Source organism: Quercus robur, chromosome 5 (genome assembly GCF_932294415.1).
Source record: "Quercus robur chromosome 5, dhQueRobu3.1, whole genome shotgun sequence".
In the NCBI taxonomy this organism is placed as follows: domain Eukaryota; kingdom Viridiplantae; phylum Streptophyta; class Magnoliopsida; order Fagales; family Fagaceae; genus Quercus; species Quercus robur.
The window spans coordinates 50,203,660-50,273,396 of NC_065538.1; the positions used below are offsets into that span (position 1 = coordinate 50,203,660).

Genomic DNA, 69,737 nt, shown 5'->3' on the forward strand with positions numbered 1-69,737 from the left:
GATGTGGTATGTGCAGGTGTCTCTGAGTCAGGGGCAGATGGAGTAACCGGAGAGATGTGAGCACTCCTTGGTGATTTAGAGGAGTGACTTCTGCTAGCTTGAAGAGTGAACAAGGAAATGAGACGTTGACGAGTCAACATTTTTCCATCTGCAGGAGGAATAATGCCTTCACGAAGAATGAGCTTCATGATGAGATTGCAAAATGGAATAACTCCTCGAGCTGCAGATCGACACGCGGTCTTCCTCAAGGTGTAGTAGATGTGAGCACATATATCAATGGGGGCTCCTGTAATAAGGTCACAAAGAAATAGAGCTCTCCCAAGATTGATGAATGTAGTGTTGGACAGTGGGTAGAGATTGGTGAACATGATCAACTTCAGTGTGGTCAGCTCAGGTGCAAACTTTGCGGTGCTGATGGATGTTCCTGCACTGGATACTTCATGATCGTATCCTAGGATTTGTAAAATTTCTCCAACTTCTGGATTTCGTTCATCGTAAGGAGTTATATTCACATTCTGAGGTCTGGTGATGCCGAGAAGATCTGCGATGGAGTCTGGGGTAACACTAAACTCTGTTCCTCTGACCCAGAAAATGAGTTCAGGTCTAAGATCAGTTGCATTGGAGAAGCATTCTTTGACCAGCTCATCCATTGGATCATCAAAGTTCCCGAACAAGTTTGCCCAATCTCGTTTCTCAAAGATTCAAGGGATGAAAGTGGTCCCTAAGGTGTTGAACTCTACCACCCGTTCCACTATAGTGGTTGACTTGTCAAACACGTTTGAGTAGACGTGTGAGTTAAGCGGAAGTCTGAACCTATCCTCATTGGGATCTTGAGATGCCTGAGATGATAGTCGAGTCCTTTTAGCAACTGGTGTTGCTGGTTCGTCAGCAACAATGTCTTTACCCCTGGAAGATCGACGAGACATCTGCAAGAGAACAGGCCCACAGCAAAGAACCAAACAACAATACCACACAAGATAATTGTCAACAAGATTCAGTGTAAACAAAATTTCAATATATAAACACAAACTGAAGATAGTGCAGACCCAACCAAACTTCCAACAATACAAAGAAGCACAAAATAACAGGTGCAGCAAAATGGTGATAGTGCACCAAGACATAGATAGACAACACAACTGACAAAACTGTCAATGAGACAGGTTATCATGACCATGATATGCAAACAGATACAGCATTCGAACATTTAGAGCAGATAACATAAATCACTCCACCAGAGATATGAACAAGGGGAAAAATTTCAACATGAAGAAACCAATCATCCACACTAGAGCACATGGTTGAGAGACATACATTATGTTATCATAAAAACTCAGTAACCAATACCGAACACCAACATCAATACTTAAGCAAGTGAAATGAGTAAGTCAAATAGACACCAAACCCATTTAAGAAAAGATTTTCAGACTCAATAATAGGCAAATATCAGAACAATGAAAAACACATTGTGACCGCTCAGCATGAAAACAGGAGAGAACAATATCAAACAAGACACGTCATACCCATTACACAAAATATGCAGGAAAAAGGAAAATGAGATTGAGAAAGCAAAACCCATACCTTTTCTTGATGATTTGGATAAGAAATGAAGCACCAATGAGGTTTGAAAATGGATTCACGAAGTGTTTGGAAGGAAGATAGTTTAGAGAGAAGATGAACAGTCACAAAAGTTCGAGGGAAAACTGAAAAGAGGTTTAAAAACTGCTCCTGTTTCTGCCAAACACGCGATTTTCGCGACTTGATTAAGTCACCACGCAGTTGCCAGCTCAAGCTGCCAAAGCACTCAAGAACAAAAATTTGAAAATTTTTCTAAGTGTTTTTCGCGACTGGAAAGTCTACCCGCGAGTGAGTCGCGAGCTGAGCCGCGAAAATCTCTGAGTGAATCTCGCGACTGGACCTTCCACTCGCGAACAAGTCGCCAAAAATGACCAGCGAAGACGCGACTAAGGCACGCGACTTGACATACCCGCGACTGAGCCGCCAAAACAGGGCAAAACAGGATTTTGAAATTTTCAGATTTTTTAAACAAAATACTTTCCAAAAACACCTAAAACACTCAAAAATATTTTTGTGCTTGAATTAACAAAGATTGAGCATGTGAAAACACATTTCATCAAGTACAATCACACAAATGAATATGGCATTTATTGAACATAAACTTGTGTGTTGTGTGTGGATATCAACAATGAGATAGTCCTTCGTCTAATGTGAAGCTTCAATGATCGATTCAACCAAGGCATACACAATTAGCACTAGATCATGTGACTTATCTCAATTATAGAAATATGTATATATGACCTCCCACAAAACTTGATAACATGACTTGGAGCTTTACATTTTACTCCACTTTTAATCATAACATTTGATTTTTTTTTTTTTTTTTGATCTTTTGAGGCAATCACCTCTCATTGTGAGAGTGATATTTGACATTTCACTTTAATGAACAAGCCTTTGGCTTTTTGAATAAACATTCACTTTAATATAAGGTCGCTTACCCTTTTTCCTAGTCGAATACTAGAATGTGCGACAGGCTTTTGCAACTCAATATCTCTTTTCATTTGGAGATTTACATTTGGTGAGCTCTTTTTAGCAAAACAAAAATAAAGAGTGGGAAGATATATAGACACAAGTCTATGCTTGTCTCAAGATCAACATAACCATTCACTAATCATTCATGACAAGTTTGAAGATCTATTTACAACAATCACATAGATTTCAAGATTTTTCCCACAGTGATATAAGTGCATGAAAACAAGCAATGCTCGAAAATACACAAAGCCATTAGCACAAAGGTATAAGACAAAACAAGTTTTGAGACAAAACTCAACAAAGTCAATCAAGCTTTTTGATTTTCTAATTTTTTATGTGATTTTTGGATTTTTGACACAAGAAACAAAAAGATTGATAAAACAAAATTAAAAATATTAACAAGTAGACAAGCAAACAACCAACATCAAAAACATCAAGCAAACCAAACAAACATTGTCACAAAGCATAGGAAGTATTAATGCATGGACATGTTGTAATGCTTATGCATGAGTACCCTTTTTCACCCACACGTCACTTGCGTTTGGGGTGATTTCCTTATAGGATTGGGTACGGGAGTTACTGCTTTTAAACCTTCGTGAGAAGCTTTCCAAGCAGTTGGTGAATGCACCAATTATCTTCATCACGTTCATCATTCCGAGATCTCCATTTTGATCTCTAGATTGATCACCTGCCCAAATTCTCCTATCATTTCTGGGTCCTCCTGACCTTTGAGGAGTTGCACTGTTCTTTGCTCTCAGCTTTTGGCAATTTGGTCGAGTATGCCCTTGAAGTCCGCAATAATGGCACACATAAGTTCCTCTAGGACCTCTTTGTGGTCGTGGACGTGACTTGGCACGAGATTCAGACCTGCCCACAGACTGATTACGGGGATTCAGCATCCGTTGGTTCACCACATTCTTCTTCTCCTCCACCTCGAGCTTCTCACCAGTAAGGTCAGCTACAACTGGATCTTTGGCCTTTACAAACTTCACTTCTTTAGTGACATTTCCAGATGAACTACTTCCTCTGGTATATCCCAATCCGGATTTGTCTGAAAAGCTCTTTTGGGATGATATAACATCATCTAGCTTCTTGGTGGTGACCCTCTCTATTTTAGCATTCGCTTGCACAACCTCATTCTCAAGAAATCTCACTTTTGTGTAAGTTTCGGACAATTCACTATTCAGTGTTTCTATCTCACATTTGGCCTCCCTATATCGAATTAGGAGACTTTTGTAGTCCTCCTCAGCCTTCTTCATTTTTCTCACAGCAGCCTTGGCCACCCTTGTGTACTCACCCGACTTCTCCAAGAGTGAGTTATAATTCTCTTGAAGATTTGCTGTGCTTTCATCTTCTTCAGCATCTGATTCTTCAACAATTCCTAGTGATTCATCATCACTATGTTCTCCAAGGTCTCGTACAAGCAGATTCAACTCATCCGAAGACTCAACATGAGCAATAGTCATAAAAGCCGAATAGTTCCCCTCTCCATCACAGCTCTCTTCAGATTCTGAGTCAGACAAATCCGAGTCACTCAAGGTCGTGGCATACACTTTACCTTTCGATTTCAAATAATTCGGACATTCCTTCTTAAAGTGTCCATGTCCGTTACGAAACAAGTGACACCTTGTGTGGGTTGGGATTCTTTTCCATCTTTCCTTTTGAATTCCCTTTTCTCCCTTCCAGAACTTTGGAATTTTCTTTTATCATCAAATTTGCCATTATTTTTGAATTTCAAGAACTTTTTGAAATTTTTGACAAGGTAAGCAACATCTTTGTCAACCACATCTTCTCCCGATGAGTCTTGATCTTCCACCTTCTCATTAATGGTCTTTAGAGCAAGAGATTTACTCTTCCGTTGATTGGGCAGCGACATCTCATAAGTCTGCAGAGAACCAACCAGCTCCTGTACTTTGATGTCATCAAGGTCCTTGCTCTCTTCAATTGCTGTCACTTTAGCACGAAAACTTTCCGGCAATGATCGAAGGATCTTCCTTACAATCTTTGAGTCTTCCGTTTTCTCCCCCAAGTTGAACTTATTGACCACCACCTCATTTAGCTTCCCATATAAAGAGTCAAAAGACTCATCCTCACTCATTTTGAGCTCCTCAAACCGAGTGGTCAGCATTTGCAACTTGGTGTCTTTCACTTTCTTCGTGCCTTCATAGGTGGTTTCCAAAATCTCCTATGCTTCTTTGGCAACGGTAATATGAGAAATCCTGTGAAATTCATCTGGAGACACACCACAGAAAATAGCATTGAGTGCTTTACTGTTAACATTAGATGCAGCAAGTGCTGCCTTATCCCATGTGGATTTGGCTGCCTCAGGTTTGGTCCAACCAATCTCAACAGCATCCCAAACGGATTCATCAATAGAACATAGAAAAGCTCTCATGCGAACCTTCCAAAAAGCATAATTACTACCATCAAAATATGGAGGTCCATTTAGGGATTGAGACCTATCCATCTCAAAAGGGAGTCAAGGATCACACAATGGTAATGAAACCAATAGCAGTGTATCCGCTCTGATACCAATTGAAAGTTCAAAAACGTGTACAAAACACCTTTGAACGTTTAGACCCCCAAATTACAACTTAACCAATACAAGTAATATGTCAAACAACTAGTGTGCGGAAACTTAACACATGCTATAATACGAAATTGGTTAAAGACTATCTAAGCCATAACAAAATAAAACCACAGTAGATAATAAAAAGGCAAAGATAGAGAGGAAGGAAGATGCAAACACAAAGACAACACGCGATGTGTTATCGAAGAGGAAACCGAAGTCCTCGGCGAAAAACCTCTCCGCCGCCCTCCAAGCGGTAAACAATCCACTAGAAAATACAGTTGGGATACAAGGACAGCAATAGACCCTCCAAGCCTAATCTACCCAGTGCACCTAAGCCCTCCAAGCTTCTTGCTCCAACGAGGTTGCGCCGAACCTTTTTCTTTTCTAGCTTCCCGGATTCCGCTACTAGACCGTAGCATCAACCAATGAAGATTGGTTCCTTCCTAACTGCTTCCCAGAAATCCAAACAACTGTCTCACAGTGATGATGATGGTGAGAACCAGGTTTGGTATAATGCCTCTCAAGGATTTGACAATGGAGAGGAAGAGAGTAGAGGAATTTGAAGAGACTCTAAGGTATAGATTGTGGGTGAAACAATCTTGTTTTTCTTTAGGGTTTCTCTCTCAAAATTCTCTCTGGAAGCTCTCCTTTAATCGTGGGTAAAAGGGGTATTTATACTGGAGTGGGAGAGGAATGTGAAACGTCAGGTTTTACAAAACATGAGTGGCTCGCGGCTTGACTAAGTCGCGAGATCCAGTCGCGAGTTAACCGTATGGCCAGTTGTTCTGTTTTGTCCTGTAGTGCTCCAGCTAGCATGATTGTTCATCTTCCAGCATGCTTGGCACGTGTGCTGCTTCTAGCAGCTTGCAGCCGCGAGTCACCCGCGACTCCCAGCTGCGAGTCTCTGTTTTCTTGCACACTCTTGAGCAATCTTCACTCTATCTCACTCACTACCCTTACAACAAACCCACCTAAATACAGGGTTACTAAATGCTGAATTACAAGCAAATTTGTCACGGAATAAAACCAATTAGATGGTTGAATAAATTCAACCTTACATCTTTATAGCCAAAGAAATGCCAATTCATGTCTTAAATTTTGGGAAGACTTCTTTTTAAACCTTGCCTACAATTGGAGTTGTTGTAATTGCTTGAATAAGTTCAATTCAGTTCTAATTTACATTTCTATTTTTGCTATCAATGCTAATGTACATATATTGTGGGGTCATGTTAGGAATTGTGATATAATTAAATTCTTGGAATGCAAATCTTTGGGGGTTCAGAAATCAGTCCATTGCTGCCACACCGACAACATTGTGGAACAACGCGCACATGATGTATGTGTTCAATAGGAATGGGCCGGGTGTGTTTGCGATAAGGATCGGGGTTGTTCTTCACCTGGGGCTCGGGTTTGACCTGTATAAATGAGAGACATGTCATACTCTTTTTGAAAACGAAAAAGGAAAGTTTATGGAAAAAACAAACACGTGTTGCAAAAAATTAATTCTCTACCCTAAGTTTCACATGTCATTCTTAAACTTCATTCTTTCTCATATGATAGATAAAAAATTATAAGGGCATGTTGAGAAAAATTAATCTGGAGTTGATTATATGTTTATACGTATTTTTAAGCACAAATACAACAATAAAATGAAAAACATAACTATAATAAGTACACACCTCAATTCAATTCTACTTTCATTTTTTCAAAAATAATAAATTTATTAATTATAAGTATCATATTGAGTAACAAAGTATAGAACATAATATATATATATATATATTTTAAATTACAAATTTCTATTCAGCTATCTTATTTACTCTGTCTAGAGAAATTATAAAGGCCATATTAACCAATGTCCCATGGGTTAACCCAACAGAAAAAGAAAAGAAAGTGTAGGCCTATTTAGTAACCCCAAATGGTTGTTGGGGAGAGATTTGGGATCAACACTGGAAAGTTTGTTAAGGCAATGGCCTACATAGTGTTCTTTGAGGCAATGATAATGTAGTCAAATGGAATACTTATTATTTGCCTTTTTATTAGCCTTCTGACTTTTGAAATTTTATTACGAGCTTAAGAGAGCCCATATGATTGAAGATAAAGTTGATATCACCATTTGTCTTGAGTGATCTTGTTGGTTGGTCATCAAAATGGTCATGACTCCTGAATAAAAATAAATAATAATAAATTAGTAAATAAAAGATGTAGTCTAGTTTTGTATTCACAAACATATGTTATTTTTTCAAATATAAATAAGAAACTATATAAATAATTCAATCACTATTTGAATTGATTAGATTTTTAAAAGTCAAATATATAGAACAAATATGTAAGAGACACATAAGTTTCAAAATTTTCAAGTTCTAAGTAATTATTAATATAAAATTATTTGACTATTTTCCCCTATATTTTTTAAATTAAATAATTACTAAGAATCTCTTAAATTTCTATTAGGTTATTAGAATTTAATAATGTCATGGTTGAATCTAATTACTTTGATTTTTGTTTTATAATTATTGCTACTAAAAAAGGTATTAAATATATTTGTCTAAATTTATATTGTAAGGACACGATTCTCAAGCGGCCCAACAACGATGATGGGCTCGCCTACAGAAAATCCCTTACAATAACATTTGTAGAAAGTGGGCTTGAAAGGCTAGAGTTGGGTTACGGGGCGTTAGTACAGGCCGGACTTTAGATGAGTCAAGACAGGAAAAGACTGTAGTCTGGATATTCAGGCCTTACACCTTCGTAACTTGAGGGATTTGGCTCCTCGGATCATGTCCGAGGAGCGCTAAAGTTTTCTCCGGTTACCCGACGGTGGGTTTTTCATGGTGGAGCGCATATGCTATCCGGGCATTCTTATTCCTGGAGTTTTTTCCCGGAAGTGAAAATGGGGTCCCCTCCTTATTAGTTTACCTTTCCTTTTATACTAGCCTACGTTTGTTGTCCCTCGTCCACGTGTAGGGTCGATCTTTCCGGGACAGATATCTGTCCCATCAATCTAATCCCGAAATTGTTGGAGATGATCAATAAAGCCTAAAAATCCGGCTCTGTTGTGTGCAGTGTCATATCAGTGAAGGGTATTAAGGACAATTGCCCCAAGATATTTTCTGATCTCTCAAGTTAGCTTGTAGGCCACTCTCATCCATGAGACTTCGGGCCTGCCGAGGACTAAGCTGTCCTCGGCTGTATCTTCGGGCCACTTTGGGCTTCCTATTTTTGAGCTTGGGCCCTGGCCTCCTTCAGTGTGGGCCTGTAGACTCCCCATAAGCGAGCGGGCCGGGCCCATAAACTATTGGGCCCCACATATATTATAACTAGTTTTCTTTCATATATCATCAAAAAAAATTTAAAATGTTATAGGTATATAATATTTAGAATTATTTTTCTGGAAAAAAACTTTTAAATAAAATAACAATAACATAAACTTAACAACAAAATAATTTTATTTAAGGTAAATACTATTTCCATACTAAATTTTGATTCTTAAACTCCCATGCTTCTCATATGAAAGGAAAAGCTACAAGGAGTAGAGTTGAGTAAAATTAATTTGGAGTTGAACATATGTTATTTTTAGACATAAACGCAACAGTTAAATTACAAATATAACTATAATTACCACAATGCACAATTGCAAGATGGTTTGTGGGAAGGGATGACCTTCATTCAACGCAACCATGATACTTCCATTTGGGGAGTCCACCCGACTGTCAGAACCAACCCACCAGCAATCGATTCAAGAGCTCCGGTAGTCGGAGGCAAGTTCCAAACCTTAAGAACTGACTTCGGAGGGTTCGTCGGCAAGTTCTCTCCTCTAAAACTCGCCTCTCTCGACCCAACCGTAAAACTTACCTTAATCCGATGATTTTAAGCATTTTCCAAAAGGGACAATGCTTAGTGGTGTACTCTTGAATTCATGGCTAAGATCAACCTACACTAGTAGTTTCAAAGAAAGGCACTTACATGATAATCGTGATGAAATTCATTGGATTTATGGTAAGATGTTGATGAAATGATCATATTGAAAAATATATATAAATTAAAGGAAGGGAGTGAAAAAGTTAATATTATTATAATGATACAAATCAAAATTAAAGAGTGTAATTTATATAATTTAACAAAGTAAATATTAAAAGTAAAACCCTCCAAAAAAATTAATAATGGAAGGTTGAAACCCACCCTGGCAAATATATAAATGACTCAAAGTTCATTGTCCCTGGTGAACTCGTCACTCGTCCTACGTGGTAACTCAGTTCATGTGGTACTAATGGAATAAGACATTGACACTTATGACTTGTCTATACTACTATTTAAAGGGCTTCTTCTATTTGAGATTCTCATTTTTTTTGTTCAAAAATGCCCCTATACTCCTATGTTTATGTAGAGACAAAACGAAAAGACAATTTGATAAAAATACAACTTTAACTCCCACTAAAACATTGCTTAAAATATAAAGTCATTCTCTTATTAATTTTCAAATTGCTTTATCCACTTATAAATTAAAATCTCAAAATAAAAATTATATAAAAATAAATAAAGACAAATTTTTTTAGCTATAAAATGGGACCACTAAATCCAAGGCTAGATTGATGTTTGGAATTTAGCGCCTCATTGCTTATTTTGGTGTATTTGGCGTGAAAGGAATGCTAGAAGCTTTGAGGGTTGTGAGCGTTCCTTGTTAGAGATTAAGTCTTCGTTCTTGCACACTCTATTTGAATGGAGTGTGGTCTTTTCTCATTTTTCTTGTTCTTCATTTCCTATTTTTCTTGACCGTTGTACTTTTGTTTCCTGATTTGTGCCCCCATAGTACATCCCCAATGTACTCGGTTTGGCACATTTCCTATTATTAATAATATTCTTACGTTACTTATAAAAAAAAAAAGCATTATTGGCAACCTGGTTTTGAAGACCCTTTTCCAAAAGGGACAATTTCGTGGGCTACTGCATGTTAATATTAGTATTTGTGACCCGCTCGCTCTGGCTCATTGCACTGACCAAGCTAACTGGACTGACTTCGTGTATTTTGTACTAACATTACAAAAAAATAAAAAAGTGAAGTTATAGAGATAGATTACATTGATAAATTGCAACTTAGCTGGAAGATTGTTGAGGCTTTTAGAGCTTTCAACTGTAACTGCAAATTTGCTATGATCTTTTGTTGCATTATGTACTTAAGATTAGAAGAATTTGAAATCTGACCGAATAAGTATACAGGGAATACAAATCAAAATATCTCATCATCATGGTAACAAGAATGACTATCTTTTAAACTAACTCTTGAGAAATAGTTTCTCCAAGGAGACCTTAACAAGTGTCGTTCATATGCTGACATAGTAGATAACTAGGTAGTACTATTACCAGTCCGATGTTACATTCTAAAGATCTATTACTCCCAACTAAGACTAACTAGATACTCAACGGGAGGTTGCAACATGTATGACACCTGCCAAGCTCCCTTGGGATCTCAAACACTCTTGATAATTGCGGAATTACAGTGCATTATGCAGAGTGAATTCAACTTCTAAGCAAACCAGCGAACAATCTTCCATTATACCATACGGGGTTGTGCTAAAAAAAGTGGGAATATCAAATCCCCAAAGTAAAGCAAAATGCAGCTTTAGTCTAGGATACGGAATAGACCTTTACTACTTTAGTTGTGTCACAAACAACAAGGTTTTCTGATTCTGTTGGAGTTGTACAGAGCCAATTGACCTGCCAAGGTGTAAGAGTATAAAATGAGAAGCTACATACAAAAAAAAAAAAAAAAAAAAAAAAAAAAAAAAAAAAAAAAAAATCACCGAAGATGCAAAGTCATGAAGAAACACAATAGGAACCAACTTTTTTGCTGAGACTGATGTTCAAATGTAGATCATTGTTGTCATTGGATTGCCTTGCATCATAATATTTGGACCAATCCCAGACCTTCACAGACTTATCATTCCCACCTGATATTATAAACTTTCCGATCTCTCCGAACAACGAAAATGCCCTGAACAGTTTATTCTAGTTAAAATAAAAGAATATTAGTTTAAATACATTGTGTATAAGCAAATTACTTACACACAAGACACTGCAGCAGTATGGCCACCCAATGAGTAATCCAAACATAGCCTCTTTCTTCCATTTTGATCAGAAGTCTCTATATCAGCAGTTGGACTACTGTCTTTTGATCTTGATTGAGATCCTCTCCGGGGTTTAGTGGAAGTTTTTGACCTCATAGCAGCAAGTTCTGATTCAATATTTATCACATCAACAACTCCATCACCCCTTGCAACAACACATATCTTGTCTACTTTGTCTAACATATCGACTTCTGGAACTGCTAGCATGTGAACAAAAGCAGGATTAAAAGACTGCCCTGTGTTACCATCACTGTTCATGTCAGGCAAACCTGCAGTGAAGACAAGGAGACAATATTGACTTAATCCAAAAAAAGAGAAAAAGAAATACAATATTGAGACACAATGTGGCTTTATGATATATTGAAGCACCCAAAGGATCATAGGACAGGTGTTAAAGTTTATCCATCTTTTGCAAATGACATTATATTTACTACTGACACCAAGATAACACAACATGTGATTTAAAAGAGGTCTGTATAGTTTAAAATATTATCAATTAATTGTGTGTATGCTCAGTGCTCACAGTCCAATGTCAAACCCAGGAGCCTTCTGGGACAAACTCTCCTTCATTCCCACCACAAATTTTCCTTCTTTTGATTTGGGCTCACACTGTTGAAACACACATCAATATCTGGTAGCTATGGCCTGGACAGCTTATAGTTAAAATAATTTTTAAGATGCTACAGACCAAAGGTCCAACAATTTAATGGATCATGAAGTTACAGCTAAAAATCAAATTAATAGATTGCAAGAACATTATATTCTCTGCACCACAAAAAATTGTTTGGTATCTGGAATACTATAAAAGGATAACAAATATAAAGTTGGGCACACTTTGCAACAGGTGCAACAAAACAAGCTAGTAGAAAAGTGATGTTCCAAAGCTAGCATGCTAAATAACAATTTCTGAAGCCCATTGAAGAGTGACACCAGATCTAATTTTGGTTAAACCACAAAGGAGTCATGGGAAGTGTGAAATGAGATAGTGGCAATATACACAGAACAGAACATATGAGATACATACCAAAATCCATAATTTTGTATGGTCGACCTTTAGAGAAGTCCCACATAATAAGCTTTGAATCAAGACCTCCAGTAATAACTGCCAAAGTTCCCAAAGCAGAAATAAGTACTCAAATAATGAAGATTATAGATTCAAATGCAACTCTTTTAGATTTAGGAACAAACTGCACAGGTACAACATTTATGTTACATGTGAATGGTTCAAAAATTATAACAAAAAGCCCTATATATACCCTGGCTAAAGATGTCTACAATAGCAACTAAGTTCATATGAACAGGTTTATTCCAAAAAAATATTCATATGAATAGTAGCAGCACACTGAAATTTGATAATGGGCATCTGAACTCCCATGAAAAGCTAACATATTTTTCTTTAAATCATTACCATTACCACCCAAGTTCACTCCAAATAGTGGCAATTAGCATACTCTCAGACAAGTGACTAGTTACTAGATGCAAGTTTCAAACACAGTGAATAATGAAATTCAATGCAAGGAAATCAATGATACAGTGGTTTCCATGTGTTGAGTTACAGCATGTTTGTACACATCAGAAGAAGGAAAGTAATGGTTAAGGCTGAATCGATCATTTGTTCCTTTTTTAAGGAAACTTAGGCTGTGTTTGGGGCTTTGGGTGCCCCTGAAGTTTGAGTGGCCATCCTTTGTTACAAGGAAATCATAGCTAAAAATAATGAACTACAGCAAAACCGGATGCCATTGATACAGTTGGCAGTCTGTATCACTCACTAGAAAATGAAACATTTGACAGTATTTTAAGCCAATTGCATGGTTGTAGTGGTACATTTTTCTTTCTTGCCTTCCATGACAAAGCTAGGACTTGGACACATAATGTTCCAGTCAAGGCATCATTATGCCTTCCCATGCACCCACACTTTACCTTCTACAACGAAACCATAATTCTACAAAGACACTGCTTTCCTCTGAACTACATCATTGTCCCTTATTTACTAAACTTTAGACTTGATGAATTTACAAACCGATCAACTGTTAAGGGGATCCCTTGAATTTGCTAATGCTTTATGTTGAATAAGCAAAGTAGCAAACTGCTAGTTGCATCCAATGTAGCCATGGCTCTTATATCATCATTGACACCCCAAGTACATGCTTGCACATATGCAAGAGAGATAGAGATCAATGAAATTTAAATACCTTCCCAAGGTCTCCAAGGAAGGAACTGCACACTGCTACAGATCTTTAAAATAGAGTTAAGGTGGAAGAAATACAATAAAAATATACAAAGAAAGAACAGAACAAATTAGGGAAGAAAAGTATTTTGAAAAACTGAGAAAAAAAGAAAAGAAAAGAAAGGAAAAGCAATGAGCAAGAAAATATGTTGACGAACCAACCCTTAAGTTACATAAATGGAACGTAAGACAGGTCAACCAAAAACAGAATCCTTGAAATTTACAAGGATACACTTGTATGGCCCGCTCCTGCTCTTAATGTTTTATAAAGGTGATGCTGATGAATGTCAATGATCTGCCATAGAGATCATAATTAGCAGTTGACTGCAGGAAAGCAGCATTACCAATCTTCTATTGTTGTTTTTAATGCTTCAAAATAACTTGATATGAAAAACCTTATTATTGGAGAGAGAGAGAGAGAGAGAGATGGAACACAATATACTGAAAACAGAAAATATAATCATGCATGCAAAGTTGCAAGAAAAAATTCTCAGATAGCAAGAGAAGATCTCATTTATGACAAGATATAATTACAATAGCAAATAATGTCTTCTTTCATATATCAAACCATATAGTTATCACATTGTGGGTCAAAACTCAAAATTCACATATCAAATGGTGTCATAAAATTTTCTGAATAAATTGAAAGAAACAGTATATACCAAAATTTGCATTCTTGAAAATGACATTAATAACATTAGAACTTTATTGATTTAGATCCAACTATTTAAGCCAGATTCATGGCTTCCATAGGAAACTCATGGGGTTATAAAACAATGCTGTGAGAAGCTCCTTCATTGCTGATGGATTTTAAACATTTACGAGAAACCCCTATGATAATGATATTACTTATTAAAGATGCCAGCATCATGAGCTGCAATTAGAAGCAAAATGTGACTTTATAATGCAGTGGATATATTACCACCACGAAGCATTATGAGTAGGCAAGTGTGTTTACAACTCAATAAATATATCTATTTTGATCAAGACAAACAATACAGTGTAGTGACAAAACCAAGATTGAACCACAAGGTTTATTTTTTTTTACATTGATACCAACAACTGAGAATTCATATAATCCTCATGATGCTAGGATATCCATGATCTCAATGATCCTTTGGTAATTAAATGTTAACTGATCTTTAAGCACTTTTGTAATACTATAGACATGTTGACATCCAAGCTCACTGAAAAAATGCAAAGAGACAATGAGCCACTTACTGACTTGCAAGGTGTTATGGCTGTCTAGGTCGATTATAATCTTGATAGCTGTCAAGTTTCAATGAGGCTTAAAAATATGCACTCTTACAAGCATGAGGATGCATGTGTGTATGCATGCAGACACAATTATAAGAATTTAGACAAGTAATTTGATAATTATTTAAGAGGAAATTAAAAAGTAACTTATTACACACAAAAATTACACTTTAACTGTGAATGAATAAAGAAAAGAAATTGATCCAAAAATTGTGAAACATAATAACATACCTGAAAATTTTACTAAAATATTCAGTCCCACTATTTTTTAAGTTTAACTTGCAATTTTAATGTGGGTGATCAGGGCAACATGACTCCTACTATTAGTTGGGGCAAGGCAAGACTTGTTTGGGGGCGATCAAATATATTTTTATAGGTTTTTTCTAGAAGGACAACGTTTTTTTTTTTTTTTTTTTTTTTTTTTTTTTTGTGTGTGTGTGTGTGGTGGGGGGGGCAGAGGGTAACTGTCTCCCCTGGACCACCCTACGCCCGCCCATGATCCAGTGAGTCAAAACATCATAAGTACCTTAACATCACCACCATCGTCTGCAGCAGCAAGAAAAGACGATTTAGAGTTGCATGAAATCTGCAAAAACAGAAACAATATTATTCTAAGAGATCTTAGTATTAATTGATTAATATATAATTAATATGTTTAAGCATTAAATACACCCAGAAGTAATTCTGGAGCATAATACTTAAATATAGAGCCAGAATAAATAAAAATAGAAAAAGACATAATATTGTAGCTGCACATACTGAAAGTGATATTCATATTAAATTATATGAATAGAAGAAAAATATGACGAAGAGTTGCAAGACATAATTGGGACAGTATTTTGATCCAGGAATTCATATCACAAAATTTTTTAATTAAAAAAATGGTTACAATTTACAATGAATATGTATAAAGCATTACATGATTTGAAAACATTAATTAAAAAAAAAAGGTACTACTATTCCATAAGAGTAGTAGAACTTCATTGCACTGTTTTAACATTAAAACAGAAGTAAAATACAGATACAAGGGTCAAAACGCAACATAAGGACAAAAATCTAATTCAAATCTTAAAAAGCATCAATAAAAATTCCTACCTGATTTATCTCCTCTTTATTGTAACTATAACTCTGTAGTGGCTTCCAGGAGGTGGCCTCCAAAAGACAAAAAAGAAAAAACAGCTTGTTGGTAACAATGACAAAATCAACTGTAAACTCAGTAACTAAGAGTACATAATCATAAAAAAATTTGACAAACTAGGCTATATATAAAGTTCTAAATTTTACACTAAACCTCATACTGATGCACAAGCATAATATTAGTTAAAACCCAAAAAAAAAAAAAAAAATGTTAAATATGAGAAAGGATTACCATATGCACATCAAAACACTGGACTTCCATTCCTGAAGAGGCATAAATTATATCTTCATTCCCTGAGTCAAGCAACAATCACAAATGTGAACTTCGATCATAAACCTGACTGTAAACTCAATTAGATACCAAACATATCACCAATATACACAGTATTAAAGAAATCAATTATAAATTGAACTCAAGAAATTAATACCCAATAAATCAAAAACTTAAAATATATATATATATATATATATATATATATATATATTACCTGACTTGAAACATAAAGAAGAAATGGGTTCCTTCCCAATTTCCATTACAAGCTGTACATCTTTGCATCGCATATCAAACCAGCAAATACAACCATCCTGTTTCATTATTACAAATGAAAACATAACTTAATCAAAAGTTATATTTTTTTTCCTTTTTTTTGGAGAGAGAGAGAGAGAGAGAGTGTGTGTGTGTGTTTTACCTCGGCAGAAGTGGCGACGAAGCCAGGGCGGTTACGTGAGGCGATGCAACAGGTGGCAGTGGCCTTGTGACCCCTAAGCTTTCTGGGGTTTGTCTCCGTCGTCGTCATCTCAATTCTGTCTCTGTTACTCTCTGGGTTTCTCTCTTCATAAAGTTACACTGCCTCTGCCTGATGCTGGTGGGTTCGGTTCGGGTTACCCATTTGCAAATGACCCAGAATTTTTTTTTTGGGTGGGTATAAACGACTGTAGCAACTAGCAAATGATGTTAGCTGTCAACAAATGACATGTACTCAAGCCACCTATTGGTGTTAGTGTGTCACCCGAAATTTATTGGGTAGTTTAAGAGCATTGGCATGGAATTTTATTTCCAAATAACAGTAAATATTAAAAAATTTAGTTAGTTGTCACGTTTCAAAATAATATTAGAAACTAGCATCTCGAGTGTCTAAAACTCGAATTCCAAGATAAAAATCAAGTTTTTAAGTTTCGATTTGTAAGTGGTGGGAGTTGATGCGGAAGAAAATCCACATGTTTTTCACGTGGAACTCGAGTTTTAAAGACTCAAGTTTCACTTCTTCTTCCTCACAATACCCAGCGTTCTTCTTCTTCCTTGCGTTCATACCCAGCATTCTTCTTCACGTTCATACCCAGCTATTGCGTTCTTCTTCGCGTTCATACCCAGCGTTCTTCTTCGCGTCCAATTGTTGGGTTTCTTCCTTGCGTTTTTTTTTTTTTTTTTTTTTTTTTTTTTTTTTTTTTTTTTTTTTTTTTTTTTTTTTTTCGATGGCAGATCTGAACGCTGGGTTTCTTCCTTGCATTTTTTTTCCCTTCTTCTTCTTCGTTCTTTGACGGCAGATCTGAACGCTAGGTTTCTTCCTTGCGATTTTCAAGTACAAAATCGAGTTGGTTTTGCTTTTTGGAAGTCGAGTCTCTAATACTCGAGATCTATGTGGCATTCTATTGCCAACACACTAAGTAAGAATCAAGTCTTTAACTCTCGAGTTTTAGATTGAAATCGAGTCTATAAAACTCGAGATGCTACTTTGCAACATTCTTTTATACTCATCTTAACTTACGATATACTTGCTCCTCACTATACTAGTCTGCACATTCCCTCCATTAGCATGAATAGGCACGTATGGGTAGACATGGCAAAATGGGCTGGTCGGGTTAATTGGGTTACGAGTTAAATGGGTCGTTTTAAACGGGTTAAAAATGATTTCGGATCAATTGGGTTGTAGGTCGAGTTAACTCGTATTTTTCACATAAATTTTTTTTTTATAAAGAAAACAACATGTATTTGCCATTTGGAAAGTCATGTAACAAATTACTTGATGTAAAAGGCATTACTTTGAATTCACCACTTATATAAAAAATGAACTACACTTATTATTACTTATTCAATAATTTTAAAATTATACAAATCCTAATATTGCTATCTAAAACAAAATAATACAAAGATAAGTAAAATAAATACACACGTTTTATTTCTACACAATATCAACATCCCAAAATATAAAACAAAATTACAAATGACTTATTGGATAATTCATTTGACAAAGAATAAAAAAATATAAGAAATTTACGATCTTGAAAATTAATTTTATAATCTATTGTCAATTATGGTTGACACTCTATTTCAATTTGAGATATACATTAAAGTTTGATTGTTTACTTATTTATACATAATCTCTTTTATGAATAGCATATCATTGTTAAGCAACATATACTCTAGGAAATATCATAATTTACTTTAAAAAACCGTTTATTTTGGATATAAATTGTTAAAAAATAGGTCTAAGCATTCATAATTTATGTTAATTTGATACTTTGGCTTCACTATTTTCAAACTACTGAATGTTTGTCACACATGTCTACAATTTTAAATTTATGTTTTTAACTGTACTGTAACCAGATTATCTTGGCATGTATTTTGCTATTTGATATCTAAAAATCTTTACTCATTATAGAATGCTCAATCATTCATTTTTCAATTAATTTGCATGCAGTTATGTAAATATCTCAATTGTTCCTTAAAGCTCACAACAAACAATTAAACCAATATTGTCTTAATTTCATTATTTTCTTTTACCCAAAAAACAAAAAATTTAAAAATGGTTCGGGTCGAGTTAGATTGACTCGCAAAAAACACGGGTCAGGTCACGGGTCAACCTGTTTTTGTTTTGGGTCAAAAAAATTAGGTTCAGGTCAGGTATTTTTCGGGTCAGGTCAAGTCAGAAAATTCTGACAATTTTTGCCATATCTACGTATGTGACCCACAATGGGGCTCATCCCTTGTATGAGAGGAGGGAGAAATGTTTCTAGTCTACACAATAATTGCTCTAATATCATTCAGGACTTTTATTTCTAAGCTCAGATATAGTTAAGACAGCTGAAATTTTAAGATTAAGAGGTCCAAATTGATAAAGATTATTAAGAAATTGGGAACCTACTTTTTTTTTTCATCCTAATCTACCACCTGATTACACTTTCTTTTTCTTTTGCTGAATAAGTGTATTTTTTTTTAATCAAACCACATAGGGGGAAAACAAAAAGGGGAGAGCTTGGGTCCATCTCGGTCCAATACCTGATAAATCAGGGGGAGGAGATGAGAGATGGGAACTAGCCTAGTCCAGTCATAAAAATAGGCCAATTCAGCTAATAAATGAGCATGAACATTATCACCTCTATACATAAAAGAAAAGGAAAAATTACAAAGGTACTACATAGACTCAAAATATCCTTTGTAATTGCTTTAATGCTCTAGTGGGTTGTCACTTCAAAATTGGATAGAGGCTCGAGAACATTCAAAGTATAACCTTCAATTATTATGTTGTTGTATCCTTCAAAAGTTGTTATTCTAACAACCTATAGAGTAGCCTTAGCTTCTCCACCAAAGTTTAATGAAACACATATAATCCTTATCCCTAAAGTTAAGAGCCCCAAGAAAAATTCCTAAATATCGACCTATCAGCCTTTCTAATGTCATATCTAGAATTGCCTCGAAAGTCCTAGCTAATAGACTGAAAGTAGTCTTGCCAACCATCATTGGTGAAAACCAGAGTGCATTCATGTCTAATAGGCTTATAACTGATAATATCCTTGTAACCTTTGAAGTCATGAACCATATTAGTCAGAAAAGGGGTGGTCTGAGGGGGGAGATGGCTTTAAAGCTTGATATGAGTAAAACTTATGATAGAGTTGAGTGGACTGGCCTAGAACAATTAATAATAAAAATGGGTTTCACTCTAAGTGGATTAATATTATTATGCAATGCCTATCATTAGTTACTTACTCTATTCGTATTAATGGGGTCCCTTAAGGGCATATAACTTCGACTAGGGGATTATGCCAGGGGGATCCTCTCTCTCCCTACTTGTTTCTGTTGTGTGCAGAGGGGCTATCAGCATTGATAAAAAAATGCCATAGTGGAGAACCGGATACATGGTATTGCAATCTACTAAAGGGGACCACACTTATCTCATCTATTCTTTGCAGATGACAGCCTATTGTTCTGCCAAGCTATCATAGAGGAATGTGAAGAATTATTGAGACTCCTCCAAATTTATGAAATGTCAACGGGTCAGCAACTCAATTGAGATAAGACCTTACTATTCTGCAGTAGGAATACATAGGCAAATATTCAAGAGAGAATCAAGCAACTCTTTGGTGCAGAAATTATAAAGCAACACGAGAAGTATCTAGGTCTACCATCCCTAGTAGGGAGATATAAAAGAAATACTTTTCAACAGCTAAAAGAGAGACTGACCAACAAACTATCTGGGTGGAAGGAGAAGCTCTTATCCAACGCAAGTAAGGAGACACTTATCAAAACCATAGCATAGGCCATTCCAGATCATACTATGAGTTACTTCTTACTACCTAATAGCTTGTGTGACGAGATGACAAGTATGGTGCAGAATTTCTAATGGGGATAGAAAGGGTCTAAAAGGAAGATGGCATGGATGAAATGGGACAAACTGAGTGAGCCAAAAATGATGGGGGGACTGGGATTTAGAGACCTAAGGGCTTTTAACCTTGCTCTATTGGCCAAACAAGGATGAAGGCTACAACAAGGGAAAAACTCTCTATTTTATAGAGTATATAAGAATAAATATTTTCCCAAGGAAGACTTCATCCATGCTAAAAAAGGCCACCATTAATCCTTTGCTTGGAGAAGTATTTGGGCATTGCTATCACTAATCAGAAATGGGATTAGATAGCAGGTAGGAAATGGCCATAATATTCAAATTTGGAGGGACAAGTGGACTACTAGCCTAACCACATACCAGATTGTTTTACCACCAAAGATCCTCCCAAATGATGCAAAGGTATGTGCAATCATTGATGTAGATAATGGAGAATGGAAAGCTCATTTCGTTCAGAATATTTTCCTAGAACATGAAGTAGACTCCATTTTGAGCATCCCCTTAAGCACAACACTATTAGAGGATAAATTGGTATGGACAACAGTTGCTAATGGGAAGTTTAGTGTGAAGAGTGCATATCACTTGGCTAGAAAAGGAAACAAAGATGGAGGAGAAAGCTCAAACTCGTCAAGGATGAGAAGATTTTGGAAGACAATTTGGAAGGCACGGGTCCCAAATAGGTCAGAAATTTTGGTTGGAGAGCATGTCAAAATATTATTCCAACAAAAATGAACCTATATTATAAACAAGTACTTGAAGACCCAATTTGTGAAGAATGTGCTGCTAGAACCTAGTCTGTCATACATGTTCTATGTGAATGCAAAAAGGCAAGGGAGGTGTGGAGCTTTAGTAAGTTGTGCCATATGGTTGAGGGGCAAAGAGAGTTTACAAATATTCTCTAGAACATTGTCATGAATCCCATTACTAATTCTGGCTTGCTTGAGGTCATACTAACAATTGCTTGGTATATATGGAAAAATAAGAATGAGGTGAGGCATGAGGAAACAAACACATGCAGAGATATACATGAAAGCCATTACTCTTCTAGAGGAGTATAAGATAGCCCAGCACATCCCAACAGCTCGAGAGGAAGGGCCTTCAGTAAGAGCTAGGTGGGATCCACCCCTACGTGGGTGGTATTAGGTGAACACAAATGAGGCAACTTTTGGGAAATAAGGGTGGTCTGATATAGACATAATAGTAAGGGATGATCATGGACTAGTGGTGGCAGCAATGAGTAAAAGGCTACAATACCCTTTAGGTCCACTAGAGATCGAAGCAAAGGTTGTCAAAGCTGTTGTGATCTTTGCTAAGGATATTGGCATTTAGGAGGCAATGTTTGAAAGTGACTCGATGGTGGTCTACTCAGCTCTACAAGGACTGACAGAACCACCTTCAAGTATTGAGAATGTGGCTATAGGGAAACTAAGGCAACTTCACTTCTTTCGCCAAGTATGGCTGAAAGCAGTTTGGCTATACCAGTAATAGCCATTGAAGTATCTTCAGATGTAAACCAAATCTCTTGATTTATAAAATCAACATTTTCTTATCCAAAAAGAAAGGACTTCTAGGATTCGACTAGTCTACCCATGCTGATAGTAGTCTTGTTCGTCTTGCTATTCCAAGCTTTCTTAACACAGTGAAGCATTGACCAAAATGACAATTGAATCCTAAACAACTATGTGTTTGTTTGAATTTAATTGAAGAATTGTATGCACTATATTTAAGGAATTGCATCAAAAAATTTTACCCAAAAAATATAACCAATAAAAGTTTTTTACATAAGAGAGATGAAAATATTTATTGAAAATTTCAAATAAAAATGAAGATCAAAAAATATTTAAATATAAAAAAACCAAAAATTTATCGCTTTAAGTCTCAAAATGTATCAAGTTAGACTTGATTATACAAAAAAAAGCATTATTGTATTCTTTTTGCATGCATATTGTGGGAAGGAGGGATCTAAACCAAAAAATAAAGCTCATAGGTCCAGTGTGAGGAAAGGCAAAGGCTCATTCAAGCACTAATCAAAGCCTGACATGTAGGCTGAGTTCGAGGAAGTTAGACTTGAAGACAATGCTAGTTTAGGCTAAATATACGAACAGAGGTCCGAGGATGGGATACAGCTGGACTCACTGTCCGAGGAGCCCGAAGAGCTATAGCACCTTGGGATGTCCCAATTGTCCACTAGCACCCAAAAGCAGAACACTATGGAAGCCATCAGAGATGTGCAAATAGAGAAGAGAGGAAATATTTGTAGAAGGTAACCATCACCTCCACATTTAATGCTCTACACCAACTAAGTTGACCGCATTTTTGAAGAAAAGACACCTGAATTGTGACTTCACAGCTCTCAACACTCTCTACCACCTCCAGAAGGGTCCTGATGGGACAAGCATCCAAGTTATTCTCCTAAGACGTACAGGTGGAGGGCTAAGATGCCATAGAAAAGACTATATAAGAAAATGGTCCCCTCTAGAAAAGGGGATGGGCATTTTTTCGAACTTAAGAGAAAAAGAACTAAGTATCACACTGTAGAGAGATTGACTTTGACTGTTTGTGAACAATCCATCCTCGAACGAGCCCGAGGAAGTGTTTATATTGAATTTGTGCTTCATCTATTCGTATTAAAAGCTTTAGACCTTTTCATTTCGAGTTTGGATCTTATTTAGCATCACAATTGACTCAGAAAGCCCATTCTCTTACAAATTTATTGTATTGGGCTTAAAGTACTGGGTACTACTATTTCTAGGTGGGCTTGGGCCATCTTTTGGGTCCATACACACACACACACACACGTATATATATACACACACATACACATATACACAAACGCTTGTTTGAAATATATATTTATAGTCAGCTTAAAACCAAGGGAGTCAATACCGTACCGGAGGTTGTACCGGTTTGGCCACCGGTACGATATATTTCGGATACTGGTCAATACCGGTGTGCCATTTCGGGTTTGCCATTAGTACAAAAATATTATAATATTAGAAAAGATTGTGGGTGGTAATGAGATATGAGATACAGGTGGTAATGGTAAACCCAAAAAATAAAAATTTAAAAAGGTTCCTATTCTGCCGTTGGAACTCACAAAAACTGAGGAAAAAAAAAAGAGTCAACCTGTCATCACGGCTTCCAAAGTTTATCAAGTTTTTCTATGTTCACATGTTATTGCTTGTATACTTCCCACTTCACATTTTCAGATCTCAAAACACACACTCTCTCTCTGTATTCAAGTTAAAGTTTTTAGTTTCAGCTTCTCTTTCTCTATCTATTACTCTAAGCTTTAAGCCCCATTTCACAACGTCAACGAATTGATGGTGCCAACATCCACCTCCAGTAAGCAATATCGTCCCAGTGTTAAGCCGAAAAAATCAATGGCGTAAAGGGCAAAGAGCTGGAGAAAGCCCATCCGGCATGAAGAGGAGAAAACCAGTAGATCATATGGCATTTTTGGGTCAAGTTCAGTACCTGCTGGTATCCATTAACCGGCCGGAATCCGATATTTACCCCGGTATGGCCGAAATGATCCCGGTATGACCGGTATTTAATCCGGAACGAAATCACTATGTTTCTGTACCGGCCGACCTATCGAAATGGAAAATACCGGCTGGTACGGTACGAAATCGTCTTCCTTGGCTTAAACTATGAAGTAGTTTAAGTGTAATAATGATTATAATAAATTTAATGCTAGTTTTAAAAAATTAATTGAGCCAAGTATGGATAACAAAAAATATAACTTATATTTACATTATAATTTCTAATTTAATCAAATATTTTTTTAATAATTAAATTGTATTTCTAATTTTAATTAATTTGTTTTTGGAATTAGTTTTGCATTAAATAATTTATCTTAATCTTGCTCCCTGAATCAAAATCTAGGTTCTGCAACTGCCTTAACATGTGTAAATTCATCTTTTATATAACAATTTTGTATCAACTATTTTGGTTGCCAATTAACATGCGGCAATATGAAAAGCTTTACCATTACCAAAATCCTGTCTATTCTTATTACACTAGCACTGTCTTGCTATGATACCATGACACAAAAAAGCCATCATAAAAAACCATTTTATTTGATAATACTATTTCTCTGACATTACAAAAGGGAAATCAGGACAAACTTTATTCAAACCATATAATGGTTCACCGTCCCTATTACATATATTTTTTAGAGTTCTAGTTTGACATGAATTCTTTTTCAAGATATTCAACTACACCCTTGTCTAGTTGGAAGGCCTTGATGAGAACATCAGGATTGATGGGAGGTTTAGATCCAAAGACCGCATTTGCTATAGTGATCAACCCAGGATTTTGGCTGTTAAGACTAGCAAAGGCAACAGCATTGGTCTTCCCTATGTTGAATTGGAAGTGAATGAGTCCAATTGGGAATACAAAGACGTCTCCCTTGTCTAGAACTTTGGTAAAAAGTTTGTTTGGGTTGGATGTGACAAATCCAACTAAGAGAGTGCCCTCCATGACTACCAAAAGTTCAGTGCCACGAGGGTGAATGTGAGGAGGATTTAAGCCGTATGCTTCAAAGTCAATGCGAGCCAAAGATATGCCTAGAGTATTGAGACCTGCTAATATATCGACATTTACAAGAGTGACATTTGATCCGACTTTGTTTGCTTTGTTTGCAGTGTCTGCAGGTTTACTAACTCCAGAGAAGAAAAAATCATTCGCTACGACCATTGTAGGATCCTTGCAAAATTTTCCGTTCACAAACACTACACAAAGAAAAGTTTGTTATTGTAACAATGGATAGTAACACTAACATGTCATTTAGGAGAAAAAAATAAATAATTAAAATCTAATGTAGATGTTGTAATGGTCGAGCATAATCTATATATATATATATATATCTTAATCTATATATATATATATATATATATATATATATATATATTAATAGGTAAAGTTTAGGGAAAATTTAATTAAATTCTACAATTAAAGTTTAATTTTGCGTCATGTGTCCTAAATTATTTATTTTTAGAAAGAATTTTATTTCTTAACTTTGGAGTCAAATGTGGGACTACATCATAAATATCCATCCAAGTGAGTTATTGCGTACAAAAACTAAAGAGTCTAGAATTAATGAACATACAAAAATTTTAATTTTTTTTAATAAAAAAATGGATAATTTACGTACATTTACTATCTAATAATATTCTTACAAGACTTTTTAAAGAGTTAAATATATATATATATATATATATATATATATGAAAGAATGACTATCAATAACATTTAAATTATATATGTAAGAATTATACTATACATCTTAATGTATATCTTTTAAATATATTAGTAATACATATGCATGAAGTTGCAAGTTAGTTTCATTAATGGGTAGAACCTATAATGATTTCAAAAGAACTTTATGATAATATTAATAATGAGAGTGTGTACATTACATACCAGCAGATTTGACATCGTTAATTGCGACACAGAAGTCTTGCAGAGGACTAGGGTCATAGGCAGAAGCAAAGGAGGATGCCAAGGCCAAAAGGGCCACAGTTGCAAGAAAAGAAACACCTTGCATTATATTTGAGGAGGTTATCTCTATCTTATGGTATTCCATCCTTGCTTCAGTGAGGGATGAGAAACATAGCAAATGGAAATGTCTATTTATAGTGATGAATCAGTGAAGCGGTCTATGTTTTTTCACAAACTTGGTAAATGTTCAACCCTTTGTCACATTTATTAATGTAATAGGTGAGCCAATTTTCTTTAAATACCACTTGTCGTACATATATGTATTTTAAAACCAATCAAATATGACCCTCTTGAATGGCATTGTGCAGTTTTAATATTGCTTTGGCCCAATCATGTACTATAAAAAAATAAACAGATAGAGCGTTGATTATTACATACCGGTAAGTGTCGGTAAGTGTGTATGTCACTTCAATTAAAATAGTGTTTTTAGAACATAATTTCAGTTAAATGGTAAAATCTTAATTTCACAATTTTGAAATTATAGCTAAAATGAAAACATGTATTTTTAAGGTTGTGTACAAATGTGTGCAATAAACATTAAAGTAAAATATAAGGTTGCTTTGGCCAACTCAAAAATTAACTTTATCTTGATAGTTTGAAAGTTGTTGTGTGATTGCGTGTGATAATTGAATGATGAGCAGAATCATAAAAGATAAAGCACACATAAATGTTTATATGGTTTGCCTTTACCGCCTGGGTTCACAATGAGAAAGCCCTTGATGGCCACAATATAGGTTTGGAAAATACATAACTAACCCTAGGCGAACCATAAACTAACCTAAGATCAATATTCTACAAATACATAGAATAACAATTGATTTGGGTCACTTGGGCCATAATATGTCTCAACATTTAAAATTAACAGCAGCCATAATTAAGCCTTGTAGGCTTGTAGCTTAATTGATTGACATTTGCTTTGTTTCTCATAAAATAAAAAATTGTTAGCACTTTGTGATGTTTTCTATATAAACATAAACATCCAAAGTTCAAATCTCTCATTCCAACTATAAATTTATAAATAATAATAATAATAATAATAATAATAATAATAATAATAATAAATAGATATGAAATGACTAAGCTTCTCCATATGTTGACACCGTCCTCATTAGTGAAATGTTCCACCACCGTGACCTCATATGTTGACTCTGTCCTCATTAGTGAAATGCTTCAACTTGCGATATGCAACGTACGTAACATTACTTGCGTAATTTCTCAAATGGTTTAATGTAACATATCTTATCGACATGATCTTAACTGATGGGCACTAAAGACTTCTTAATGGTTATATAGTTAGATTTAATGGTTTTTTTAAGGACCAAGTGACCAACAACTACCTGGTATCTGGTATATTCTTGCTGTTTCTTCCACTTGTGTTCTCTTTACGTTGACCCTATATATGTTATGATTTACTTGGTTTAGATTTGAGGATTCTTTACTGTTTACAGATAAAACCTCATTTCTCATATCTGGACACTTTTAAATTTAAATCCTCGTTTCTGTGGCTTAAAATTAAAAGATTTTTATTTTTTATTTTAGTCAAAACGCATGATCTTACCAAACAAGATATAGACGAGTTTGATATTCACATTAAAGAACTTCTTGATAATAAAAAAATTAATAGAAGAAACAAACAGTCCCCACACTAATCTTGCTTTTATGGTAAGAAACCATAGTGAAATTAAAAGAGGAAAAACTCGTGTGGTAATCAACTATAAGAGGCTTAATGAACAATTTGAGTTTGATGGACATTTAATTCCATGAAAAGATGTCTTTGTCAACCAAACCAAAGGATTAAAGATTTTTAGCATCTTTGATTGTGAGTCAGGATTTTGGCAAATACAGTTAACTGAGAAGTCTAGACCATTAACAACATTTAACACACTTACATTATCATCGGAATGTAATACCCTTTTGGACTTAATATGGCTCCCCAAGGTTTTCAAAGATTGATGGATAAATTCTTTAAAGACCTAAGAGATTTTTGTGTAGTCTATATAGATGATATTCTTGTGCTCTAAAACAATAGAAGATATAAAAAGCATCTTGTTTGTGAAAGATTTCAAAACTAAAATAAGATAGTTTCCTTAGAAAAATTGAAGATAAAAAAAAAATACAAATTTTATTTTAATAACTATGGAAGAAATTATATATAAAATCTCTCTAAAAAAGAAACATCTCTTTTTGAAGAACCTAAAAAGGAAAAAGAATTTGTCTGCATGAAAAAAGACTCAGAAATGATAAACAAATCAAAAGAGATATAAATGATTTATCAAAAGTTTATTTTCCAAAAAAAAAAAAAAAGATTTAAACTAATACTCAAATGCTTCAGAAAAAGTGGACGATGTAATAGAAAAGTATTTGTAAAAATATGAGGATCACTACAATATGACCCACAGAGGATTTCAAATCTTATTCCTAAAAGGCTTCAAAAAGAATAATTAATTTGTAAATATAATTCTGAAAATTTTAAATCAAACGAATGGAATTATATTATTATAATTTTTATTTAAAAAAAGAAAGAAAAACTCTTAGGAGTTAAACTACTAATAAAGAACAAGGCATATTTATGAGCTAATTAATGACAAGATCTTTCTTAAAAGAAAGAATTTCAAATTTGAGTTTAGATGGCATCTTTGAATTTTTTTTTTTTTTTTTGAAACCAATGCGAGTATTCATTCCTTCATTCATTCAGAGACATGGAATCCAAATACAAAGCTTGCAGGGCTGGAGGAGGCGACTTTTCCACCCATACCATATCCTCATCAACCTGACTAGCATAGCGGGCCAAGCAATGTGCAACAGAGTTGGCGCTCCGCTTAACACACTCTACAAACATGCTACTAAAACCTGAAGCTAACATCCAAATGTCATCATAAATGTGTCCTAGTTTAGACCTATTAGGACGTGGGGATACCATGGTTCTCATTACCGTAATATTATCACCCTCAACAACCAGGTCCTGGAACCCCAAGTCAAGAGCAAACTCAAGGGCCTTTCTACATGCTAGCACTTCAGCTTCTTCGCTGCTCGCCACGGACGGACCACAAGCAGACAATCCAGCCATCACCACTCCCAAGCTGTTCCGAATAATAACCCCAGCACCTGACGAGTTCGAGTTCGCAAATATTGCGGCATCGAAGGTAAGCTTGAAAGCCAACCCCATGGGTGGTCTCCACTTCTGGACAGAATCAGTACACACAGAGGCAGAAAGCTGAGTTTGTGAATCTTTCAACTCGTCCAAAACGTCTCTCGCTCGCTGAATAATTGTTGCTGGGTTTTGTATTTTTCCTCCATGCATAACCCGGTTCCGTTAATTCCAAATTGTCCAACAAAGCACCCAGAATAGCTCCTGCTCCTCCTCATTCAATTTTTGCGTCAAACCTTCAACCATCTACATAAACTCAGGTTGTCCGGTAATGCTTTTCTGCAACTTCCTTATACTCCCCGCCCAAATATCTTGCGCCACCCCGCACTGCCAGAGAACATGAGCCACTGATTCGATTTCCAAACCGCATATCTGACAGCGTCCATCCTCCACTACCTTACATCTAACCAAATTCTCTCGGGTAGGCAGAGCATTTTGACACGCTCTCCATCCAAAGACCTTGATTTTGTTTGGTAAGTGCAATTTCCACAGATGCCGCCAGACCAGCCCACCAGAATCTGCCCTTGAACTCTCCCCCTTGTTACTCCCCTGCCTTGAAAGTTCTCTAGCAACATGGTAGCCCGATCTCACAGAATACTCCCCATTCTTCGTGTGTAACCATATGAGCAGGTCAGAGGCATGTCTTCGACTTAGTGGTAAGCGAAGGATTGCCTCAGCGTCCTCCCTATGGAATTTGGCCTCAATTAATTCCCGATCCCACTTCTTGAACCTCCAATCTATAATCTCCGACACCCTCCACTCCCATTCCTCCTCCAATGGTGGATGGATCACCATATTAGTTGAATGATCGAATATCCACTTGTCCTTAGTGACCCGTATTGTAGAGCCATCCCCCACCTGCCAACAACACCCTTTTTTAAGTATGGGTTGAGCCGCCATTAAACTTTTCCACACAAAAGAGCTATTTGGGACGTCCGAGGCTTCTAGAAAATTGCAACGTGGAAAGTATCGTGCCTTAAAACATCTATACAAAAGGGAGTCTTGTTCATGTAGCATCCTCCACCCTTGCTTTGCTAGCATTGCCAAGTTGAAATTCCTCAAATCTCTAAACCCCAAACCCCCTTCCTTCTTAGGTTGAGACAACACATTCCAACTCTTCCAATGGATTTTTTTCTCATTCCCTATTTGGCCCCACCAAAACTTTGCACACATTGCATTTAGTTCATTACAAAGCTTGGCTGGTAATTGGAACACTCCCATTGTATAAGTTGGGATTGATTGGGCAACCGCCTTGATCAATACTTCCTTACTTGCTCTAGATAATAATTTCCCTTTCCACCCTTGAATCTTCTTCCAAACTCTATCCTTCAAAAAGGAGAAAGTTCTATATTTTGCACGCCCCACCAATGTAGGCAACCCCAAATAAGGTTCAAAACGGTCAACCTCCTTCACCCCCAATTCATTTTTGATTGCTTCTCTTTCTATCCCTTGTGTGTTGCTGCTAAAATAGACTGAGGACTTCTCAAAGTTGATGCATTGCCCGGATGATGCTGCATATAACTGTAAGGTATCTGTAATACACCTCACTTCCTCCATTGTTGCCCAGCAAAAAAGCAAAGAGTCATCAGCAAACAAGAGATGAGAAATTGTTGGTGCACTCCTTCCAATAGATACCCCATGAAGTTTGCCTTCAGCCTCCTTTTTGGTCAACAAAGCAGTAAACCCCTTGGCACATAGGAGGAACAAGTAGGGAGATAAGGGATCTCCTTGACGAATACCTCGTGTTGGTTTAATATTACCGAACGCCTTGCCATTGATACGGACAGAAAAGGAAGGGGTGGAAACACACGTCATAATCCGTTCAATCCATACATTCGGGAACCCCAACTTGGCCATCATTTTTTTGAGGAAATCCCACTCCACCTTGTCATAAGCCTTACTGATATCCAGCGTCAATGCTAGCATGCCTTTCTTCCCTGTTTTCCTGCAATGCATAGAGTGGAGTGTCTCATAGGCCATAAGCACATTGTCCGTGATGAGTCGTCCCGAAACAAAGGCACTTTGGGTATGAGAGATTAGTTGAGGGAGTATCTGTTTTAACATGTTAGCCATGACTTTAGAAATAATTTTATAAATGACATTACATAGGCTAATAGGTCTATAATTTGACATTTTTTCAGGCGACTTAACTTTTGGAATGAGTACAATATGAGTATAATTTATATCAGAATTCATATTTCCAGATTCCAAAAAATCTAAGACAGCAGCAACAACATCATCACTAACAATATGCCAAAATTTTTGGTAAAAAAGAGCATTCATACCATCGGGTCCAAGAGCCTTTGTTGGTCCCATTTGGAATAGCACTGCTTTGATTTCATTAGCACTATATTCCTTAGATAATACCTCCTGCATATCTGCCGTCATCTTGTGTTGCACTATATCAAGGCATTCATCCAATCTGTCACATGCACCAGATTTGAACATATTCTCAAAGTACTCAGTCGCCATACCAACAATGTCCTCTATCTCTTCCACCCAATTATTATGTTGGTCTTTAACACCCTGAATCATATTCCTCCTTCGCCGTTGTGAAGATTTGGAATGGAAATATTTGGTGTTTTTATCTCCATGTTTCAACCACGAAATCCGTGACCTTTGAGCCCAATAAATCTCCTGCATAAGCAGCAGATCGTCAAGTTTTTTACTGGCTTCCAACATGCTTGCACTATTCCCATCTGTTGCATCCTCCATGCTAAGATCCTCAATCTTCTTTTGTAGTTTTTTAATTTCCTCCGTCTCGGGTTGGGTTTTGGTGGACCCCCAAGCAAACAATTCCTCCCCACACTTATTTATTTTATCCTTAGCTCTGTTCAATCCTGTGTTAGCCCCTCCTGCAGTCCGCCATGCTTCCAAAACTGTTTTTTCATAATCCTCCCAAAGAAGCCACGACTCTTTGATTGAGAAAGCACTAAGTGATTATAATTGACTTCCCAAATTCGGAATCTGAAATTAAGTTGTTATCTGGGAAGGAGATAAGTTGATGAGATAATAAATTCATATTGTCTTTTCTAAATGGGTTGAGCGATTGATACTAAAAGATTTATTCTATAGATTAAATTTGAATTTAGATTCGGAATGAAATTTGGGAGGAAAAAAAGATGATGAGAGCTTAAATGAGACATATTTGGTCAATAATCATGTAATTTTAGAATATAAGACTTGTATCAAATGGTGTCACCAAAATGACTTGTAGTTCAAGCCACCTATTGGTGCCACCAAAGACTTTTATTTCAAAGTTGTAGCTAGGGCAAAGCTATAATTTTAAGATTGAGACTGACCAAATTAATAGTAATAAGTTAAAAAAAAAAAAAAAAACCAAAATACACTACTATTCCCTAGTGTTTGGAAAAAACTTAAGTGTAGTACAATATGTTCCCAAATTAAATTCAAACACAAGATTATGTTGACTAATGAAACATAAAAGTTATTTTCTTTTCTAAAGACAATTAAAATTCAATGAAACTAGTTTTGTATTTCAACTGGCATCTCATAATGTTTTTAAAGGAGAGATTCAAAGTTCAGATTCCCCCACCTCAACTATCATGTTGTAATAATAATAATAATAATAACTAGTTGCTAACTAGTGCGATGCACGGAAAAACTACCAATTTTTTTCAAATGATGTGACATTAGCTATTGGAATTTAGCATCAATTCTCCTGTAGCATGTTCTTATTTTTCAATTTCATTTATTTCATGTCTTCCACTAAATATTCAATGCATTCATCATATTTAAAAAACGTTGAAGTTTAGATATTGTTTTTCAGTTCCTCTTGATTTTAAAGACACAACTATTGAATCTCAACAACATACCAATGCAAATATTAATTACTTAAAATTCAAAATAAATTATTTAAACATAATAAGTTGCAATTCAAATTGAGTCTCATGAGTTTTTTAAATGTAAAGAGAACACTACAATATTTAGAAATTAGATGTATATAGACAAACAGTTAACGCTATACTAAAAAAAAATCCTCAAATAACTAAATATAAGAGTTTAATTCCTCTATGTTTCAATTTAAAACCAAATTGTGCATAAAAGCAAAAAATTCCCTTCGTTCCAATACGTCTTTAGTATCAAAATCACAAATTCTTTAAAACCAAATTGTGTATAAAAGCAAAAAAAATTTCCTTTGTTCCAATACGTCTTTAGTATCAAAATCACAAATTCATTAAAACCAAATTGTGCATAGAAAATCTTAGAGATTGAAAGACAACTTTAAAATGTTTTTTGTATCTTCTTCCTTTGTTGCTTTGTAGTAGTCCCTAAATATGCCCTTTTGTTTTCCTTGAGTACAGATGTTGGTGTGAGTTGCACATTAGTTTGAACATCAAGTTTTTGAAATTTTGTACAATCACCATCTTCTTCAATTGATAAACCTGGCAATAGAATAGGTTGAGGAATGTATTACAACATATACATCTTAAATATCATATTTGTAATTTTTCTAAATTAAAGAATACTTACTTCTGTCAATCTATCAAGTTGAATTGCTTTGTTAGTTTCTTCAAGAGACTTAAAAAGTTTCTTGACAGTGTAGAATTCCCATCCATAGTTGAGATTATTGTCATTTAGTTGTATTTGGAAAACAAATTGTTTTCCTTTCAAATTTTCTATTTGCACAGGAAGGATGACTTCATCGGGCAACTAACAAAAGTAACATTTTTCTAATTATACACTCAAGTAAAGTTTAGTAAATATTAAATACTAATTTTATCTTCGACATTCTCACCTCTAAAGATTTATTCAAAAGGTCTTTGGCTGATATGTTGAGTAATTTTTCTGCTTCTAAATCAAATAAAATGAATGTGGCCATTCCTAAGCTATCTTGAACCTTTAATTGAATTCTATACCTGATAAAAGAAATGATATATATAATGTTGTGTATTTTAATATAAAAAGTAAATGTTAATATCGTACCCCTTCTATTTCTTGTTTCAGATAAAATTAATCTTCGTCTCAATCTTGCATAGAAAGCAATCTCCATGCTTGGGGAATAAACTAAAAGCAAAGCATTCACAAAAATTTAATTGATAAATATAACTATATAGCGAAAACATATATTACAAATTAACAGTTAGATGTTATAGAAAGGGGAAAAATTGAAGGGCTTTCAATAGTGATTTACTTGTGTGTGTGTAATTTGCCGGGGAAAAAGAACACTTGCAAATTGAACACACAAACTCTATACTATAGAGGAAGGGCACTTGAGAAAAGATGTCATTTATTACCTGAAACTTTGACTTTATTATTTGTTTATTTTTTGGGGTTAGGTAAGATTTTCAAGCCAAAACTTGTTGAGTTTTGGATGTTAAAAGATGTCAGGATTAGTGTTACCAACAAAATTGTACCAAATTCCTTAGAATTTCCAACGACACAGACATTATGTGAACTACTACAAGGAAAAGATTCTAGAAGAATCCTTGTTTTTTCTTTCTTGGCTAAACCCATATAGAACTTTGTGCAAAACAACTTACTGGCCTAATCATAAGTTTGGAAGGAGAACCATAAAATTATTATGCTGTGAAACTACTGAACTAAATAAATTTTCTAATACTTGAACCTATAGAACAGCAAAATGAGATAACCTTACAACAAAATTGGCAAAGCAGAAACCATAATTAGTAATCACAACTTATGCATCAGCATTCATGCGCAACACTCATCACTTATTGGCATATAGAATTAACTGAAGCAGGTGAAAACGACACAAAGATTTTCATAAGGATGAAACTCTTTCCAATCTTTTAGAAAGGTCAGAGGGAAAGGGTGAACAAATCAATCTACCCCCAACCAACTTAATCTCTCATGGAAATTTTACCAAACAGCCCAATATAAAATGATTATTTTAGTATAAAATAAACTTAAAATAATTTGAATATGATAGTTTGTGTAGGAAGTGATGTGAACCCCGTCAAGAATAACGAGACCCAACAACGAAAGGGAACCCAAGATCGTTCTATGGACAAATTCAAATGGGAGACCTCGACCTGTTGTTTATGACAAACAAGAACCTCGGTATAAGGAAGATGCCACAAACGGTGGTGGAAACTCCATTTGATAAGTCGAGATGAACGCCATAGGAATTCCTGATAAGTTCGAGTAGTTCTTCAAAGAACCAAAGAGAATAAACCTCACAAGTTTTATCAATAATGTCTGAAAAACGTTTATAGACTTAGATGACTATTTAAGGGCTTCTTAAAACTTGACAGACAAGAAAATATATTCTAAAATAACTCCTAATTGATACCTAACCATATTAGGAATAAAGTTTGACCTAAAAAACATTAAATGCACCTAAAAACAAGGAAATAAAACACCTAAACCTAGAATAATGTTTTTTACATAGACCCAAAATATTTCATGCCAATTCTTAGCCTTGATCTCCATTATTCCCCTCCTCTTGAAAAGGATTTGTCCTCAAATCATCACCTACATCAAAAGGACTCAAATCAGTAACATTAAAAGTGGCACTTACATCGTACTTACCAGGTAAATCTAGCTTGTAAGTATTGTCATTGATACGCTTGAGGACTTGGAAGGGACCATCTCCTCTTGGGAGCAATTTGGAATATCTTTGCGTCGGGAATCTTTCTTTTCTCATATGCAGCCAAACCCAATCTTCGGGTTCAAAAACCAGTTTGCGATGTCCCTTGTTGGCTTGTGTGGCATATTGCTCCATTCTTCACTCAATGTTGAGTCTTGCTTTCTCATGAATCTGCTTCACAAAGTCAGCTTTCTGTTTGCCATCTAAATTAACGTGCTCTGTCAAAGGTAAAGGAGATAAATCTAATGGAGTTAAAGGATTAAACCCATACACAATTTCAAATGGCGAAAATTTGGTAGCAGAATGAACAGCTCTATTATATGCAAACTCAACATGTGGTAAACATTCTTCCCATGTTTTGATGTTCTTTCTAATGATTGCCCTCAATAGAGTAGACAAAGTCCTATTTACTATTTCAGTTTGACCATCAGTTTGTAGATGACAAGTAGTGGAAAACAATAGCTTAGTACCTAGCTTACACCACAAAGTCTTCCAAAAATAGCTCAAGAACTTAGCATCTCTATCCGAAACAATTGTCCTAGGCATGCCATGTAATCTCACAATCTCTCTAAAGAACAAATCAGTAACATGTGAAGCGTCATCCGTTTTGTGACATGGAATAAAATGTGCCATTTTAGAAAATCTATCCACGACCGCAAAAATTGAATCTCTTCCACGTTTAGTCCTAGGCAATCCTAACACAAAATCCATTGAAATATCAATCCAAGGCTCACTAGGAATTGATAAAGGAGTATACAAACCGTTGGGCTGCACTTTGGATTTAGCTTGCCTACATGTGACACATCTACCACAAATCCGTTCGACATCTTGTTTCATGTGAGGCCAACAGAAGTGCTCCTGCAAAATAGCTAAAGTCTTTGCAACTCCAAAATGTCCAATTAATCCCCCACCATGTGATTCCTGCACTAATAACTCCCTCATAGAACAATTAGGCACGCATAGCTTATTTTCTCGAAATAGGAATCCATCAAGATTAAAGAACTTACCAGAGGTAATTTTCTCACAAGCTCGATATCCCTCACAAAATTCATGGTTTTCAGCATATAATTCTTTAATGTGTTGAAAACCAAGCAATTTTGCATCAAGTGTGGAGAGTAAGGCATACCTGCGAGAAAGTGCATTGGCGACTATATTCTCCTTACCTTGCTTGTACCGAATGACGTATGGAAACGTCTTTATGAACTCCACCCATCGCGCATGCCTTTTGTTTAGCTTGTGTTGGCCCTTCAAGTGTTTCAAGGACTCATGATCGGTGTGAATCACGAACTCCTTAGGCCATAGGTAGTACTGCCACGTCTCTAAAGCCTGAACCAATGCATACAACTCCTTGTCATAAGTTGGGTAGTTTAAGGTTGCCCCGTTGAGTTTCTCACTGAAGTAAGCAATTGGTCGTCCTTCTTGCATAAGAACGGCTCCTATACCAATACCTAAAGCATCACATTCAATTTCAAACGTTTTAGAAAAGTTGGGCAAAAACAACAAAGGTGCGTTAGTCAGCTTCTCTTTGATTAATTGAAATGCCTTCTCTTGTTCTTCTCCCCACCAAAATCCAACGTTCTTCTTGATCACTTCGGTAAGCGGTGCGGCTAAGCTATTGAAGTCCTTCACGAACCGCCGGTAGAAACTAGCAAGTCCATGAAAACTACGAACATTACCTACACTTGTGGGGCTCGGCCAATCTTGGATTGCACGTACCTTTTCTTCATCAACTTGTATACCTTGTGCACTAACAACAAATCCCAAAAATACAAACTTATTGGTGAAAAAAGTGCACTTTTTTAAATTAGCAAACAACCTTTCTTTCCTTAGCACATCTAAAACAGATTTCAAATGTACTACATGATTGTCTATGTTTTTGCTATAAATGAGTATATCATCAAAATAGACAACAACAAATCTGCCTATAAATGCATGCAAAACATGGTTCATAAGTCTCATAAAGGTGCTCGGAGCATTAGTCAAACCAAAAGGCATAACTAACCATTCATACAAACCATATTTTGTTTTAAAGGCGGTTTTCCATTCATCTCCTTCTTTTATCCAAATTTGATGACAACCACTTTTTAAATCAATCTCAGAAAATATGCAAGAACCATGCAGCTCATCTAGCATATCATCTAAGTGTGGGATAGGATGACGATACTTTACCGTTATGTTGTTGATGGCTCGGCAATCAACGCACATTCTCCACGTCCCATCCTTCTTAGGTACAAGTAAGACCGGAACTGCACATGGGCTCATGCTCTCCCTCACGTGCCCTTTCTCCAACAATTCACTTACCTGCCGTTGAAGCTCCTTTGTCTCCTCGGGATTGCTCCTATAAGTTGGTCGGTTTGGAATGGTTGCACCGGGAACAAAATCAATTTGATGTTCAATCCCTCGGCTTGGAGGTAACCCATATGGTGTTTCCTCGAGGAAGACATCCTCGTACTCCTGCAAAAGAGAAACAATAGAACTAGGCAAAGCAAGGTCAAGTTCGTTAGTGTTTAAAAGTACCTCTTTGTACAAAAGTACAATCATCGGCTTATTTGAAAACATTGCTCGCTTGATCTCGCTCACTTTTGCATAGAAATTCTTTTGTTTTCTCTCTAATTTTCTCTCAAGGGCCGAACTTTGATTTTCTTTTTCTCCCTCATTTTTCTCAGCCTCTCTCTGATTTTCACTCTTTTTCTTTTGCTCACTCTCTTTCTTTTGATCACTCTCTTTTTGTAATCTTACTTGATCCTCGTATACTTGCTGCGGTGTCAATGGTACAAGAGTGATTGATCGTTGATTAAGTACAAAAGAGTACTTGTTCGTAAAGCCATCATGCTTCACTTGCCTATCAAACTGCCATGGACGCCCTAGCAATAAGTGTCACGCTTGCATCGATACTACATCACACATCACTTCATCTTCGTATTTACTGATTCGAAATGCAACTAACACTTGCTTTTTCACCCTGATCTCACCACTATCATTTAGCCATTGCAACTTGTACGGTCTAGGGTGCTTTACCATGGGCAATCCCAATTTCTCCAGCATAATTGTGCTTGCAACATTAGTACAACTACCACCATCAATAATCACACTACATACCTTGTCTTTAACGTAGCACCTAGTGTGAAAGATGTTCTCCCGCTGTATTTCATCAACTCCTTTTGCTTGCAAGCTCAATGCTCTCCTCGCCACCAATGTCAATGTACCAGGGGCTAAATACTCCTCCTCGGAAACATCCTCTAATGGCGGCATGTCGTCGGCGTCGGAATCTTCATCATCGGTCACAATTTCACCATTGGCTTGCAACACCATGACTTGCTTGTTTGGACATTGACTTGCTATGTGGCCCATACCTTGACATCTAAAACATTTAATATCACGATTCCTAGAGGTAGAGGCTTCAGTTTTACCTTGAGGAACGTGGCTGGTGGTCGCGGACTTGGGCTCGGGTTTGGGCGTTTGTGACTTATCCAGTGGCTTAGCATGACTCGATTTCCAAGAGGTAGAACTAGAGTTATGGCTTGCACGTGTCCCATTCCCTTTCTTGATTTTTTGTTCCACTTTGATAGCCATATGCACCATATCTTCCAATTCCACATAATGCTGCATCTCTACCTTATCATGGATCTCCCAGTTTAAGCCAAGCAAAAATCTAGCCATTGTAGCCTCCCGATCCTCCTCTACATTAGCGCGGATCATAGCAATCTCCATCTCCTTGTAGTAATCCTCTATGCTTCGACTTCCTTGTCTAAGACCTTGAAGCTTTTTGTACAACTCTCAGTAGTAGTAACTTGGAACGAACCGCTTTCTCATCACTACTTTCATCTCCTCCCATGTGTCTATTGGGCGTTCTCTATTCCGCATTCTGTTTATCACAAGCTGATCCCACCAAGTAATAGCATATTCAGAAAATTCAATCACGGCTAATTTTACCTTCTTTGTCTCGGAGTAATTGTGGCAATCAAACACGAACTCCATCTTCTTCTCCCACTCAAGATATGCCTTAGGATCAGACCTACCTTGAAAGGACGGAATCTTCATCTTAATACCACCCAAGTTGTTATCTTCGCGATTCCTAGCTTCTCTAAATCTTCCTCTAGGTCTTCTATTGCTAACAATGGAATCCCGATCTTCTTCTTCATCAAAACCAGACCCATAACGCCCTTCATCCTCCTCCCTCGGTGGAACTCTTTCCCTTCTATGCAAATTACGACCATTTTGTGGTTGCTCCTCATGTCTATTCTCCATCTGATCTATCCGTTCGTGAACCTGTGTCATCTCCATCTTCATCACACACCTCATCTTACTCATCATGGCCTCCAAAAACACTTTCGGATCAGCCAATTTTGAATCATCTTCGGCAATGCTCTTACCACTATCGCGAGACATGATTGCTACAAAACAAAGGTTAGAAGAAAGAAAAGAAAAAAAAAAAAAAAGGAACCTCACGAATCACTCTCTTACATGTTTACACTCAAGAATGTGGATCACTCTCCACTCGTGTTTCACTCAAAATAATATGGCTTTTACCCTCTGATGTTCTCACCACTCTTGCCTTTTTCCACTCGATAATTCTCTTTCAGTTCTTTTGAAACTAAACAAACAACTCAAAATTTCCAGCAACAATTCACCAAGAACTAATCAAGGAATCTCAGATTTGAACGTAAGGAATATGGAAATTTTCAGATTAGAATTAGAAGGAATATGGCAGTTTTGGAATTTTGGAAGCACAGAATAGTGAATTTTTATTTTTATTTTTTTTTATTATCAGCAACTAGCTTTTGAGAATAATGAAATATGATTTCAAAATAACTAAGAGATGAGAGACCAGACCAATAGTTTAGACATCAACAAGACAAACAAAGATTGAACAGATAGGGTAAAGGAAATTCGGCTAAGAAGAGATAAATATGTTAAAGGATAGGCAAACCTGAACTAGAAACCTTGCTCTGATACCAAATGATGTGAACCCCGTCAAGAATAATGAGACCCAACAACGAAAGAGAACCCAAGATCGTTTTATGGATAGATTCAAATGGGAGACCTCGACCTGTTGTTTATGACAAACAAGAATCTCGGTATAAGAAAGACGCCACAAACAGTGGTGGAAACTCCGTTTGATAAGTCGAGATAAACGCCACGGGAATTCCCGATAAGTTCAAGTAGTTCTTCAAAGAACCAAAGAGAATAAACCTCACAAGTTTTATCAATAATGTCTAAAAAACGTTTACAGACTTAGATGACTATTTAAGGGCTCCTTAAAACTTGACAGACAATAAAATATATTCTAAAATAACTCCTAATTGATACCTAACTATATTAGGAATAAAGTTTGACCTAAAAAGCATTAAATGCACCTAAAAACAAGGAAATAAATCACCTAAACCTAGAATAACGTTTTTTACATAGACCCAAAATATTTCATGCCAATTCTTAGCCTTGATCTCCATCAGGAAGTCCATATCATTATATTTCTTTTAAATTGTTAGTTGGCTTTTTCAGCTGATTACAGAAAATTGGACCATAAATATGATATTGTTAACATAAATGTGATGCGACAGTTATACAAATAGTTTAGATCAAGTCAACAGTTGCCTCATTGATTGCAACACCAACCATTCAAAGTTGTCAATTCCATTCTAGTGATTGTTTTAATTTTTCCTACATGTCTATATTAAGTGTGGTATGAGAATTTTTTGCAAAGCTCCAATAGGTCAGTTTGCCCAATTCCAAATCCTAGCCAACCGCTTTTTTATAGTCATCATCAAGAAAACAAAGAACTTTTCGTTTTTCATATCATAATTGATAATACCAAGGTTTTATTGAAATCACACAAAAAAAATGTCAGAAAGTTTCATAAGACACCACAAAAACCTCAAAATTGCCAAATTTCACAACTTGGTAAATAGATTGTAAGCGCAAGATCCAGAAAGCAAACATAATCAACATAATACCATTTAGAACAAATCAATTAATCATTGACACAACCAATTTAACCAATCCTAATCCACCCAATTGTAGAAATCATAAATAAAAATATCAAAAAACTTAGAAATAAAAAACAGGGCATCTAAGGGTGGCGTTGTAGAAAGACTTGGAGATGTGGAGCACTAACTTCTAGAACCAAAAAAAAAAAAATCATTTGTCAATTGGAACTCAACTGTCTGATGTCAACTGTACCCATAATCAATCTCAATTCAAGACGTCAATATACAAATTTTACATATAAACCACACATAATCAAAGCCATACTTCTAACAACAAAATATACCCAAGAAGAAAATGTTACAGAAAATTAATTTATATCTATGAAAAGAAACATATATATCCAAGTATAAAAGTAGATTTAAAACAGCAACCAAATATTTGCTGTAACTATTAAAAACCTGCTCCATATCTGTAAAGAAAAGAAAGAAAAAAAGAAGAAGAAAGACATAATTCAGTATGAACAATGTAATGAATAACTAACCTCAATGTACTCCACACCAATTTCGTTAAGATTATCAACGTACTCCACACCAATTTTGTTAAGATTATCAGGAAGCAAGCTGATAACTCCACCTCGCTCAGTTTCCACTAAACAAATTCAAACCCATAGCTCAGTTTCCACACAAAAACAATTCAAATTGACCAATAGCTCAGTTTCCACACAAAAACATATATTCAAATTGATTATCTAAGTGTGTGCACAAAAACTACAATTCCACTAAACAAATTCAAACCCATAGCTCAGTTTCCACATAAAAACAATTCGAATTGACCAATAGCTCAGTTTCCATACAAAAACATATAACTAAAATTAAAAAAAAAAAAAAGTTAAGAAATCCTCACTAAAAATAGGCTGGGGTTATCCCAGAGGCAAACAAATACCATACCTTTAACTCTGATTCGAATGGAGGAAAAGAATGATGAGAAAGGCAATAACAATAAACCTAGAAATTGAACAGCCGTGAAAAAAAAAAAAAGCATCGTTGAAGGTTTATATATATATATATATATATATATATATATATTTTATAGGTTTATAAGATAATACCTTTGGGCCGGTCTCGACGGGCTGGGTCGGTTGTATTGCCGACCGACATAGTTGCTGGGCCATGGGCTGGATAAGACCCACGGCAAATGGGTCTCCATTTCTTTTCTGAGGAAGAGTGGATCGATGGTGTTAGGCAAATCGGTGGTCTAAGGAAGGAGATATCGGATGCGATGGTGGGTATGGTGGATGCGATGCTGTCGTCGGTGGTCTAATGAAGGAGATCGATGGTCTTAGGCAAATCGGTGGTCTAATGAAGGAGATATCGAATGTGATGGGAAAGGGAATGGGAAAGGACGTTGCGATGCCGTCGTCGGTGGTCTGATGAAGAGATCGATGGTCTGAAGAAGGTAGATGATCAATGATCGATGGTGGGGATGCGATGGGAAAGGCAGAGGATTGGGAAAGCCAGAGCATTGTGAAGGGGAATGGGAAAGGACGTTGCGATGCCGTCGTCGGTGGTCTGATGAAGAGATCGGTGGTCTGATGAAGAGATCGATGGTCTGAAGAAAGAAGATGATCGATGGTCGATGGTGGGAAAGGCAGAGAATTTGGGAAAAGGAGAGCATCGTGAAAACCATCGTGAAAGGGAATGGGAAATGACTTTTTTTTTTTTTTTTGGTTTTATTATTATTATTTTTTTTTTAATATTGTGCTTTTTTTTTTAATGCGAATACTGTGCTTTTTGGTTTTTTTATTTTTTTAATTCTGTGTTGACGTTGAAAATTGTGGAAGCTTTAAAAGCTTCGGTTATATATATATATATATATAGATATATAGATAATAATAATAATAATGCAGTTATGTATTTGAATATAATTTAAAAATTTGATGTATTGTAGTTTGCACTTAAGAAATTACACCAAAATTTATTGGAAAAAAAAGGATTAACCGATTACAAAATGTTATGTAAAATATATGAAAAATATTTATTGAAAAATTTAACTAAACATAAAAGTTAAAAATAAAAATCTTCAAAAGTTTCGAATTTGATAATAAGCGCTGTATCTCCATCTTGTCCTCTTTTGGGAAGGGGAACCCACGTAGGACAAGTTGGAACAAGGAGTAAGGTAGGATGAAGGCTTCTTGTCATCCCTAATTAGGTAATTTTGGCTCTAATAAGAGAGAAAAGTGTTTTAGGGGATAATAATAAAATATTTGTAAAAACATATTAAGAAAAAAAAATCCCTAAAAAAGAAAAAACACTATAATATTATACTTGTGACAAATTAAACACAAAAGATATTGTTTTGTTCACCATATAGCCCACCATTTTATTTCCTCACGAGAGAAAGATGCAACTTTTTATATATATATATATATATATATATATATATATATATATATTCATAGTTGACTTAAATTATGAAATAGTTCAAGCATACGAATGATTATGTTAACACGAAAATTAGGCTCAAAAAAATAAATTGAACCAAGTGCGTATAAAAAAAACTATAACTTATATTTACAGTATATTTTATATGTTAATCAAGTATTTAGTTTAATAAATTAAGTAATTTTTCTTATCCTAAATAATTTTTAGAATTAATTTTGTCTTCAATAATTTAACTTAATCTTGCCCCGGAACCAAAATCTTGATTTCACCATTGCATGTAATTTTGATATTACTCAAAGTGTACCTCCTACATCAATAATCATCAATTGATACAAAAACTTCAATGGAACTTGAATTTAACAGCATAAGAATAGGAATAAATATAAATTGAAAAGTAATGTTACAAATATAAATTATTTTATAAATATTTTACAAACTATCGATATGACATGCTCCACATCGGCTTTTCAAAAACTAAAATGCCATTTGCCTCCTTGCCTCACCACGGATGACAGCGCTGCATCTCTGCCTCATGTCAGAACGACACAAACTGCATCTCGCCTCAAACTTCTCTCATTGCCACTCCAGTCTCTAACCCCAATCAGATTCGTTGCAGAAGCCTCCAGAACCATGGCTGAGAATGGTGTTGCAATCCCATCGCTGCCGGTGCCGCCATGAGCATGGTTTCTCCAAGCCATCTGCCTCCCTTCCGGTAATGACAAACAACATATACTCCGTCTCAGTATTGAATTTATTTAATTGATTCATATGCAACTTTGATGTAGAGTAATGCAATATTTATGGCCTTGAGGCAATCCAATGGATTATATAAACATGTGGATGGAATGGGGAGATTTTCTGTGTTTAGGCAGTCCAAAAAATTTTTATGTATTTTGAGCTTGTGAATAATGTCGAGATTTTCTGTGTTTACAAATGTAAATTAAATGTTGGCTCAAATTTGTTTAATTCATATTTTGAGTCTTGCAAGTGGGAGATTCATATTGTTTATAAGCATGCTGATGCATTATTAAGAAACAACTATTTTGATAGTCAAGTTAGTTATCATAGACATACAAGAAGTGCTTGATTAGTTTCATGATTGTAAAACTAGTCATGTGTATAGAAAATCAGGGCCATAGCTCTTAAATGGAGACATGTGTGGAATGCATGAGGACTTACTCATAAAATCAAAAATAGTGAAATGAAACATAGTGAGTGATAGTAAGTGTGTCTTATGCAATGAGGTAAGAGGAAAGCTTGGATCTTTTACCCTTGCAGTGCTCATGCTATTTTGTTTGGAATCTTTGGATTACATTTGAGCCTTAGAACCTAGTTATTTTCTTCTTGTTCTTTGAACCAGTGGTTGGCTCAATGGATGGAGGATACAAATTTTTATAGATTGATGTTTAAGGGTGAAAAAAAGAGTCTGCTTAAGAAGTGATAATGCTTTGTTTTGCAGGTATGCACAAGTCTCTATTGCACAACTGGCAGATCAGAGTAACTACAGGAAAGTACCAAGGCAAGTTTGTCAAGTTGTGGAGCGTTGTGGATGTTGCTGACAATTGAGGGACACTAGCAGAGATGGTGTGGATGGGGTGGTTTTGGCTATAAAACCAAATCATGTGATGGCAGGTTGTTGTAGTTCTTCCATATGCAACCAAACGGCATGCAGCTAGATGCCTGACTGTGCAAAAGGCATTAACTGTGGCTATACAGCTTGATTTTTGCATACTTTTTTCAACAAATCTAGAGCGGAGGGCCTCTTTTAATGTTCCTTGGCGAAGACCACAAGTGCATGGATGTTGGAGAACGCAAGTGGCTCTAGCAGTAACTCTTGTATTCATTTTTTTTGTTATGCATAGAAAAGATGTGTCTTTTGAGTCACATTATATGGGACTTTGCTCAAATGGGTTAAAAGGGTAATGATAAGAAGAGAAATGAAGTTTAGAATAGCTTCTCTTGTTTGTTAATGTAATGATGAAAATTACATAATGAGTTCTAATTTAAAAAGGATCTAAGGAAAAACCATCTAGTCTTTTCAAGCATGCAGTAGTGAATTTTTGCTATGTTACATAACATGAGCTTTTGGTGCTTCCACATTAAGTACTTAATTTATGTATTTAGTTATGAAACAAAAACAGCTAAAATAAGATTCAAATTTCAATATTATAATATTCCTCCATATTTTTTAGCTACAAAACTGATATGAGCAACCCCACTGCAATCCAAATGAAAATTCAATATAGTGATTAGTGAGCCTATTCTAACCATTTAGCTAACCAATATATAAAGTTATTCTCCTTTTCAGTTCACAGACATACAAAACCAAACAACGCAAACAGTAAGATTCAATTCAATTCAATTCTTTGACTTTCCTTCTCTTTCCCACAACTTTCTCAGTAACCAAAACGATAATAATCAAGCCAATAATATTATATTCACATTTCTATCCTTTTCATTCTACATACATCACAAAACCAAAAAACTCAAATCAATAAAGAGCAAAGATATCCATAGTTGTAGACTTCAAATAATGTTGAATAATATATATATATATATATATATATATATATATATAGAGAGAGAGAGAGAGAGAGAGAGAGAGAGAGAGAGAGAGAGAGAGAGAGAGAGTAAAGCTGATTTGGGTTTCTTTTTTGTTTTTTTAATTAGAATTTGTTAATATCTAATGTGGCATTTTAGTTTTTAAAAAGCTGATGTGGAACATGCCACATCAGCAGTTTGTAAAATGTTTGTAGAATAGTTTGTGTCTGTAGCATTACTCTAAATTTAATAATGGTGATTACATAGGAATAAGAATGAGTATTATAAGAAATACATTAAGTTGGAATGTAATAATAATTATTATTCATTAGTTTGATAACCATTTAGGAATAGAACCTTGAATATGTATCTAGAATTTGGTAGAGTATAAAAAGAAGGCAGAATGACTCATTTTCAAGTTAAATTTCCTAAAATACTCTTATTTTATAAAATTATATTTATACCTTTTGTGGATCTAGTTTAGCCCTTTTTTTTTCTTTAAAAAAAAATACTTAACATTTTTAAAAAAAAACAAGTGGGAGAAGGATTTAGCTTATTATGTATAAATTTAATAATTTAATAATTAATATATGTGTGCTTTGTTTAAATATTAATAACTCCATACAAGTTATATAAGAGAATAAAATGATACATCTTTTAATAACTCCATAAAAGTTTTTTAAAATTTTCTTCAACATTGCCTTTAGGAATGTTTTTTTTTTTTTTTTTTTGGACATAGAATAGGTGCTATTGAGCCCTCAGTTTGACTCGCTATTTGTGAAAATTAAAAATTCTGTATATTCTAAATACAATATTGTTCAGTTATATATAATAGTACAGACACTAGTGGTTTCAAACGTCTTGGATCCAAGGTGTAATCAGGATTTAGTCCTGCACAAATTGCATTGTCTTGCAAATGACACAATGATACATAAAAGCCATCATAAGAAATCATTTTATTTGATAATAATTATTCAAATGACATTACAATAAGGAAAACCAAACAAACATTATTCAAACTTTATAGTGGTTCACCATCACTATTTCATAGATTTTTCAAAATTCTATTTTGGCGTGAATGCTTTTTGAAGATATTCAACTACATTCTTGTCTAGTTGGAAGGCCTTGATGAGAACATCAGGATTGATGGGAGGAACAGATCCAAAGACTGCATTTGCTATGGTGATCACTCCAGGATTTTGGCTGCTAAGACCAGCAAAGGCAAGACCAATAGTCTCCCCTATGTTGAATTGGAAGTGAATGAGACCAATTGGGAATACAAAGACATCTCCCTTGTTTAGAACTTTGGTGAAGAGTTTGTTTGGGTTGGATGTGACAAATCCAACTAAGAATGTACCCTCAATGACTACAAAAAGCTCAGTGCCACGAGGGTGAGTATGAGGAGGATTCAGGCCATAAGGTGTAAAGTCAAGGCGAGCCAAAGATATGCCTAGAGTGTTGAGACCTGCTAATTTATCGACATTCACAAGAGTAACATTTGATCCGACTTTGTTTCCAGTGTTACCGGGAATATTGAGTCCGGAGAAGGAAAAATCATTCGCTGTGACTTGTGCTGGGTCCTTGCAAAATTTTCCATTCACAAATACTACACAAAAGAAAAGCTTGTTATTGTCAAAAATAAGTCATTTTTGTAACAATGTACAGTAACATGTCATGTAGGAAAAAAAATTATTGTCGGGCACATTTCATTAATGTGTAGAACTTATAATGATTTCAAAAAAAATGGGATGATACTACTACTACTAACTGCTAATAATAATGAGAGTGTTTTATACATACCACCAGATTTGATGTCGTTAATTGCGACACAGAAGTCTTGCAAAGGACTAGGGTCATAGGCAGAAACAAAGGAGGATGCCAAGGCCAAAATGGCCACAGTCATAAGGAAAGAAACACCTTTCATATTTGAGGAGGTTATCTCTATATATCTTATATGGTATACTATTCTTGGTTGAGTGAGGGATGAGAAACATAGCAATATGGAAATGTCTATTTATAGAGAGGAGTGAGAGAAGCGGTCTTTGTTTTTGCAAAAACTTGCTAATTGTTCAACTCTGTCACATTTTTTTATTTAATTAGGTGAACCAAATGTCTTTAACCACTACTTGTCGTTACATATTTTAAAACCAAAATAAAATGCTACCTCTTCCGTGGCATTGTGCAGCAGTAATTTTAATGCTGCTTTGGCCAAAATTTATACTATAAAAAATAATGGTTGTTATGCCAACCTAAAATATAATTTTATAAACCTTATCTTGATAGCATATTTAAAATTGAAACGATTGAAGCTCCCATGTCTGTTGATTCTGTCCTCAGCAGTGAAATGTTACAACGTTGTAGGCTGCAGCTTGCTATGTGCAACATAACAATACTATTGGCGTAAAGGTTTGGTGGGTACTAAAGGCTTCTTAATTTTAATGGTTAGTTAGACTTAATGGTTTTCTAGAGTCAACAGACCAATAACTACCAGGTATCTGGTATATTCTTGCCGTTGTCACCCCACCCACCCCCCCCCCGGTGTTCTCTTTATGTTGACCCTATCTTATGGTGTATTTGATTTAGTAATGACCCTTTTAAATTTAAAACCTATAGCTTAAAATTAAATGACTCTAGTTTTTTATTAGACTCAAACACATGATCTTACTAAACAAGACATACACGAGTTTGATATTCAAAATAAACAACTTCTTGAAAAAAAAATTAATAGAAGAAACAAATCGTCCTCCACTCTAATCCTAATCCCACTTTACTGGTAAGAAACCATAGTGAAATTAAAAAAAAGTAAAACTTGTATGGTAATCAACTATATGAGGCCTAATGAAAGATTAGAATTTGATGGATGTTTAATTACTTTAAAAGATGTAATTGTTAACCAAACCAAAAGATAAAGATTTTTATCATCTTCGATTGTAACTCAGGATTTTGGAAAATACAACTAATTAAGGAGTCCGGACCATTAACAACATCTAGCACACTTGGTGGACATTCAAATGTAATACTTGTAACCCTTTGTGTTAAGGTTTTTGGCCCCAGTTGTCACAAGATTCACAATATTAACCAATTCTTAGCCAAGTAATTAATTAGATTAATTATACTTTTAGATCTCAATTGAATATCATCACACGAACATGAATCACATAAGACACCAAAATAATGACTCAGGAAATTGATGAAGCAAATCGTTTCACAGTAAAAATTTGGGGGGGGGGGATCTATCTATCAATCCTCAAAGCAACAAATCTACTAAAATAGAATAGAAATTTATACAGAAAATTTAACCCTAAATCTAATGCTACCACATGTAATACTTACTGATGTGATCACACAGTTTCGAGATCCACGAACTATTCTATTTTGATTTGTTGCACACAACCTCTCAGTTCGTGGATCCAAGATCCACACTCAAAGATTTTGCTAATAATTGTAGTCAACTGGTTGCAGCAACTTCACTTGATCATCAGATTTTTTGTATGCACGTAGGTTTTGGTTGAATGAGGACTAAGAATTCAAGATCTGTGTATAGAAACACTATTCTCTTGTGTATGTCGAAACATGCTTTAGGGTTTGTATTTACATTGTATGAGTTACACTAACACCCTAGATCCAATGGTTGAGAAAATAAGTTGTTTGTCACATATGCACAAATCTCGATCGGTCGAGATGTATATAGTTTGACCGGTCAAGATAAATGGATTTCGACTTGTTGAGCTGCAGTCGAAATGCAGTTTTCTAGCAGTCTATTTTCTGCATTCTTGATGAGTCTTCCATTGTTTTGAACCTGGTCTGTCTTGATCAAATATAATTTGATGTAAATTTATCTAGACAAACTAAGTTCTAAACTGTTACATTTGTTCATGGTTATCAATCAAAAAATATGGACTTTACACTTTTGACTTAATATAGCTCCTCAAGTTTTTCAAAGATTGATGGATAAAATCTTTGAAGACCTAAAAGTTTTTTGTGTAGTCTGTATTGATGGTATTCTTGTGCTCTAAAACTATAGATGATATAAAAAAGCATCTTAAAATTATTTGTTATAGATTTCAAAATTATGGAATAATCATTTCCCCAAAGAAAATTGAGGTAAAAAAGGAATATATAGAATGTTTAAGCTTGAGTTTAAATCAATTAGGTTAGAAACTACTAGAACATATTATTACTACAAGTACATTTGGTACAATGAATGTAGATTATAACAGGAATAGTAATCTTTATTTTTAGGAATAAAATGTGTTGAAATGGAATAATTAAACTGGTTTATAAATTTGGTTGTGAGTTGCAACATTAGAATAAAACTTAAGATATATTTTTGAAAATATCTTATTCATACAATTATATTTCCATTAGAGAGAAATTAGTTTTTTTTTTTTTTTTTAAATTTATGATTTATGATTTTCATAATTGTTATGTATATATGGAAAATTTATTTATTTGGAAGTATATTAATTTTAGAAATTGTTACACCTATTAAGAAATAACTATTACAACTCTTTTATAGAGGGATAGTTATTCCTTATTTTAAAAAAATAACTATTTATAAGAAATGACTATTCTTTATGATAAAAACATAACTAAACTATAATAATGACTATTGTATTACAGTATTTATTACAATCTACCAAACATACCATAAAATAAGATAACTTCCTTAGAAAAATTGAAGATAAAAAACAATTACAATGGCTTTTTTTATATACAAATTCTTAATTATGGAAGAAATTATATAAAAATTATCTCTAAAAAAAAAAAAAAAACTTCTTTTTCTAAAAAACTTAAAAATGAAAAGAATTTTTCTAGATGAAAAAAGGATTCAAAAATGATAAACAAATAATAAGAAATATAGATAATTTATTAAAAGTTTATTTTTCTTAAAAAAATGAGATAAACTATAACTTGAAACATATGCTTCAGACAAAAGTGGAGGATGTATAGAAAAGTATTTGTAAGAATATGAGGACCACTCTCATAAGATTCATAGAGGAATTAGATCTAAAACAGATCTTATTCCTAAAAGACTTCAAAAAGAAGAATTAAATTGTGAATATAATACTGAAAATTTTAAACTAGATGAACATAACCATATTATTATTATTATTTAGAAAAAATACTCTTAAGAATTAAACTACCAATAAAGAACAAGGCATCTATGGGTTAATTAATGACAAGATCTTTCCTAAAAGAAATGATTTCAAATTTGAGTTTAGATGGCATTTTTAATTGGGAAAGCATTAAGTGAATCATTGATTATCATTGACTTCCCAATTAAAAGATGATGAGATACCAAAATAAAATAATCCCCCCTTTAATAATTAAACTAGTGTGTAGTCCCGTGCATATGCATGGGAATAATTAAAATCAATCACAATCATAGTTAGTAAAATACGGTACGCGTTTGATATTGTAAATATACGGACGGGTTTAATTCGGCATCTTTTTAAAAAGTACGTTTCAAAAAATCGGCATAAAAATACGGAAACGGAGAAAGAACGCTATGTGTATAATACGAGTATATTACGTTTATTTTTTAAAAAAATCGTAACAAAAATACGGAAACATATATCTATACTTTTTAAAGATAAAAGCAATAATTTTTGTATCGTGACCTTTATCTCTTGCCAAGTGTGATTTAATCCTTAGAAAATTTCAACAAAATTAATTTTTTTTAGAATGATTCTAGGATTACCACAAATTTTACTATTTAGATCTAACAAATTGATGTGTCAACTATTATAAATTTATAAAAGCACCACTTTTAAAAAAACACCCATAAATTTTTAAAAAAATATTTCTTAAAAACAAAAACACACTTCTATTATTTCGTTGTAAAATTACATTAATCGCATTCATTGTCACGTCAACTTGTACACTTTTTATATTAAAACTTGTAATAATTTTAACATTTTTTAAGAACTAACAATGGTTATTTTGTAAGCTTCTATTTTTATTTTTGGATTTACAACTTTAATAAAATAGATATATTAAACATTTTTTTAAAATCAAATAAGAAATATATTAAAAGTTTGATTGGAATACATTTCTAAAAGTGTTTTTTTTTTTACACAACAGAACTTTCAAGCAAAAGCTGCAAAACCATTATATATTGTGTTTGACTTTTGATGCCTAAAGCCAACCGTTTTCATTAGGAAAATTACTTTTTAACAAGCTGTATTTTCAATCAAGCCGTACTAAACAAGCCGATATATACCTGTTCCGTTACAAACGTTTATTATACTTTCAGCCTCAAATTAACGCGTATAGTTCCGTATCATTGCCAATATGACTGGAGACGTGAGTCTTTTTATAGATTACGGACGTACGTGATCAATACGCGTATCTTACGCGTAAAAACTAACCAGGATCACAATTATACATTTTTTATAGAAGAGGTTCAAATATATATATATAGGCAAAGCTTAGAGAAAGTCAAATTAGAGTACAATTTTGCACACTGTGTCTAGATTTCTATGAGGACCACACCATAATTATCCTTCCTGGTATTCAATTAAATCTATATATAAAAAATAATAGGTGAAGCATAGAGAAACTCAAATTAAAATTCCTAATTAGAGTTCTAATTTTATGCCATGTTTCTAGATTTATCTTTCTAATTGTTCAATTCAAACCTGAAATTGAAGTCCAATTTTATTCCATCTTTACCATGTTAACGCTACATTCACCTCCCCTTCTAGAAATCTGCGTTTTACATTTAATTGTTGTGCTTTTTTTTTTTTTTTTTTTGGCTAAATAAAACCTTTTGCTCTTCTTTAAATATCAAGCACGCCTATTTACAGGTTCACCTCCCTTCTGCCAAAGCCAACAATGACATCAACGCCGATCTCTTCACCTCCTTGATCTTAGACATCAAATCCAACTCTGGCAACGACCCTCTTCTCCCATGGCCCCGATATGCCTCTCTCTCTCTCTCTCTCTCTCTTTGTGGGTAGCTCTTTTAATGGTTTTAAAAAGTAAGATTGTTTGGCATTTTGTATATACAGAGGGATCAGAAAGATGAAGGATTCGCTGCCTTCGCAAGTTTTGAACGAGAAGCTGCCATGGTTTTTGCAAAAGTGCGTGTAGACCTTCGATTCTGATCGCCATTACAAAAACGACTTACGGTACTTCCACGTTTGGTTACAGCTGGTATTTTACTAATCCATCGCTTTTTTCTTTTTCTTTTTTTTTCATTTTCTTCTTGATGATTTCGATTCTAGGTCATTGGGTTTCTTAGAAGTTGTTTGGTTCTTGTGGAAATGAAGGGGAAAGATGTGAAAATCAAATTTGAATGCGCTTTAGATTTTTTTCGTTATCTAAATGTTGAGAATTTATTCATTTATTTTAGTGTGTAGATGGGTTTTTGTGGATGGTCTGAGAGCGCTTTTTTTTTTTTTTTTTTTTTTTTTTTTTTTTTACAGTTTCTTATTGTTGATTTTGATCCTAGGTTATTTGTTTTTTGTTCAATTTCATAGCCTTTGTTTGGTTCCTGAGAGAAAATGTAGGAAAAGTTATGAACATCAAATTTGGAGTTTTAGTAAATAGAAGGGTTGTTTTGGGCTAAGTTCACTAGCTTTTTATTGTTATTATGATTCTCTTTTGATTTATGACATATCATCTTCATAGAAGCGAGGGAGTTGATAGGAGTTAATCTTGAATTGAAAAATGCCAATTTCATTGTTTGCATCATAATTCATAAGTAATTATTTATTTATTTATTTATTTTGTGAGTAGATGGAGTTTGCAGATGATCCAAGAGTATTTTCATTATCTTATGGATGATTTTGATAATGGGTCATTCATTTTTTGTTCAATTTCATAGCCCATTCCCTCTTTTTCAATGAATGCTATGAAATTTGAAAGGCATCTCTCAGGATCAATGATGAATGCTTTTCAGCCAATTCAGAAGGTAAGCATGCTCATTTTTTTTTTTTTCAACTACCGTTTCAAATTGTATAAACTACCCACATATTCTTTTTCCTCTGCTGAATGTAATTTTATAGGGTTCTTCTTTTTATTTTTTGGCTACCTGTTACCTTAATTTCCTTTTTTTTCTTTTTTCTTTTTTTTTTTTAAATTTATTGAGTGAAGTTTTCTTCGATTGTTGTATTGGTTAGATTTTGTTTTTGTTTGGCAGATTTATGTTAGGTTTGCACTTTTTTTATTTGCCTTTATGTTTTGTCGATTACTGTTGAGTGTAGATTTATTGATGATTTCTCTCAAAGTGAAATTATGGTTTCACTGGAATTATTTACTGCATTTTTTAATAGAAACAAACAGATAGATAATAAAGATTTTGTTAAATACTGTTTTGCCGCATGGTTTAAGGTTTGGCTACCTTTTTCCCTAATCTCCCATTTATTTTTTCCATTTCTTGAGTTTTGTTTTGTTCGATTGTTGTATTGATTAAATTTTTGTTTTTGTTTGGCAGATTTTTGTTAGGTTTGTGCTTTTTTTGGTCAGCCCCTAAAATTTGAATTGATTTATGCTTTTGGGCAGATCTATGTTTTGTTGAATCATTCTCAAAAGAAAAAGAAAAAGAAAACGTTTATTACTGAGCGTATAGTTATTTATAATTTCTTTAAGTAAAATTATTGGATTTTTTATGTTAATTACCGAGTTTTTGCAGATTGAATTGCATTTTCTTTGATCGCCTTTGTTGTTTTTCTTCTTGATATTTAATTTTATTATTATTTCTCTATTGATATATATATATATATATATATATATATATATATATATATATATATATATATTCATTGTTTTGCACCTTTTGGCTTAATTTATGTGGTATCATTCTATTTTTATAGATTAGTTCTTAAAATTGTTGGAAATTTGGAATTGCCTTAATTTTTTTTTTTACCCTTTTTCCAGCAGCCTTATAGAAGGTTGGAATTCTCCTCAAATCTTTGTTCACTATGCATTGTAATCAATTTGACTTATTTGTGTTTGTGAGGTTTTACTCAATTTCAAGCCAGTTTTGTATATTTAGTTTGTGGTCTCTAGGATAGTGTTTCATGTACTGTAATTGTTGATTTTTATAATTCACATAATTTTTCATATGTGCGTGCACCCACCCTTTGGTGTTAGTTCTTGAGTTTTTATTGAGAATTTTGCTTCGCAACCCAATGAAGAGATAAAAAGAAGGCAGTGGGTTGATTTTCTATAGATGAGTAATGGAATTCTCAGGGATGTGCTTTAGCAATACAACATTTTGAATCAAAAGAAGGGGTCACATATTAGGTTTTATTTGCTCATTTATTATATTTGTCATTTGCTCTGTTAAGTCTGTCTAATTAATTCTTGCAATATTTAAAATACAGAACTACTCAAATGTATTTTTTGATGGAGATCCATGAGGAGGGTACCAACTGTAGGTTTCACAATAGTAACTTTTTGTAATACAGTTTCTAGAATTTCGAAGGCCACTATTTTATGAGCTTATGATTTACAAATACTATAATGAAATGCAAGAATAACCTACTAGGGAAAGCTTACAACAAACCGATACATTATTGACATAAACTTTCTAGAATTATAATCTTAACTTCAATGTTTGTGACTAGTCTAGCACATGAGATACCTAATACATCAATTAAATAATTCTGCACATTAAGCGGGTTAAAGACTATTAGTATAATAGTAGTGTTATTAATAGAATCGAATTTTGTTGCTCCAAATTGATTTTCTTGCCAATTATAGTTTGCACAGTCCACCAATATTACGGAAGAAAGTGGCCTCTGTGATGCCTAGAAGGTAGAAACACAATTATTGTTCTAAATTCCTAATACAGACATTGGTTAAATCAAATATTCAGTAATTACCCAGTTCTATTTGACTTGGTTTCTGTTAATTTTTGTATTGCTCAGGCTTTTAGGCTCAGTTTATTGGCAGGGTTTTTTTTTTTTTAAATGTTGTTGTTAACTTTGCTTATTTTGTTTATTCATTTGTTTTTATTGTGTATGTCTTAGTGTCTTGGATTTGAGTACTTATAGATGATTTACTTTTATTTATTTATTTTATGAATTGATGATTACATAATAATGGGTGGAAAGTTTCATGAATTCCATAACTTGGGTGTGCTTATAATCTAATATATCTCTTTCTGTAATTTTGAAGTAAAGCCTAATAAATTTGAGGAACCTTTGTGTAATTAATCTTGATTCTTGCTGTCGAAATTAGAAACTGTTATCAACTTCCTTTTAATGACTATTTTTTACTTTTTCCTGTAGTCTTTCTTTACACTATTCCTCTATTTTTACTATCCCTTATTGAGTATTTATATACGAAATAGGACATAGAATCATTTTAGTGTTATTAAACTTCAATTTGGTTTTATTAGACATTCAGATTTCTTGCTATTTACTTCAAATAAACCTGCCATGTTTTGTGTTTTCAATGATATTTTTTATTCTCATGTGCTATTGTAGATTTAACACTGCTTTGTTTAGGATATTTGTGTCACATTTGGTTTGCTTTTGTTTAGAGTATTTGGGTTAATTGGTTTTGGGTATTTGCCAATGATGTTCTTAAAATATAGAAAAAGAAACACAATCATTCCTTTCTTTTCCTTTTTCTTAAGAGAAGAATGGTGACAGTCTTAAGTTTGGAAGACACTATATATTTTTTCCACAGTGTTACCAATTGAGATAACCTTAATAGAAGCTTAAATTAGAGATATGCACATGTTTTGATCCTAGCCACTTTGAGATGTACATGCTTCTTGATTTGTAGTTGATATTTCTGCTATAACTGTTAAAATTATGCTTTAATCTTGATTTGGTGTACTTTACTTTCTATTGCATTCATCTCTTAAGTTGTATTGTAACTATTGTAACTTGATATTGTGGTTAACATAGTTCTATGGTGCATAGGATTATATTAAAAAATGATAAATTATACTGTTTCACAATGTTAAAACACCGTTTTGTTTTATAGTTCTTTCAATAAAAAGAAAAATAACTGCTTGAAATACATAACAAAGGCTTGCAATACAGGAAGGAAAAAAAAAAAAAAAACCTGCGATACAGAGATAGAGGAGAAAAAAAAAAAAAAACCTTATGACACAGATATAGACCACCGTCCATTCCCTCGCTAGACTTAGACATTTTTATAGATTATGAAAATTACAAAAAGATTGGTTATAGTTTTGGATCTTCACTGTAAATGAACGGAATTAAAAACAGTTATATGTAACTAATCTTAAAGATGATGTTGGGATCAAATTAGTATACTATTGAACATTGTGCTGATATTTAAGTTTCTGTTCTCAGCAATTTAGTTTTGATGCTGTTTGTTTGTTCTGTAATGAATATGTGTTGTTCATTCTGTTATGCGTGTTTGTTACTAGTGTTCTTAAAAAATTCTATTACGTATAACTAATTGGCAAATACAATTGTTAACAACATTCTATGTAATTCTTATCTATTTAGATCAGTACATCAATCTTTGGCATTTACATCCAATTGAGGGCTTCCCTAGCAGGTGTGTAAGTGATTCTACTAATCACTGCTAAGTATATAAAAGGTCTTATACTCTACTTATAAGTAGATTAAAGTTCTTTTGAGCTATCAATGATGCTTTCTCTTATTAACCAGTAACTCTATCAGTGTCATATACATTCCTTTAGACCATTTTAAACCTGGCAGATTTAAGGTGGTGTTAGTTTCATTAAGGTTTTTAATATGCCATTACTAAAATTTAATTTTGTATAAAATACATGCCTATAATAAACTGACAAATACCTAATTGATCTATTAACAAATATGCCTAGAATATGCCTAAAATATAAATTGTATTGCATACACAACAAATATAACTGACATATTAGTTTGCCAAAAGGAATGATTATCGATTGTGGAAAATTCAAAGTGTGATGAACCTTATCATTGTGATTATCAAAAATTTGTCGTTACGTATCATTGAATATAAAAACCAAAAAAAAAATTCCTTTTTAAGATTTCAAATTTTCATCCCATAAAATTTGAATCATCTGCATTTTCTAATAAAGTTTGCTAAATTATAAATTAGAACCATCATTTCTAACTAAAAATCCCCGCATTTCTACATCTAATCTACCAAACAATACTTGCTAAATAATAAAGCACAATCTTTCTTGTCCAAAGCATATTTTGTCATTGTGATGAGAGTGAACCATACTCATGTGGAAGCACACAATATAATAAAATAAAAGTAAACCATCCACTGATGACACATCACATAGCTCCCACAAATAAATTATACAAATTCAATCAAACTATACTCATCTAAGCTAGAAGATAGACAATACAAACAACATTTCCTATACGCCCAACGCACAATTCACCTATGCACACAAACCACTCTTATGCCAATTATTTATAAGCACTTACAAGTAAAGCCCCAATTGGTAAGCCATATCATATAAGGTTTGCTAGCTTGCTCGACTGAAATTGTGCTTAATTATCATCTCCTCTTCCCCTCCTTTCATCTACTCTATCTTACCCCACCACTCATTCTCATCACCAAATATATATATATATATATATATATATATATATATATATATATATACACACACTTCTAAGTTTTGTTAATGAAATTTTCTGGTTAATAATATGAATTTAGACTTAACTGAGCTTTTTAAACATGAATAAACTCATGATTAATAATATATCCATTCCCGTGTGGTAGCATGGGTTACATACTAGTATATAGTAATAGGTAAAGCTTAGATAAAGTCAAATTAGAATTTTAAATTAGAGTCCAATTTTGCGCCATGTGTCTATATTTATGTGAGGACCATACCATAATTATCCTTCTAGGTGTTTAATTAGAATTTGAAATCTATATATCTATATATATAATTAAAGCAAAAACTTAGAGAAAATCCAATTAGAATCTAAAATTAGAGTCCCATTTTATGCCATGTGTTCCAAAAAAATCTTAATTGTAGTGTTAGATGTGAGGACAACACCTTAATTATCCTTCCAAGTGTCCATTATGAATAAATCACTTATGGATTTGTCTTGGAAGTGCAATAAGGATGGTGAACAAAATAACATAACATTTACTCTCCTACAATCTCAATACGATATTTTGAATCTCAATACAATCTTTATGACTTAATGACCTTGACGTTTAGGCAGTTTGCACTTGGTCGTCTTCTCAACTCCTAAAACCCCCATTAATTCTTGGTTTTGCTTTTATAAACAAACAAAAAGCAATGGTAGATTCAGCCCAAATTTACTATATTGAAGAAAACTCAAATGTCTTGAGAGATGAATGCACTTTGGGAATTAGCTAGCCATCAGAATTTGCCACGGTCGATTTCTTCACACAACTGGTAGTTGTTCTTCAATCAAGATATTTTATTATGCAATATTTTTATTGCATTTGTCCAGTCATCCAATCAAAGTCATGAACATAATTTTTTTTTTCTTTCTTTCTAAGTTTGATTGTTTGTTTAACATCTCATTCATTTGGGCCTATAGGTTGGCATCTATAGGTGGAACATCTTTGAATTGAAAGAGGCCAATTACATCTTCTACTTCTTCTTCGACCGCAGCAAATTCATCAACTATAATAAAAAAATTTCAGAGTTTGATTGTTTTTGCAATTGTGGCATTCATTTAGTTTTGGAGGAGATTTGAACGTAATGGTGTATCACTTCAACGGATTTGGTTTTGATTAAGGTTTTTGACTTTTTAGGTTGTTACCTTTTTAGTTTTGTTTTGGATATTTTGGTTAAATTAATTTTGTGTATCCGTGTATTGTTTTTCTAAAAACAAGTATTCAACTTTATCTAATTATTTTCATTTTCTTTTTTTGTTATCCATGTTTGCAATTTTTAATGATTGTCCTCAAATTGTTTCAATTCTAACTTTATTAGCTGAGTTAGAAAATTATTCTCTAATTATCTATTTGTTCTCTTTCGTTTCAATTTCATTGTGCATATATAAGTATATATATTCATTATACTCTGGTTGGGATGTTGATAAATGAGAAGTTGAAAAAATTAAGAGAATTCATGATGGGTAATCTTATTTTAGCTTAAAACTTTATTTGTATTAGCTTTATCTATTGTATCCATGAAAGTTTTTGTGGTTTGACACTTAGGTACGTGGATGTAATAGAAGTTGGAGTAGATAAAAAGCAACTCATATATGTAATATTTTTTCTCTTTTGGTTTTTGAAAAGTAAGAAAGACAGTGATTATTCACCTCAATTGAGCCATATAATAGTTATATTAGCTAAGTTTACTTTTTGTTCGTTAATGATTTTGTTTTGTAATGCTATTTGTTGTATATATTTGTGTATTTAAGTTTATGGATGTTCAGATTTGGCGATAGCAAGTGGTTTTTATTTCTAGATACATGCTATAAACTATAAATTTTTAAAAGAACTTCAAATCTATTATTTTCTGAAGAAAATCCATATAAATTTCAATTGTGGTCTAATTTTGCACCATGTTTCATTAAAAAAATTTCTTAATTTTGGTGCATAAGTATTTACTACACACTAAAATTGAGAGAACCAATAAAAGAGGCCGGAAAAAAATATCCATGACATTCTATCATAGCTTAAGCAAACAATAATCTTATTTTCATTTGCATCCCTTAATGATCATGTGAAGTAATTTGAATTTTCTAAACAAGCGTATAAAGATCACATGTTGGACAGAATTAGACAAAAAGCTCTTAATTCATATTATTTTCTTCAATAAAGGGGGAAATTCAAACATTACAACTATGTACAAGAGATTGAGAATGAGTGGTAAGAGAACTTGCAAATTTGTGATTTAAAGTTTTAAACTTATAATATCATGTTATCTAATATACTTCTACCATAACATTTTTGCTATTACAGTTGATAGATGCAACAAGTTCTCTTGTGAATCAATATAATTCCACTATAGCATTTTTCTTTTACAATTAGTAGATGCGACACTATAACTTTTTTTCTTTTACAATTAATAAATCCAACAAGTTGTAGAAACATTAATGTAGGGGTAAAGTCCCCAGATCAAACAATGGGCCTTGGGCCCCATATAGAATTCGACCACGTCTGAGGAGAAAGTGTGGGCGCCAAAAGGGCTCCCGACCCAATTCTTATGGGCCCAAAGTTGTTTAAAAGGTGGTCCAAGGAGAAATGTCTCCTCGGACGTGCCAAGTATGACTCAAACATGCACCCTACCAGCAATAAAGAATCACTCCAACGAGTATTAGTAGCAGGGATGAGTCCCACAAGCCCGGGAGAGGGGAGAGAGTATAGGATGTCAAGAGAGAGACTACAGCTGCCACATTAAATGCATGGAAGCTACTTTTCTAGCCGCATTAATGTGGAGAGGACTGGCGAACAGTGTTACCTTGGCCACTACAACTCACAGAAAGATAGGGGAGATGTCCGATGGGACGGGCACTCAAGTGAAGGTCTAGATGACCAACAAGTGTAAGGTTTTGATGACTTCAAGGGGGCTATATAAGAGAAGAGAATCCCCATGAAGAAGGGGATGGGAAAAAAGAGGAACTAGAGCAGAAGAAGGAGAGAAAGACCATAGCCTTTGATCAGGAACAGAGGTCCACCCATACGTCTCCTCGGACCGAATATCCAATGGACATGAAGGAGATTTCCTTATGTTCAATTGTTGTATGGCCCAAAGTTAACTAACACTCACTTTGTTAGGGCCTAATTCTGTAACCTGCTCTCTACAAATTTATTGTCTAGGACTCTTTGGGCCAGAACCACCTACCTGTTGGGCCTAGGCCCCAAAATGTGACCCTACAATTAACATTAATAAAAGATTATAAGTAATTCATATATAAGAGTTTAAGACCACTTTATCATCACTACATACATAAATATAATACAAAACTTTAGCATTACAAGCATGAGGTACTTTTAAATGTAGATTTCAATTTTGTTTTTGTATCAAATCCCAATTGATAAACAAACAATTTCATTACTTCAATTATTTTTTTAAGAGATTATTATCAACCATAGTGTTTCATGCTATTGTGGACACAACGGAGGAGTCACCACCTAGTTTTGCAATGGTCTAGGAACCATGAATATAGCGTCCTTTTGAGGAAGGATCATTGATCTTACTACCAGAGATATGAGTTCAGAGTTTAGGTACATTCTTGGGAAGGTGTTAGGCACCTAAGACCGCCCAACCCTAATGTTGGCCTCCCATCATTGTGTCTTATGTCTTAAACTCAATAAAATCATGTTCAACACTTATGTCCTAAACTCACATATTCACTAGCATACATCTAAGCATACAAAATGGCATCATTATCCCAAAACACATACATATCCATCCATAAAGCATAAGAAACCAAGCCACACATATACAACCCTAGCATTTATCTAACATGTGAAAACCCTATCATGTCATATATAAGGCACAACTTAATCATGGCAGCAAGTGCATCATTTATCAATTAAACACAAAACGCAACACAACAACACATGTACATGTCCATCAAACAAAACATAACAACACATATGCATGTTCATGTGAATATATGACTTACCTTTATTCACCTTGCAGCAACTCAGCACCTATGGCATCATGCATGGGCATGTGAATGCATGTTCGTGGTATCAAACTAAGAAACAAGAGATGAAACCCTAATCTAGCATATCAGAGGTAAATAACAATAAAACATGTGAAATAGAGGCATCATATACATATATACATAAAAAGAAAATTAAACAGGAACATGTGAGATAAGAAAATAAACTAGGGTCTCTGGGCAGGCCTACGTACGTATACCAAAGACTACGTACGCAGGTTAAGCACCTGTGTCTGCAGGAGGAGGCCCACATATGCATGCATGAGGCACGCATGCGCAGCTCTGCTTGAAACCCTAACCTAGAAACAACAAAGCAGAAAAATAGAGCACAAATGAAAACCCTAATTTTAACAACCAAACATGCTCAGGATACAAAGAAAACTATAAAACTAACCTAAACAAACATATATAAGTATAAATAAAGCAAGCAAACAAGATTAAAACTGAAAAGAAAAATGAATGAAAAGAAAGAGTTAGACTCAATACGTCAAATGAGAAGCTTTATAAGCTGATTTTGGTCATTCCCCTCAATCAAATCTATCACAATTGAATAAAAATGTGATTAGCAATGTTAAACTAAAAGGATTGGGGCTAGAAAAGGTTCCAATCAAACAAAATTGACTTGAGGGTGTTTTGTGTGTTTTGAAAATATACCATGTAAGACTTTATATAGTGGAAAAAATGGGGTTTGAAACAGCTCTCAGACGATGTGGGATTTATTCCAAACCTTAGCCATTATTGCAAAAAACTTGCCTTTTTTATGTTTCTGAAACCCTAGTTGCGTACGTAGAAATGTGCTTGCGTACACATGCTTTGGCCCACATATGCAAACTACTTCCCACGTACGTGGGCCAGTGGCCACTTTGGTCATTCTATTTCCAAAAATAGATTTTTGCTTTAAAATGTTATATTTTCTATTTTAACACTCCTCAAGTCAATTTAATATCTAATTGGGCTCTACACTAGCCTTGGGCCTTAAAGTTTGGGCATCATTGGGGAACGAGGGCCCGATTCGTATGGGGTAGAAAATACGGTGCCTACAGATGCCCCTCTTTTGATTCGTGAGTTTCACTAATGGAATCAAAATAATAAAAGACAAAAACATTTTATTTTGACGTATGGCTCGGGCCCAACCCACGCACACGACACACATCACGCAAACGTGGGGCGGGGTGCAACTCTAGAGAGCTGCATAGGATTTGTATGTCCAAAGTCCTACCTTTGTTGCTCCGGAAATGAGCAACGACATGTTCATTATCCCAGAACCTGTTTTGCCACTTGCAAGAAAATGGCGAGTGACTTACTATCCTAGAATCACTTAAAAAGAAAAAGAAAAACAAACAAGGACGCTCTTCAAGCTAACCCAACAAACAATAAAAGGATACAGTCTCTGTGGTGTCCATTCGGGGCTCTTGCCTCAAACTTCTCTGAGTAACTCGTTCCTCTTGTCTTCTTCACTTCTTTCTCTACCTTTTTTGGTGAGGCTTTTGCCTCAGGTTGACCTTGGTCTCTTTCTCTTTCTCTATCTCTATCTTTTTTACCATGCTTGCATGTTCAATTTCTGGTAGATATGTGTACAAGTAATCTTGATTGTTGGATCCACTAGGGTTGGTGAAAACTCACTGAGGAATAGGTATGTATGGGGAGGCATCTTCTACCTCTTTCATGACTTACTTGGGGATGAGAAACTCACTGAGGAGTAGTAGAAATGGATTCACTAAGGAGTAGTGTAACTTTGGTAGGTGTGTGATCCACTGGGGAAGAATCTTTTGCTTCCTTTGTGGTATGCTGAGGACTTTGAGGAAGAATCTTTTGCTTCTTCATTAGGGATACTTTAGGTGTACTTGATCCACTAGGGAAGAATCTTCTGCCTCCACACTTGGGATTGTTTAAATATGCTTGGGTCCATCGGGGAAGAATCTTCTGCCTCCTCCATGGGGATGATGTTCTAGATATGCTTGATCCACTAGGAAAAAATCTTCTGCTTCCTTACTGGGGATAGTGTTCTTGAGTTTATGTGATTTATTGGAAATGGTTTTGGGATGTACATGCTTTATTGGGGGAAGAGTCCTTTGCTTCCTTTATTGCTCACTGGGGTGTCCTTGGTGACTTTGTGCCTAATTGGGGCAATCTTGAGTTTATTTTTTATTTTTTATTTTTTATACTGTTCATGACTAAACTACACATAGTATAGTGGGGAGGCCTAAGCTACACATAGTTTAGTCATCAGGAGTGTTCCCGTCTCTTCATTTTTCCCAACGGTTACCAACTGTTTCTTTTTCTTCTCCATTCTCTTCATCTCCCTCATCTCTTCTCATTATTCATAACTCTTCAACTTCCCCTTTTTTCTTTGCAAAAACTTCCCCCTTCTCTCTTTTCCTCACATCATCTGATTCTCTCCCATTCTCTCATTTTCTCTCTAGACTTTCTTCATCTCCTTCAATGGCACCCAAGGCCAAGAAGACTTCCTATGTCCTTTCCTCCAATGCATTTCTCCTCACCCGCTGGAATGGAGCAGTGAGATTGACGGAGTCTCCGTCATTGACACACCGGCCAAAGAATCACATCCCCATGGCTGAATTTGTAAGCTTTTCAAACTTTTCTCATTTTCAAGTTTCTTTTTTATCTTCTTTTTTGATGTGTTTTTGGGCCATGTAAATGCTTGAGTTTTGTTGTGGGATGGGTTTAGATGAAAACTTGACACATTAGGAGGGGTAGGAACATGTTTAGGATTGATTTTGGATGATATATGCTTGAAAATGTTGAAGGACACTTTCTGTCTATACTTTTGCGTGCGTGGGCTCAAGCTTGCGTATGTAGCTTGGTCTTATTTGTACGCAGCTTTATTCTTGTGTACACAAGTTTGTTCTTGAGGCTCTACATACATGGGTTCTGGCCTGCATGCATTAGGTCTTGTCTATGTACATGGGCCTTGACCTGCATACGTGAGACATTTGACAGAGGCCTTACTCTGCCCATTTTCACTTCTTTTTCCACTGTTTTACTTCTATATGTAATCCTAACACCTCTTTTTGTCATTTTTGAATCTAAACATCACTGGATCCTTTTTTTTTTTAATCTTTATTCTTGCATCGAAAACATCATATTTTATCATTTTCACATGAATCAAGAATCTAATGTTATCTTCTTCTTTTGCAGTCCTCATCCCCTTGTGTTGGTAAAGGAAGCACAAATAAGGTGGTGAAGTGGTACAATCTCCTTGTTTCTGAAACCAGGGCTTACATCCAGGAAGCGAGCTTCGAGCCTACCCTTAGCCTTCTGCCGGAAAAGTCTGCAAGTGCTACTTTGGTGCAATGCCTCATCAAAAGGTGGTGGGATACTACTCATACCTTTCATAATGCTGAGCAGGAGATGATGGTGACTCCCTATGACTTCCACCGCATGACCGGATTTAGCTTCGAAGGGGCCATCATTAATTTAGATGGCGTGTCAGGCTTCCAGCTGGGTCTTGACATGTTAGGGAGAAAGTACCCCACCGAGACCATCTGTTACTTTGACTTGGTGTCGGATTTCATGCTTCTCCCATAAAGGACTACGGACGAGTGTGTTCGGATGGCTAGGGCTTTTCTTCTACATTTTTTGGGAGCTTATCTCTTCACTAATGGTGGGTAAACGGTATCCTTAAGGTGGTTGACCCTCTTTAAAGACTTTGCAGATGCACGAAGGGCCAATTTGGGTGCAGGCATGTCTTGCCTATCTTTACTTTATCCTCAACACTCTTAGCCTGGGCACCTTAAGGCAGCTTGTGGGGCCTTGGAAACTCCTTGAGATTAGTTCTCGTTCCATCTCTTGTATTATCATTTGTAGCTTGTAGTCTTGCAAACTGTATTATCTTGCAAACTATCATCTTGCAAACTGTACCATTTTGCAAACTATACCATCTTGTATCTATCCTGCAGCTTGTGCTTCCTTTTGTAGTGGTGAATTGTTAGGTACGACCTCATAACTCCAGGCACCAATCTAAATTTGAGGGAATTCCCTCGAGTGAGGGCCCACCTTGTTGGGTTAACTTTGGATGACGTAAGTTTAAGAGTTCCAATTTTCCTACTTCTTCATGCGTTTCCCTTAGGATACTCCTCTTCTAACCTTGTATCATTATAGTTCAATTAGACTCCATAGGCCGGTCAGCCCCTTCCTGCTTCTCTAGATTTGGAAGCTACTACCATCATTGCTTCGGAGATTACCTAGCCTTTCGAAGGAGCGGGCTTTAGGGCACTCTACTTGGTGGAGAGGGTGCGGTGTCAACTAGTGAGTGGAGATGTCCCACAGATTCCGATGGATTCTCTGGAGTTCATGCTTGCCCCACACTCCATGACTGATGCTGAGTACAACTCGTTAAGGAGTAGCATTCCCTACGCAGAGTGGCTCCTTGATGGATTGGACTATGAGGAATTCAGCATCACCCGCCTTATACCTTCCCTTACTGTTCAGGTATATGCTCAATCTCTTCTTCTTCTTTTCCTTGTCCTTTACCTTGTTTGTCATGGCTTCCAATGGTGGAAAACTTGTAGTAGGAGGAGCTTGCTACTAGTGAGCCAACTGATCCTCCACATCTTCCTTGGATGGTCTATGCTTAGGGCTTTAATGGCTTTGCTCGAGAGCATGCCGTGCCCCATAATCCCAATGTTATAGGCTACCATTTTCCTCTAAACACCCAAGCGGTGAGTTTCTTCTTTCCCTTTGTTCTTTTTCCTTCTTGTTGTCTTTTATTTTTTTTTTTTTTTTTTTTTTTTTTTTTTTTTTTTTTCGATCACTAACCCTTCTTTCTTCGAACTGCAATCCACCATCCAAGAGCATGAGGAGTTGGTATGGTTGGCTAGGAATCTCAAACTAGAGATGACCAACTATTCAAGGAGCTTGTACGGCCTTGGAAGGGCGTCCTACCCAAGCAGTGGTGGTGATGATGATGATGATGAATATGGAGATGAGGAGGATTCGGAGGCGACTCTTAGCTACCAACCAAGGAAGAGGCGACAATTACTTGCAATCAAGACACATAGGCATACAACAAACATATTTCTTTCTTTTATTGCTTTTATTTATTTATTTATTTTTCTTTTAGCAGACATTTGAATTCAGTTTGAGGCAAAGGGTTGTACTTAAAGAACATCTTTTTACATTTATGCTTGTAATTGGGACTAGAACTTAATGTACAAGATATATGGTTAATTGTATGTTTCCATACAATATTACTTCTTTGATGCTTGAAATCTTGTGCTTGAAATATGCCTTGAATGATCCTTTAGGTTATAGGAACCCTAGGGATGCCTTGGAGTGGAAAAACCATGCTTAAAACAGGGGAGAATGAGTTTATGCCAAGCTCTGTGCGTACGTGGGGATGGGCCTGCATACGCAACTTTGACTTTGCGTGCACAGGGTTGACCTTGTGTTCGTGGGCTGCAAATTAAAGGAAACCCTAGCCACCCTAATTAAGTATAAAAGTAACCGTTTAGATCCCAAAACCCTTACCAACGTATTTTCAACTCAAGGAGCACTTTTCTAAGGTCCCTCAATGGCAAAAAACTTTCCACTTGATGTCTTGGCTTGGATTAGGACGCTTGGTCTTGATTTCAAGGACTCCATCGCCCCCTATGGTCTTTCTTGTGTCTTTCCATACCATCAAATAAAGGTGGATAAGCCTTTTCTTCGTGCTACTGCCAACTATTAGGTCCCTACTTGGCATGTTTTCCGCTTTAATGGAGTAGAACTATGCCCCACTATCGAAGAATTTGGTGCCATCATAGGTGACCTGGAGATTGACAATCTCGTCTTCCCTACCATAGGTGGGGATCTCCCCTCTTTGCTGTAAGCTGTGTTGGGCGTCCCTCTTGCTACGGCAAATAGGTAGTGTGTCTTTGGCAAACTCAACCTCAGCTTGGTTTTTGCACACTTTTCTGACTTGGTTATTCCCATAGATGAGAGGCTACGATCATACTTTCTTCGTGCCTTTATCTTATGTGCTCTTGCAAGGTACTTCTTGGTCCAAAGGTCATATTGTGTAGAACTTCGGATGTGCATGGTGGTTTATGAGCTAAAGAGAGGTAACCTGGTGGGCTTGATCTTGGTGGAAACCCTTAATGGTTTGGATGCCTTTCATAGGAAGGAAGCAAGCTTCTTTGTAGGAAGTCCTTTTCTTCTTTAGGTATAATCCCTAACTTTTGCCTAGGTTCTCAACCTAGCGAGATTCCTCTAATTTTGTATGGATTGCCTTTCGGTTTTCAACCTATCGAGGTACCTTATATCGTCTTTCATTATTATTTATATATATTTTTTCACTCATGCTCTCTCTTCCTCTTTTTTTGCCTCTCTCTCTCTCTCTCCCTTTTTTTTTTTCCCAAATATGACTACAAGAGAGGCTTCGGTTGCTTCAACCTCCTACCGTACCCCCCAGCACTTATCTCCTTAGGCATTTTATGAAAGTTTTTATGAGAAATTTAAAAAACTGACAAAAAGTTTGTTAGTTTTTTTAATTTCCCATAAAAACTTTCCTAAAATTGATGGTTAATGTGTACCCTAAGGGCATA

At 34.9% G+C, this 69,737-nt stretch overlaps 4 protein-coding genes, 2 long non-coding RNA genes and 1 pseudogene across 7 annotated transcripts; 2 read left to right on the top strand and 5 right to left on the bottom strand.

Moving 5' to 3' along the window:
• Positions 1–10,251: 10,251 nt before the first annotated feature.
• LOC126726241 (uncharacterized) lies at positions 10,252–16,802 on the bottom strand. The gene is made up of 11 exons (XM_050431463.1): positions 16,555–16,802; positions 16,354–16,450; positions 16,098–16,159; positions 15,824–15,880; positions 15,255–15,314; positions 13,704–13,766; positions 13,437–13,479; positions 12,269–12,346; positions 11,183–11,513; positions 10,961–11,111; positions 10,252–10,834 (listed from the first exon to the last, which is right to left on the bottom strand). Exons 1-11 carry the CDS (start codon positions 16,660–16,662, stop codon positions 10,745–10,747), a joined length of 1,140 nt encoding a protein of 379 aa, XP_050287420.1. The 5' UTR covers positions 16,663–16,802; the 3' UTR covers positions 10,252–10,744.
• Positions 16,803–24,547: 7,745 nt separating this feature from the next.
• Positions 24,548–26,103, bottom strand: LOC126726242 (germin-like protein subfamily 1 member 13). The gene is made up of 2 exons (XM_050431464.1): positions 25,912–26,103; positions 24,548–25,220 (listed from the first exon to the last, which is right to left on the bottom strand). Exons 1-2 carry the CDS (start codon positions 26,072–26,074, stop codon positions 24,670–24,672), a joined length of 714 nt encoding a protein of 237 aa, XP_050287421.1. The 5' UTR covers positions 26,075–26,103; the 3' UTR covers positions 24,548–24,669.
• A 2,569-nt stretch (positions 26,104–28,672) lies between these two features.
• Positions 28,673–29,290, bottom strand: LOC126728321 (uncharacterized). Its single transcript, XM_050434168.1, has one exon. The coding sequence runs from the start codon at positions 29,288–29,290 to the stop codon at positions 28,673–28,675; it is 618 nt and encodes a 205-aa protein (XP_050290125.1).
• A 6,247-nt stretch (positions 29,291–35,537) lies between these two features.
• On the bottom strand, positions 35,538–40,100 carry LOC126728322 (uncharacterized; annotated as a pseudogene).
• Positions 40,101–44,556: 4,456 nt separating this feature from the next.
• On the top strand, positions 44,557–46,044 carry LOC126729106 (uncharacterized). The gene is made up of 2 exons (XR_007656503.1): positions 44,557–44,792; positions 45,540–46,044. It is a non-coding gene; the product is annotated as an uncharacterized LOC126729106 (long non-coding RNA).
• Positions 46,045–47,546: 1,502 nt separating this feature from the next.
• On the bottom strand, positions 47,547–48,616 carry LOC126726249 (germin-like protein subfamily 1 member 16). The gene is made up of 2 exons (XM_050431475.1): positions 48,422–48,616; positions 47,547–48,227 (listed from the first exon to the last, which is right to left on the bottom strand). Exons 1-2 carry the CDS (start codon positions 48,543–48,545, stop codon positions 47,686–47,688), a joined length of 666 nt encoding a protein of 221 aa, XP_050287432.1. The 5' UTR covers positions 48,546–48,616; the 3' UTR covers positions 47,547–47,685.
• Positions 48,617–54,372: 5,756 nt separating this feature from the next.
• LOC126726251 (uncharacterized) lies at positions 54,373–60,436 on the top strand. Of its 2 annotated transcripts, XR_007655757.1 has the most exons (3): positions 54,373–54,542; positions 58,066–58,117; positions 60,106–60,436. It is a non-coding gene; the product is annotated as an uncharacterized LOC126726251 (long non-coding RNA). The 2 variants fall into 2 exon arrangements; XR_007655756.1 differs by lacking the exons at positions 54,373–54,542; positions 58,066–58,117 and adding an exon at positions 59,171–59,957.
• The last annotated feature ends 9,301 nt before the right edge of the window (positions 60,437–69,737 follow it).

Coding starts and splice junctions, on each gene's coding strand:
- LOC126726249 (XM_050431475.1), bottom strand. CDS start 48,545: ATGAAAGGTGTTTCTTTCCTTATGACTGTGGCCATTTTGGCCTTGGCA. Junction 48,228..48,421: donor TAACGACATCAAATCTGGTG/GTATGTATAAAA, acceptor TCTTTTGTGTAG/TATTTGTGAATGGAAAATTT.
- LOC126728321 (XM_050434168.1), bottom strand. CDS start 29,290: ATGCATGGAGGAAAAATACAAAACCCAGCAACAATTATTCAGCGAGCG.
- LOC126726242 (XM_050431464.1), bottom strand. CDS start 26,074: ATGGAATACCATAAGATAGAGATAACCTCCTCAAATATAATGCAAGGT. Junction 25,221..25,911: donor TAACGATGTCAAATCTGCTG/GTATGTAATGTA, acceptor TTCTTTGTGTAG/TGTTTGTGAACGGAAAATTT.
- LOC126726241 (XM_050431463.1), bottom strand. CDS start 16,662: ATGACGACGACGGAGACAAACCCCAGAAAGCTTAGGGGTCACAAGGCC. Junction 16,160..16,353: donor TTCTTTATGTTTCAAGTCAG/GTAATATATATA, acceptor TGCTTGACTCAG/GGAATGAAGATATAATTTAT. Junction 13,767..15,254: donor ACGATGGTGGTGATGTTAAG/GTACTTATGATG, acceptor TCTCTATGGCAG/ATCATTGACATTCATCAGCA.